This window comes from Zosterops lateralis, assembly GCF_965231275.1.
Source record: "Zosterops lateralis genome assembly, chromosome: 1".
Classification (NCBI taxonomy): domain Eukaryota; kingdom Metazoa; phylum Chordata; class Aves; order Passeriformes; family Zosteropidae; genus Zosterops; species Zosterops lateralis.
This window is the reverse complement of record NC_139762.1, coordinates 69,065,273-69,137,361: the sequence shown is the minus strand read 5'-3', so window position 1 is coordinate 69,137,361 and position 72,089 is coordinate 69,065,273. Positions and strand designations below refer to the sequence as shown.

Sequence of the window (72,089 nt, the reverse complement as noted above, 5' to 3'; positions counted from 1 at the left end):
CCCTGAGCCCAGCTCCTTTTCCCTAAGCTCCACAGTAATTAGACAAAGAAAACCTAAATTAACTGAACAGGCGTCGACAGCTTCCTCCAGATCACCACTGCTACATACATGGGAATGTGTCCGAAAATGGCTTGATTGTATCTGAGGATAAGCTAAGAAAAACACTACCAAGCCCGGCAATGTTTACGACACATTTTTAATAGAAAAAATAATCGCTCGGTCCATAGACCGTGTTTACCTTTCCTGACGCATCGATTTGAATTGTTCCCATTAAAAAAATAACATAATAATAATAATAATAATAATAAAGAAGGAAAATGTATCTGTCTGTCTGTCTTCTTGTCCTTTCCCCCCCTGTTGTTCCCTGGAAAGACAGGGAGGCCGATGTGTGATTACTGATCTCCTTGAAACCTGCTCTGCCTTTTTTTTTAATATATATATCCGTGGTTTTGTACAGAAACATCTTTCCTGGCTCTAGATCGGCGGGCGAGGGTGCTTTTTCACCTTCCTCGACGGGCTGTCTGTCTAAATGTCATCTTCGGATGACGCGTCCGAGTAATCTCCATCTCCGCGATCTTCAGAAGAGCAAAGGAATTAAAGGCAAGGGGGAGGATCGCTGCCTGTAAATCACTCTAACCTGCCCCCGATTGAGACTCTTCGTTTGATCATTACTTTTATTCGAGCGGGGAAAATCGTTTACCCCCAACACAAGGTGTCACGGTGTCCCGGGGTGTGTGTCATTGATTTTTCTCGGTGGTGCGAGGCAGGACAGGCAGGGAAGCAAAGCCGGGAGAGGCAGCCCGGGGGCAGAGCCGTGTGCTGCTTCAGTCCTGACCTGACACTGCTCTGATACGGGAACCGGGGCTGACACATCCCATCTTCTACCTGTCAGCGACGTCCTCTTCTTCGCAGCAGATTCTTGTTTGAAACACAGCATTAAAAAGTCTCCAAGACGTGATTCCGATACTTTAAAAGATGATTTAAATTGCCTCTGATAAAACAGAAGTGCATTTGCTGTTTTTGTGGAGATGTTTATTTTGGTTGGTGTATCCATTTCTGAGCTGATCCCAGTTTCGGAGCACAACTGGTTTGTTTTACCAAAGTATACGGAAATTAAACTTTTTGGCAGATTTGGTTACTCAGATGTTGTTGTATAATCATAGTTTTTATTCTAGGAAATCTCTTCATTATTGCGGTTTCAGTTTCATGTTCATAACACAGTCCCCTCTGCTTCGTGAGCTAAATGAAATAAGTTAGACTAAACCAGTTAAGAAAATGGAAGACAAATATGAAAGATAAATGTTTACGGTTATGTTGGAGTCCTTTCCCACCCCCGCCCCCTTTTTTTTGTTCTTTTTCTGTTCTTTTCCTCCTTTTTTTTTTTCTTTCTTTCTTTTTTTTTTTTCTTTTAACTGCGTGCTTCAGGCTCTTTCCTCTCCTCTGAGGTTCTGCAGATGAGAAGCGTTTTTTCAATTAAAGCCGAGACTGAAACTTAAACAAATCCCTCCAGTATTGTAAAAGTGCGTTTCCTTAAGCCCTGGAGGATTTTCCTCCAACTGTCAGTTTCAGGGTGCCTGGATTTAGATCTCGATCTGCAGCGACTGACAGAGATCCCTTTCCGCATGAGGGACATGCGGGCATTTTAACGAGCTGGAAGGAGCCTCGCGGCCGCACTGCAGCGCCCAATTCCCGGCCCCGGCGACCACCTGGAGGGTCTGGAGGGGGGCGATCCCACCGCGGCGGAGGGAGCAGAAAGGCCAGGATGGGAAGGGACTCTCAGCGGTCTTGTCCCGTCCTTTGTGCTGCTCCCGGGACCTCTTGACATCTCGGGACCTCTGGCAGTAGCCGTGCGATCCCGATGTTTGTTTAGAGAGGTTTTTCCGTTTTTGTTTTTAACGCCCCCCTTCCTTTTTTTTTTTTCCTTTGCATACGCAATGGGCAGCAGGCGTGACTCTTTGTATAGAAGTCTCTCTGAAGGCTGCTATCAGGACCCTTCTTCCCAGCTCCTGTTGAAGAGTGAGTCTCTCCCTCCTTTCCCGAAGCAAAGGAAAAGGGGAGATGGGCACGACAATCCTCGGGGTTGAGACACCTCTCACCTCAAGGGCAGACAAGGGCATTCAGCGCAAATGCACTGGCTTTTCCAGTGTGGGAAAACCCCCCCAAACACCAGTCCGATTCCAAAAGCACCTCCAGAGAAGCTTCTTGCAGAACGAGCACCTCTCGTAGCATTTTACTGTGGATCACCTGGGGTATCGCCATGTGCCTTTGGCTGCCTTTCCGTGAAGATACCTTAAGAATTTTTTCATCAGTGTATGAACGAGGGAGAAAGCTAAGCCTGGCACAGGATACCTCCAGGAATGTGGTGATCACAAAATCGCAGGGCCGCACCTTTCCCTTTCCTCCCCGCTACACAACTCTCAGGGCCGGGGCAGCTTTGTTCAGTGCCCGAGGACGGAGAAAGACCAGGCGGGAAACAAAGTTTGGGCGAGGAGCCAGCCCAAGAGCACAATCTATTTGCCTTTAGGGAAGTGGGTTCCAGGGGAAAATCGGCCTCAGCAGGTGGGAGAAGAGTCTCTAGTCCGCTCTCCCACGCTGGACACGCAGGGCCCGGGCTCCTGGGGCGTCCCGCAGGGAGCCGGGACTCCGCGGGCCTCAGGGGCCGGAGGAGCCCGCGGAGGGGAAGTGCGGGCAGTGAACACCGAGGACCAGAAATATCCGCCCCCCGCCGCCCATCCCACCCTCCCCCTCCGGACAGGTCCTGCTTTCACAGGCCTTTGGTCTCTTCAGCGGCTGGAAAAGAGCTCTCAGCGTTTAGACCTTCCAGGGGACACCTACGCCTAAGATTTTGTTGCGTTGTTAAACCCGCAGCTCTCCCCCTCCGAGACTGCCTGCATCCCCTGCATCCCCTGCATCCCCTGCATCCCACCGCAGCCTCATCCCACCCGGGGGCCGTGGCAGGCAGGCAGACATCCTGTGAGTGTGAGGTGCCCGAGCTCCGTCTGAGCTCCCTAAACCCAGGGTTCAGCCAAGTGGAATTCCGCCAAGCTGCGGGGCTGTGCCAGGGGTAACGCCGGGGCTCTGCCCGGCCCCAGCGGGCAGCCTGTCCCCACGCCCCTCTGGACTTTCTCCGCGGTCCCGGCGTGCTGGGACACTGGAGAAGGGGGGTCCCGAGATGCGGGGTAAAGAGGGGGCTCCCGCTGACGGAGGGGACCTGGCCGCCCTGAAAATAACACCGGTGTTTCAACAGGCGGCCGGAGCTGCGCGGGCACCGCGGCGAATGAACCCGCACAGATACACGCTCCGGGTGTAGTAACAGCGCTGGTTTTGTGGCAGCCCAGGAGCACTTCCACCGAGTGTTTTTGTGCGCGGACTTTGCGTTTCCTATACCAGACGACAATGTTAAAGATTTTATCCCCTCCCATCTCTGCACAGCTCCGACTGAACTTCCCGGAGCATCAAAATAAACCCCCTACAGCGGTCAGGATATAGGTCACCTCTCTAAAAGGAAACACAACCCTTCCAAAAATATAAAACATCTTTGACGTCGAAAAAAAAAAAAAAAAAAAGAAAATACTCTTTTGTCTCCGAGCATCCTCTGTCGGTGTAAATAAAACGTGACAGGCGCGGGGTAAAATAAGAAGCGGGATGTTTCGAGATCACAGGAGAGGCGAGGTCCCGGCGCGGCGCGGGCAGCAGAGCAGGCGGCTCCGGGCAGGTGGAGGGAGGCTCTCCCCCGCTCCAGGGAAGGGGCAGGCTGAGGGCTCGGGCAGACCCCGAGGGAAGGCTGAAAGAGGCACCGCTGTGGGATCCCATGCCCTCCACACCTTCACATCCTCATCGCTTCTCAGTGGTAAAGGTCACCCAAGTGCCCGCAGCGCCAGTGCAAAGACGGTCAGCGGCAGCCCTTGTAGGGACTCGTGGTATCTCTGCAAGGCTGCAGGAAAAGCCCCCCCGTCTCCTGATCCCGCTCTGCATACCCCGCTGACAGCCGCGAATAAGGGCAAACACGCTTTGGCCCGAGATCTGAACACCCGGCACCTTTTTGACTGGCTTCTCCCCCGCCCAAGTTTACATTCCGATCAAATGAGATTTCTAACTTTACACATTGTCAATAATTTTCATACGTGCGCCGACCTTAATTACTTTCCATACCATTTGCAGCAGACAAATAGTTTCAGTGGGGCGAGGGAGCCAGAGGTGCCGCCGGCCCTGGCGGTGGTTTGTGCTTTTCTCCCCGCTCCAGGAACTCCCCCCGAGCCCCGAGCCCTCCGGCCGCCGCCGCCCCCGGCGGGACGGCATCCTCTTCCCGCAGAAACCCGCGTGGAAATCTCTGCGGGACGCCAGGCAGCGGGGCTCGTCCAGCGGGCAGCGCGGGAGGAGCCCTCGGGGGCCGGCCGGGACGGCAGCACGGGAGGGAGGCTGTTTCCATTTCGGAGGATGAGATGCGCTCAGGCACCAGCGCCGGGAGACCCTGCGCGGCCCTGACCCGCCTGGCGGCGGTGCCCGCAGCCCGGCCCCGCTGCCGGGGAAGGCTCTAATCAGGAGCAGCTTTCCCCTTTCCTCCTCGCTGCCTCCCCCTCCGTACCCTCCTCTCCTTTCGTGAGAGGTTTGCATTAATTTTTAAGTAAAGCCCATAAAACATAACGACCCACTCAAAGGTAGGGCAGAGTTACTGAGTGCCGGATTATTACATGATTTACGAACATAGTTTGGAAAAAAGTAATAATCCGAGCTCGCACCTCAGGAGCGAGCCTGCCGGGCCGGGCACGGCCCCGCTGCCTCCCGCCTCGGAGACCCTCAGTAGGGCCGGCTCGAGGTGCGGGAGACGGAAACCCTAAAACAAATTTTAATTTTTAATTTTTTTTTTTTTGGGGGGAGTGGGTTTACAGCCTTCATCTCCCCGCCTCTACCCCCTCTCCATACACACCTTTTTACACCAATACCTCCAAAGACCTGTGTCTGCTACGATCCCGCAGCAGATCAAAGGGGAAGGGGGAGCGACTGCGCCTCCGGGGTCCGTGTTCCCCCGATTGCCATCACCCTTTCTCGCTTTCCCTCCTCCATCCGGGAGGCTTTTATTGATGAGCTGCCTCCGAGCCCCCGCACGAAATGTCCCTGAAGGGTTTAGACAATTCATCAGCCATCACTTTCGGTATCTGCTTCCTCCCTTTCAAATACAATCCTCGCACACCACGCCGAGAGGGAGGGAGCCGACTCGAGACCAGAACGGCTACATAATCAACGTCAAAATGATACCACTGACCTTTCGGCATCATGGAGTCCCGGCCAAAAAAACCCTCCCCATGATTTATTTTTCCTTTTTTAATTATTTTTTTCTTTAACTTTCACTGCCACACCATTTACACCATTCTTGCTCGCTTTCCCAAATTCATTAAAGCTTTGCAACTTGGCACATCCAGCTCCTCCACCGCAGGAGAGGAGCAAAAACCCCGAAAATAGAAAGTGAGGTTTTAAAACGATGTCCTTGCAAGCTGTCCTGTGTCCGGGCCGGGAGGGAGGGACCTGGGGACCCCCGGGACGCCCGATGTGCCCCGGGAGGGCCCCCGGGGCGGCGGCCCGGCCTTTCCGCTGGGTGGCGCTGGGATCCTGGGAATGGGGGCCCGGGAGTCCCTCACCTGCCGGGACAGGATCCCATGGACCCTCGGCACCCCCAGCCCACTGCTCCCAGCCTCTCCCCCGCTGGACGCCTTCCCACAGCAGCTCCTGAGCCGCCCAGTTCTAAAGATACGTCTATATCGAGCTTTTCCGCCCGCTATTCGGATGAATGATGCTACTGCGGGGAGAGGAAGAGGGGGGACCCCTCCGATTTCAAAGGCCGCCTTGTTTGGCTCTCATGTCATCCCTACCGATAACGCCAGCCATGCCTGCTTCTTGCCACGAAAATAAATTCCCAAGCTGACAGGCGGAGAGGGGCGGTCCCCAGGCGGGTCCCGGCCCTCCGAGCCGCCAGGCTGGGTTTAAACATCCCACATCACTCCAGAAGAGAAAACTCTCGCCTCGGATTTGTCCCAGGGCAGAGTAATATCCTCTGCTTATAAAGACCTGCTCTACCTTTTAAACACGAGGCTGACATCACGCACACGTTAAATGTTTGTCTTTATTAAAACTTCGAGAGAAGTTTTTATTGTTTGGACGGAAGGGAGAGGAAGGGTGAGATTTGTTGGGAAGAAATGTGCTGGTTATGTGGACCCAAATAAACCTCTTGCTCTGGGGCTGGGTTGTGAGCAGGAAGCCTGGGGGTGTCTCTGCCATTGCCAAAGGGGACCCTGGATGCCAGGAACCCTGGGCAGGGCATGGCTTGAGCACAGGCTGCTTCTCCCCCAAGGTCTCTCAAAGACAGCTTGGCATCGACTCTGGCTGGAAGGAAAAAAATGCTTATGGCTGCTTGGGTGAGAAAATCCATTTGAATGGCACCAGAGAAGAGGTAGAAAAATGTCCAAGTCGATGAAGTCATGAAGACATTTTACTATTCCTCTTCTGCAAACCCAGAGAGCCTTCAAAGCTGCATGTGACATGCAAAGCAATGGATCTCTTCCAGCACTAGATATAGTTAAATTCCCTTCTCTTCCTTGTCTTCAGTCCTCAGAAAAACAAAAAGGCAAATAAAAATAGGATAAAATGGATTTGAGGGATGAATTTTCTTTAGCCTTTCTTTATTTCCTTTCTCTTGTACTCATTCTTCTTCATGAAAAGAAAAGAAATGAAAAGAAAAGAAAATACTTTCATCTTCCCACCCTGGTTGAGGGCTGCTGATGAAGGAGCCTGCAGATGAGGAAGACAGACCTCTCCAGAAGCAAAGCAGGGTCTGCTGTGGAGTCAGACAGGGCAGCAAGGTGGGCACCCATAAGCCCAGGCTCAGTGACACAAGGAGGTGGCCAGAGGTGTGGGAAGGAGGTCTGGCCAGCAGATCTCCGGATGGAGGGATAGCTCTTGTGGTCAGAACCTGGTCCATCTCCAGCTGTCACCTCAGAAATACGGTGTCATGCATGACAGATGCTAGGAGAGCAAATCAATGCTCTGGGAGTTTGCAGCTTTCTGGATCTAGTCACAGCACTTCCCAAGCCATGTCCAAGGAAATACATTCTATACTCACTGTGTTCAGGAGTCCTCTCCTGTCTGTGTGTCCAGCCCCAGGCCAATGCACCTATGGTGTGGAGTGGGAATTGACAGTTCCTCTTGTAGCACAACAAATACAGGAAATTGGGAAATTGTGTGGAGTGTCTGATTCAGGCTGGACATGAAAACTGATCTATGTCCTGTCTCCTCTTTTGCAGAGGCTCTGCACTGGAACAACAGTGTCTGTCTTCATGGGATAGAGGCTTAGTTTCCTGCATTCTGGGAAGACATTAGATGAAGTGTCTTATGGCTAACCATGCATCTGATTATTTCAACAGATCAGACATACTGGCTTGGAGGCTCTGAAGATATCTAAGGGAGAGCCAAGAAATAAGCAAAACAAAAGCCATGAAGAGGATGAGAGGTAGAGATTTCCCCCAGGGAAAGCAGCTCTGCTGCTTCTCATGGTACAGAGGATAGAAACTCCTGTATTTATTCAAATTCAGCTATTCAAATCCTGCTTAATTTTAATTAGGATTTTTTTCCCCTCTTCTATTACTAACACTTCTACTCTTTTTGTTTTCATGAAGGAGACAAAAAGAAAAGAAAAAAAAAAAACCTCAGGGGCCTTAATAGAGCAGAAGCATATCTGTTTAACAGAAAACATCATATCTTTTGCTCTCCAAATTGAATCTTATTACAAACTCACTCCAAGAAACACCAGACCCAAGAGGAAGAGGACATGGCCTTTTCTCCCAGCTAGAAGAATGTTAGTGAAGCAACTGATTGGGAGATGAATCTGTTGCCAAAGCTGTCCTGCCAGTAACTAATTTATTCTCCAAAGCATAACTAATTCCAACTCTTGAAATCTGCAGTGTGGATCCAAGGGGAAATTGGCTCACAGGAGGTAACAGGTTCAAGTCTCTGAGCTTCACATAGAAATATGAATCTGGTGATGAGGGTGAAGGTACGTAATTTTCTTTAAAAGATTGTGCACTTGTAGCACTCTGGCACATTCATCTCGCCAGGATATCTGGGTGTAGAAATAACTGGCAATGATATTTGTGCACATCTGGATTGTTCCTCAATGGTAGTCTGTCTTTTCAAATCATCTCTAATTTTATTTTAAAGTTATTTCTTCTCAGAGACTGGACCTAACCCTGCAAAGTGGCACATTCCCAGCTGAACGTAAGGAGCAACAGGATTGTTATAAATTAGTTAGCTCCTAAATGGAAAACCATAAAATTTTTTTTATATATTGGTATAAACACACATTTGCACACACACACAACTTTTACCTTTGTATCTTTATATAGGCATACTCATAGCATGTACCTAAAGCACTTGCATAAACTCACCAGCAAGTGCAGCCCAGACAGGCTGTGTTAAAGGAACGAGTGCCATGCACAATTATCTTTCTTTCCGTTTCCCTCAGCTGTGGCTCATTCCAATTTCAACAGAACTACTGAGTAATGTCAGGGTGACCAACACTGAGGTGAAATCTAAGCCATCCCATTTTGCAAATGGTATTTATGCATGAGGTAGATCTGATATCACTGCATTTGTCTTGGCACAATGAATGCATTGGTGATCTCTGCTACAGGTGCACAAGGTGTGGCAGCATAAGTATGTGGCCCTTTACAGAGTTGGAGGGATGTGATAGAAATTTGCCTGGTTTGTGCTTTGATCATCTTCTCCATGCATGCTGTTGCCTTTTAGGTCTTGGATGTTTTGATGGCACAGAGAAATTCTCAGATCTGGAGGACTATTACCTAGACATTCATTTTCTGTTGCCATTTGAGTGCACCACTAAGTACCTTGAATTGCTGGTCAATTGTCTGCTGCCCCTGGGTAGATCTGGTGAAGAAGGAAGCCCAGCAGCAGAAGGAAGGAGGAGAGTTGAAAGACTGAGACAAGAGCGAACTTACCAAAATGGCTGTGGAGAGCAAGGAAAGGTGTAAAAGTTTATGTGACCAAAAAAGCCAGTGATAAAACTAAAGCTCAGTTCTAAAACCAGGGCAATCTTGATGGACAGGATAATAGGATTGTTTCTTATCCCATTGGCCTTGATTTTCCACACACTTCCACTGCAATAAACAAGGAGTAATTCAGATAAGTTAATGAAGCTGTGTTATTGGTAGTCTGGTATACAGAGCTTATTGGAGCCAACGGAAATTTTACTGTGAACATGAGTAAAAGCAGGGAAAAAAAAAAAAAAAAAAAAAAAAAAAAGAAGAAAAAAAAAAAAAAAAAAAAGCTTACAGCTTTCCTCCATTTTGCATGTTTTTATACAGCAGAATTAATCAGTAGTAATATCTCAGTGTGATTGGAACAATGCAGGAGCATTGAAAAAAGTGGAAGTGGTGGAGTTATTTTTGGGCTCCTGCCATTGGGTGCAGTCCATTTCTGAGGCTGTGAGCTGGTTCCCCATGAAACCACTATGAGAGGGTGTTCAATTGGCCTTGCAGTCAGGAGTGGGGTGGAGTTTGAAGTAGTTGACAAGTGCATTAGAAAAAATAAATATAACTGGAATGCTTGGGAAGTTACCTCATCCAGAGCTAGAAAATAATTTGGACTGCTGCGAGAAGAAATATTTGAAAAAACATTATTCGGTAGGAAAATGCTTGGATTGGCTATTAATCCCCTATGCTAAGCATATTTTTCTATATTTCTGTAGTTATATTATTGCCAGCTACTGTGGGACAATTGACAAATAACATCTGGTCACAAAGCCTGTCCAGGGTGACGGAAAAATCACTATAGTAGCAATTAAAATGCTTAGAGCCAAAGAATAAAACAGCATGCAACAATCAAATGAAACAGAGCATACTCCAGAGTTAACAGTTTTTCTCCCTCAGTTTTAAACACAACAGTGCCAGTCCTGCTTGTAACAGACACAGACTCATTGCCTTCTCAAGTGGTTCCTGCAGACTCTCCTGACATATTAAACTAACCAGCACTTTTGCATCAAATCCTGCTTGATCCTAGATGGGGCTTCATGCATCCACAGTTGTTCTGTTAAGAAATACATATTTCAATTAATGCTTTAATGCTTCAGTCTCTTTGATAAAATATCTTTAGATTTAGAAACCTGAAAATATGTTTGTTCATTTCTGGGTTTTGCTGTCCCTCTTTTCTTATTTGCTTCCTCTTCTTCTCCTTCTTCTTCTTTTTTTTTTTTTTTTTTTTTTTTTTTTTTTTTTTTTTTCTTAAGTGTCTGATTGGGAGTGAAAAGAGGACAGTGAAAATTGATATCAATTTGTCTTATTTCTGAACACCTTATGCATATGCTTAATTTACAAGTTAACAGATAACTTTTGCATAAAAATAAATATCTCACAGTTACCCCTGTACATATATATATAATTCTATACCTAGCACATATGAAGAAACGAGTGGATGTTTACAAGTCAAGCCATATGATTTTTTCAGTTTACAGGAACTGTTTAAAAGATCTGTTCAATAGCTGAGGTGCATACATCAGTAGAATGATTACCTTTAAACTTTTGAAACAATATTTCAGCAACAATTTCCTTGTCTACAACTTTACAAGGCTGTAAATAGCCCCTGTGTGCATAATGAATTCTGACATCATAGGCCAGGGTTCTTATACACAGCAGGTTTTCCAGAACTTTTATGAGCAAGTTACACCTTGAGGCAAAACTAAACCCCCCAACTTCTATTATAAATGTTACAATAAAATGTTCCTTTGAGTTTTCCTAGAGCTCAATGTTCCGTCTTTCTTCCCGTTCCAAGTCATTCTTTCTGTGCCCTGCACGGATTCGATACATGAAAAATGTGTTTTGCTGCAGACATATTGGATATTAGGTATGGTTACAAGGTGTTTTTTATGGCTAGGCTTGCAGGACCAATGTAACAAGGTGATAAAGAACAAAATCTCTTGCTCTTACAATACTGTACTCAAGGCTGTTGCTATTCCTACATGAACCACGTGCAGTGATTTTATTTATCCAAGTGCTGGGTGGAACAAAGCTCCAGTATGTCACAAGCAAGGACTGGGAGGAGAAATAGCCAAATTATTTTTTCAAAAGATTGAGTAGAGACAGGCTTGCAATGAAACAACTTCGTGTAGCCTGATTGTGTTTCTCTTCATCCAGTGCTGCGGTGAGCCCACCTAACAGTGCTGCTCTAGGTTCCTCCATATTCCATCACAAAGCTGACGCAGCTGTAAAGGTCTTTCTTTCTCCTCAGTTTTTCCAGTAAGCCCAGGCTTTAAAAACACAGACAAATTGAACTAGATAAAACACTGATGCATGCAATCTCCTTTTGACCACTAGAGACATTATCAGCAGCTAAAACTGGTGCTGGTTAGAGAAAATGAAGAAACATCCCTTCTGTCCTCTGCACTGTCACTGGGCAAGGCACTTCAACATGGATTTCTGAGCAGTAGACTAGCTGAAGGGTGGGGACAGTTGAAAACACTTCAAAAGATGCAAGCAAACGGCATTCCTAGGTGAAAAACACAAATGGTAGTGCATCCTCACTGTGTAACCTCCCTTCCCAGCCCTTCCTGTACAGAAAGGATTTAGTGACAGTGTGACCAACACCTGACTGGGCACAGGAAAAGGAAACTGAGGCAAGATGAACTGAAGATATTTTATACAGTCATCCGCTCACTGAATGTGCGCTGCTCTCAAATGGCCATGCAGACAACCCCCATCCCTGCTTTTGAGCCTAATTTCTCCTTCACTTTCAATTCTGTGTCTGCACTCATGTTTCAGGTATCCCCTGGTACGAATTACCAAAATCCACCAATTTTGTTCTGAGACTGTACAAAATCCACTGTACAAAATGAACTGATAGTACTGAGACTATATATCTAAGGCAGAAAAGCTTGATTTACACACTCCCTCTGTGCCTTCAGGTTGAAAAGCTGTGGACAATATGGAGCTACTTTTTCTTTGGATTCCATTTCACCTTGGTCTATGGAAAAGCAGAGTTCTCAGGTAATAGGATCAAGGCAAGTGGAGGCAGCACAATTTAGCTAGTGCTGCTAGGGCAGAAAAATTCACTGCAAATCCCTGTCAGGAAACAGTTTTTTTAGCAAGCTGATACTCTTCTCCTTTTACAGACTCATCAAACGAACATCAAAATGATGACAGAGTTTTCCTTGGCCCATTTCCTATGGCAGCAAAGCATCTTCCCAGCGTTGCCCCTCCGCCTTCCCAGCACACTGTAAGTTTCATTGTTGCTGAAGTAGGTTATCTAGAGGTCAGTAGGCTAACAGGGTGTTTGGATTTCCTAAAATTGTGCCTGTCCTTAAACGTGGCAAATGGGATTGTTTACACACCACTCTGTGAGCCTGGACCGCACACTAAAAGCTGCATACAATGCTGCTATTTCTGCTTCCCTGATCCCTACTCCCTCCCTGTAGGTATTTCAGCTTTCTGTGGGGGGGCTCATTAAGGTTCATAAAACACAGTAAAGAACCTGGCTGGAGACACTTGTAATTCTACAGGTCCACCATGTGGGATATGCAATAAAAAAAATTGCATAGCTGGAAAGAGATGTCCTCAATAAAAGGCTTAATTGAAAGCAGCCCTGATGGTCAAAGTGGTATCAAGAGGAAGGAATTACCATGACACTAAGGTTTGAATTTGTTTCCTCTGACACTGATTTCCTGTATGGCTTTGAGCAGCAGGGCACTTAATTTCTTCAGAGCTCTGTTTCCTACCCATAAAACGGGGATAAGAAGATTGCTTTTATTTTATTGCATTTTATCGTACCTATTTGGACTGTGAGTCCTTCAGCACAGAACCTATCTCTAGCGAGCTAACAGTATCCATGTGGATGGCTGTTTAAGGTGCCAGCATTACACTGTGGAAAGATAGACAATATCTCTGTTCTCTTCTGCTGTTTTGGTGTTCAAGAGGGTTTCATTATGAAGTGCAGGAGTCAATGTTGCATTCTTCTCTTCTTTCTAGACCAGTAGAAAAACACCTTTGCAAGAGCTCACTTGAATTATTGAGGGCCCTTTTGGGGGCTTCATTAAGAACTTAATTATTCCTATTTACCCAAATGTACTTGAACTGAGATAATTCCAGTGTCTTCATAGGTATTTTACCTTCTGTTTTTTCTAAATAAAAAATTTACTTGTAAAAGAGAAACCAAATTCATATTCTAAACTAGAAACTTTCCAGTAATGTCAACAGCTAGGGACTTAGTGTGAGAAACAAGGAAGAATCTCCAACAAAATTTTTTTACTTCTAAAGTAGTAATAATCATAAAAAAGTCCTGGTTCTCATTGAAGAGAGTGACAGCTCTATGGCTTTTTGCTCTTCTTAAACACAATATTCAAACTCAATCTTAACTTTGGCTGCTGTTCACTGAAAATACAGCACAGTCCAAACACTTAGTACTCCTACTACGTTTTCTTGCCCATTCGTGTCATGCAGACAATGTTAGAAATCACACATTACTTCCCTTACCAATTGACACCCAAACATTCTGTTAGACAGGTCTTAGGTGCATAGTGAAATTTTGGGCCAGAAGAGGACAGTTTTGGAGAGGCTGAAAAATCACATAGATTTTCAAAACATCCATGTCTACCTCAAGGGTGAAGAAAGTTAAGGGACTCTTACTGAAATATTAAAACACATATAATAAACTGAACTTATGAGGTTCACATCATTCTGTCTTTTTGCTATGCCTTCATATTTTCTCTCTTTCTGTGAGTGCCTGGCACCCATCCTAGAAACCGCCACTGGGGTGAGCAGCAAGTAGTGTGAGGGATCCATCTACATGCAGAAAAAGCAGGTGAAATGACAAAGTAGAAGCTGTTCCAATAACTGATGCTCATCACACCGCTTTCAATTGTGCTTGTGTCAGACAGCTGCAGGAGAAATACCATGGCACTGGGAACTACACTGGAGATGAGGGACCTAACATCCACCCCAAAACCATGTTTGTGTAAACATGAGAGACCACTTGAAGGGTGATGACCATCACCTGCCTACTGTTCTGAGGGAATGTAAGGCCAGGCTGCTCTGACCGTGCTGATTAAGGTAACCATAAAAATGAGGGTGGCCCACAGCCTGGACTAGTGGCTGTAGTTGGGTGTGTTCTGTGGTTTGTAAGCAGGGAAGTTGCTGTAACATTTGCTTTGTGGTTTTTAGAACAACTAAATATTTGATGAGTAGCTGTAGTGTGGGTTGTTCCAATCTGCTTTGGGTAACCTGGGAGAGATAGAAGGAGTTGTGTTTAGTAGAAAGTGATCCAATGTATTCTTGAATCTATTGTTGTTTGGCTTCTGTAACACATGGGTTAGTTCTTGGTATCCTTGAAGTTAAAGTTGTGTGATTCTTTATCAATATGCTGTTGATTTAGAAGTAATTGAGGCAGAGGGTTCCTCAATAGGACAATTTGTGATTTTGTATGTGAGCCCGTGAATGACTTTTTCTAGAAGAAAAGGCAGAGAAGATGCCATGAGTACACTGTCAAAAATAATGAGAGATAAGAGATCATTGGTGGTCAGAGAGGTTGTTGATGGTCAGTGGCAGGCCTCAGAAGGGCACAGAAATGGTGCTCAGATTGCTTCCCCTGTTCTGTGCAGTAGGAAGTGCTTAAGTTGGAGACATCATGGGAAGATGAATTGTGATAGTGTTTTTCTGACTGCTTTTTCTTATGTCACTGGAGAGAAACCACAGCCAGGTGTGATCCTACCCAAATGGGAAATGAGTATTGGGCTTGGGGGAGTCTCAGCTCCTATTCTTGTAAGTAGAGAATCAGGCAGGAATGGGGAGGTAAATATGTGGTTGAGCAAAGGGACCAGATGAAGTCTCTCTGTGTCTGCTGGTCACAAACTTTGTGTGTTTTGAGAAAGAATAAATAAAAGATGCTGTCCAGTTAGTTAAGCAGGGAGAAAACATTTCTTGACAGAAGACAGAACTAGCCTTGAAGAGACTTCTGGTAAGAGTCTACAGTTAAATGAGTGTCCTGACACTTTTGGGGGTAGAACTGGGAGCCTTATAAAAGCCATCACAGAAACAGAACTGAGAGTAATAGGGCAGTGAACTGAGGCTCTGGGATCCCTCTACACAAATGCTAAGGGTATAGCAAAAAAAAAAAAAAAAAAAAAAAGTATCCAAAGCCTTAGACCACAGCCAATGATAAGTTATAAGGGGCATTGTAGAAACTTGGATTCTATGGCTGCTATATCAGAATAAATTGCCATGGAAGAGAGACAGGGAAACAAAGGAGAGAGATTGCAGTACATGCCAAGAATTTTAGACTTTCACCAGAGAAGAAGAGATGAGTACCTAGCTTACTGGATGCTTCTGGGAAATAAAAGTAATGATCCATAAGCCTTCTGAGGTTACAAAACTAAATGGAGGAGTTAGAGCAGAATCTGGTTTTAAGTAACTATTAGATTTCAAAGGCAGGTCATGGAGGAGTTTTTAATAAAAAATATTACAGGACAAAGCTAATCGAAATTTTGGAGTGTGCTGAAAATATTTGGCTTAGGAATGAGGAGAAAGCAGTAAAAGAAGATGCTATTTCTGGCTCTTATTTGAAGAAGCTGACAAAGGATCTGAAGTTCACAGGTAATTTAAGTGAAGCAGATCACCTGAAATAGCTTGAAAATGGTGGTGATAAAGCACTTGAGCTCCAAGGAGACGAATATGTTAAAGCAATGGAGAGGGACAACAGACTAAAAAAGTTGTCCTCACCAGGCTGCTTAGCGGGACTTTAACGAGGTATCTGGCTACCAAATCAAAGGAGGTAATGAGTGTTAACTGATTTGGTCCCCACTTGTGTGTTCCTTGTCAGTCCCAAGTCTCTCTTTCTCTCTTATGCTCCCAGTTGTGTGTAAAAATGACATTTATTGTTCATCATCTTGAGTTTCATTTAGTGTTTCCCATATGCATAAACATCCAAGGTTAAGTAAAGAATTCTACAAATAACCTTCACAAAGCCTTTCAATTATTGAGAAGGGTGGAGGGGAGGGAAGGAAAGGTAAATCACAATTTCCTTCTAGTTATGAACAGAGCTCGAATAATTTATTTTGATCTACTTAATACATAGTCCATTAAAATGACTTCAGAAGATTCTCAAGTCTGTCTCTGCCAGTGTGCTGTCCCCTGGGAGCGGAGAACAGAGGAGTATCCAGGTGCGTCCTGGTGTTATCTTAAAAGACACCTGCAGGCTGCAGTGTTGCCTTGATTATCTGCACACCTCCACAAAGACTCCGCTTCGTTTTTGTTCTTAATGGTGTGCCAATCACCAGTTGTAGGAACTGGAGTCGAGAGAAAGCAGCAAACTGGCTCCAAACTCAGACAATACTAGTTAGACTCTTTGACTGGGGGAGAAAAATTGTGAGTGTTTGGTCAGTTCTAATAGTAATGTGTCTGTTCCTACAAAGTAGATGTAGGAGACACAAGGTTTGTAAGGGCTGTTGATGTTCCTGTTGAAAGCTAAACACATCTTGGTTTAGAAAGTTAGAAAGTGCCTTTTCCTACAAGCGTGTACAAATTCCCTCATACTAAAGGATGCTTAGCTTTGTGTCCAACAAGCAATATCCAATTCTGTCTTATCCTTTCATTTGAAAGCATATGTCTCAAGAATAGAATGAAGGCCAAATATGTTCTGTAGGAATAGTTCCTCCTTTTGTAAAGGTGGATGACAGGAAAGGGAAAGTTTTGAATCTGAGATTTTTCAGTCTGTGTGGAAAAGGGGTTAGTGTGTCCAGAGATTGCTGATGAACAACATGGAAGACTGAATATCTTGGGAAAGGTAAATTGACACAATTATCATTTGGATAAGGGGAAAAGAACTGGGGTTTGTGTGGGTGTGAAGTTTTTTGTTCTGATCCTTGATTGCAAAGTGACTTTGCCTAGTGCACAGGTGTCACACTTGCTGGATCAGATTTAGACATCACAGAAACAGAATATAGGGCACCTCCAGTGCCTCTATGGAGGTGAGCTCCTGGGCAAGTCCTTGGTAGATTCAGTCCCCAGACCTACTGCAGACATAAGTCAAGGCATGCAGACCAGCACCTCCTTGTGCCACAGGTCTCTGCTCTGCTCAGTGGGAATCAAAAGGATTTAGAAATGGAGTTTGGATGCTTTGCTGTGCCCCTTGGCCGTTCAGCACCATGAATCCTTCTATCTAGAAAGCAGTTAAGAAGAAACTGAGCCCCACTGAGAGGTGCCCACTATTGTGTTGACCTGATTAATTTACTGTACGTGGAAAGACAAAAAGTGTATGTTAAAGAAGCACTGTTAGAGAGCACTGTTAGAGAAGCACAGCTCTTGGTTGATGCCAGGCTTAGAGGTTGCAGACTACACTGAGGGAGCTGTGGGATAAAGGAGATGTTATGAATCTGGAGAGACCAAGGGTGCTCTGTCAGTCCTCAGTGGTGTTACTGTGGGCATCTGGAGATGCGGATGTTGCAAGTGAGTTAGAGGCACAAAAGTCCCAGGTTAGTCTGTCCACAGGGACTGTCCTGCCCGGTTGAAAGGAGACTTCTCTGGGAACTATTAAACATTTTCCTTTTCTTCTGTAACAAAACAAGACATCTAGATCTTGCAAGCCTCATTTAGTGGTGGTTGAGGTTTTAGGAAAATTTAGCAATTAACAACTGGTCCTTGTCCACATTTACCCCGATATTCAAGACTCTGTAGGTTTGTTTTGATTTTTCTCCCCCCACCCATTTGTTGACTCTGGGTCAATTATGTTTAACTGCTGCAGAGCAGCACTTCCACAGCGAGGTATTTTTGAACCTGATCCTATAGATTGTAACCCATAAAGTCAATTTGAAGTCTTTGTTTTGCTTCTTATGCAGGAGTCTTGGGTTTTCTAGGTCAATATATGTGATTGTATGTGAGAGAATTGCCTTTTTCTTTTTTTTTCCTCATAGCATTTCCCCATTGAGTTGTGTCCTCTCCACAGTCCTTAACCTGTTTGGAGGAAGGGAACAAGTAGCATCCTCACCTGCAGCTTTGCAGATAAATTGTCTCACTAGAGTGTCTGTTTTTATTCGAAAGGACTTCCTGATGGATGGAGCTAGACTTAGAGCTGAGGACTCCATTTCCATGCTGCAGATGTAATTTTCCTGTTATAACAGTACAGCTGGTTGTGTGTTTTGCATTTTTATTGACATAAATGTGCCTAGGAGTAGATATATCCATTTGTATCTCAAGTGCTTCAGATGCTTCCTGCAACCCTTGCTAGGGCTGTCTGCCCATAGGTCAATGTTTCCAGAAGTGAAATACCTAGAAAGCATTTAAACCTATATTTGGGAATCTGAATTGATGGCCAGCTTATTTTTTTCCTCTTTTTCTTCTTTTTCCCCTGGAAGAATGTAAAACAGATGCTACCACTGCCAAAATCAGTGCCAGCTCTTGATTTCTCAGCTCTGACAGGAACATATGTCCACTTTAATTTCCTCTACAGTTCCAGTCTTTTAGTTCCACAGAAGCAAAAAATGGAACAACATGGAAAATACTCAATGTCTGATCCAAAGCATGTTGAAATATATGCAAATCACTGTCATGGGCTTTGGATCAGGTCCTAAGTAAACTAATTCTTAGATTGTCACTTCTGGTCGTAATGACCCTTTGTTTTGCCTTTTTAATGATAAATGATTATATTATAAAAAGCCTTATGTAACTTCTGGCATGGTTAGGCATCATAAGGGAGGTGTGTAATCTTAGAAATGCTCTAGCTACTTTCTTGGGTTGTGTAACAAATAATTATGGAATCTCGCTGAGTCTTGCTTTATTATTATACAGCTCCAGGCTCTTACCCCCAGTGACTTTACATGCTTGTTAATATTTAAGCTATCTTGTAGCTTGGGTAATTTGTAATGAGTTTTCTGTTGTTGTTACTGAAGCTAGTATTAAACAAAAGTAGTTGTTGGGGGAAAGGGGGAAAGGTGTGATGGATGACTTATTCTTCTGAAAATGCTTTTCCTTGTTTTGATACCTTTTGGCTCATTCACAGACACAAATACGAAATAGAAAGCTCTTCCAAAACTTTCCTAGTGTGCTTCGGTAGCTAATCAGGAACACGCAGCACAGCTACTTCTCAGCAGATTGGATAGTGGTGGACACAAAGATTTGACAATAAGAATACTTTTGTATAAAATATAGATCATTCTTAAAGATAGTGGTTTTGCCTACTAAGACTAAAGCTCTAGATAACGACTATTAAAACAGAGGGGGTCTTCTGACTACAGAAAGTATCCAGGCTCATAGAAAGAACACAGATAATTTGAACTTTTGCTGTGAAAAGGATGGACAAGATAGCTTTGTTCCTGATGGTTTTGCCCTATCCTGCTTAACCATGAGATCTTTATTTGACAGCTCTAGTCAAACCCCAAGAACTTTCTAGTTACTTATTCAAGACATCTGTGGTCTGTCTTCAGGGTCAGAAGAACAGATCAAAACCAGGAAATTTTTGTGTAGTATTGCAGTCGGTCTTTGGCACGCCAATGCTTCTGCTTACACATGTGGTAGACAAGGCTTCAAGAATGCAATGTGCAACTATGAAAGACCCTGGAATGGATGGAATCATGGGGGATCACCTGGAGGGGTTTCAAACATGACTTTTTCTTAACCTTACTTTCCCCCACCACCTTTTGTAGTCTTCACAGGGACCTGAGGACATCATGTGCTGCATGATCTACATGCTGCTTGCTCAAAAACAAAGGGACGACACTCAACAGCCCAATACTGATGACATACATAGGTCCAATCCTCCCTACCAAAGCTGAAGTATGTCTGGCTCTTTGAAAAAGACCAATTTTAATGGTGAAGAAAAAAAAGCTTCAGGAACACTCTGAAGCAACTCCTACTACACAGGAATGCTGCTTTGATTTTCCTAATGAAAAACAAAAGTCCAAATTGAGCTGCATTCGAAGAAAACTAGCAACCAGTAAAGATATTTTGTTCATGACTACCAGTTCACTTGTGTTTGCATAATACGGGTCCTTGGTATATTCAGCTCTCAAATCCTGTCTGTGGTTCGAGGTCTCCCACCTCTGAACCTTTGTCAACCACTTCTACTTCTCAGAGCAAGGTGCAATAAAGGTAGAATAAGGTTCACATGAATGATCAGGATGAGGGATGAATTTATCAAAACTTTTTGAGGGATTTCCTGTAAGAGGATTTAATGGAGAGCTGAAGGTGAGTGAAGAGATTTGGGCAATGGTTGCAAATTTCTCTCAGATGGCAACTACAGTTGATCCTGTGGCTTGTTATCAAGAGGCACTTTCAAAATAACAAGAGGTGTTCCTTCACAAATCTGACTGTGAAACTGGACTGAAAAAATTGGATATGCTCAAAAGTGACAGGACAGATTTGCTAAAAAAAAGTTTTCCAGGGCTATTGAGTACCAAAATCCTGTTCTGATTTAGGAATATCCAAATCTTCATGTAAAATTAGGAAATACGTAGGACTATGTTTACCTGTTGTTAACCCTTCCCTAAGCTATTGAGAATAGGTGTACTGGACACAGGACCTTGGGGTAACCAAAACTTCTCTTTGATATAGGACAGGCAGATTTTTGGACCTATCTGAAGGGATTTTGGAATTATATGGCTTCCTATGAAAAGATGCATAACAATTCTCACAATCTACCTTGGTGTTCCTCATGACATTTTCCCACCAATTACAAGTTGATTGGAAAGCTCTATACAGTTTGGTTGTAAATTTAGACTTTCAGTAAGATGTATTTCAGCTGCATGGAATGTGCTGGTGTTCTCCTGGACAGAGCAGCCAAGGCAAAGGTAATTCACCTGGCAGGCCATGCTGGTGGTAGTCCAGCAAGCCTGTCTACCCTGCTTGGGTCTTTCGGCATCCCATATGGGAAGAGGCTGGGAGATGTTGCCAGAACTCACAGGTTCAAGTGAAGTATGTGAGCCTCTGGGGTGATGAACAGCATAAATCACCTGTGCCACTTGTGGTGCAAGTACATGCTACTGTCCAGAAGGAGACATTCCCTCGCTTGCCCACATCAAAAGGATGGATTACTTCTTTTCTGTAGCATGTGGGTCTCTCTCTGATTTCAGAATAAGAAACTGGCTCTGCAAGTCTTTTTTCATGCAAAACCTTTATTTTTTCATGCTCCCATTTACATCAGTGAAACTTGGAGATTTAAGACCTATTTTTTTCCTAGCTTTGAGCTCTGTGTTCATAGTGCAAATATGGCCACATTTAATCCATATTTCCACTCGGTCATATTATACAGCTTTTCACCAAGACAAACTTGTTATTTTAGTGAATGCCAATATATATTTATCTCTTCAGCCATAAAAATGTTATGTTTTTTTCTTATAGAAGTGTAAATGGTGATTTGTCAAATAATTGAGGGGTTTATTTGTAGATAATATTTTGATATATTATTCAGATTGCATATTGATGGGTCCTTTGCTATTACTTTCATTAGATGATACTTTTTAAAAAATTGTTGTTGTTGTTGTTGTTTTCTCCTTATTTTGTGTGGATTTACTAACCAAAGCAGGTACTGGAGTAAATCAAGCAAATGAAAAGTAGTGCCATGTTGGACAATGTTGATCAGCTCTCTGGAAAAGAAACCAAAGTTGAAATGTGAATAATTTCAAATAAAATTTTTGTTTTCCCTTCCTGACTGAAAATCAGACTCTGGTTTTGTTCTCACTATAACTTTATCTTAGTGGGAAAAAAAATTCTAGTTAAATATTTAGTTTCTTCCTGTATGTTCAGTCTGTAGAATTAATAGAGCAATCAGAAAGCCTTGTGCAAGCAGGGCCACCAGTCAAGCTTCTGTAGCAGTCTGTACATATAAACATCTCAGCGTTCAGGTATGTTTTCAGCCTGATATGGATGATCAACACTGCATGGTTATCACGCATCAGTGCAACTTGAACAGTAGTGGAGTTTACATGATAGAAAACAATGATAACCTATCTATGCATTGATGGGCAGAAGGGAACCCCCAGGGCTAAGAGCTGTACATGGTGATAAGAGTGTTTAGGTTGGAAGCTTATAAAGCTCTAGACTTGTGACTGATATGGTGTCAGGCAGAGCTGCAGCAAGGCCTTCAGGAGACTAAGTTGTTTCCTCCTCCTTTCCCAGGCTCCTTCCAGTTGCTGCTGTGTTTGGCAGTTGATTGTCCTGAGAGGCAGCAAGGGTTGGCAGGGCTTGGACAAAGCTTCTATCTCTGCAGACATCCTGTGGAGCAGTTTTAGTTGGAAGAACATGAACCCATGATCCTCTGAACCTCAAGATTGTCTCCAAGGTCCTAGTTCTCATAGATGTGGGAACAACTTTCCCCTACTTTGTTAAAGAATGATGTGTTCTTGTCCATGAGTATCTGACTAGCTCGAGCCTATCATGACCCTCCCTGAAGAATTAGTGTGTATTTTGAAGGCTTAAGGGGTTTTGTTCTGCCCATTAAGGGATGTGCCCTTGCAAGACCTGGTCTGTCAGACATTCCAGGTATTGCTCATGGATTTCACCTCCCACTGGAGTAAAAATACTTCTTCTATCTATGGTAAGGATGGCATTGCATGTACTTCGGGGTGGCATTGTATGAGTTGGAATTCTCTGTTGCATGCTGAGAATCTCAGAAGAGCTGGATGCAGCCTGGCCCATGATAAGCTCAGGACCCTGAAATCCCTCTAGTTCCTCCCAGCTTACCGAAGTTGTAGCCATAAGGTTTTTTGAAATAAGTTGAAGATCCAGGAAGACAGTTGCAAGTAACCAGCCTGTTCAGCATCTTAAGATCTCAAATTTGGGTCTTATAAGGCAAATTTAAAGAAAAGCAACAGAGAATTGTGAAAATATATAACAAACTATCAGATGAAAATAAGTTTTATGATTTTTTTGGCTTTATGCCAAAATAAGCCTCTTGCTCAAAACAGATTTTGATGTCAATGTTTGAGCCTTCTAATTTGAACAGCTATTTGGCCTTTTAATAATGCAGGGGACAGAAAAATACCCCTTCATGCCTCTGGTTGCTCAATTTGGCTGGGGTTTCCCATTACCTTCTTTCCCAGACTATTTATAGAACAGCAATTAAGATTAATGTATAGCTGCTTACATTTAGTTCCTGGCTCAGCTGGGTTTTGAGCCACTCCCAACAAGAGCTGAATGACTGGGACATTTAATGTCCATGAGAACTCCTTCTGAAATCCGCTGGAGCCATCTGTCATGTACGTAGATATGTACATATCTTGAAAACAAATGGACCTTTTTTATTTTTTTCACCATTGTGAAATGGAATTTTGAGGCTGAAGTCAAACAGAACATACTTTTCAGTCAATCTATGGAAATATGTTTTCAGTTTTTCTCAGTCTGTTCTTGTCATTGAATGGGAAACTTATCAAATAAATAAAGGGAGCTCATTAAGTGCATCCATTCCTACCCCAGTCCTTTTGAGGGGAAATATCCACACACTTCTAGCTGTTATGAAGTGATGAAATACAGAGATTGATTTGTGAGGTTTCCTTTATTGTCTGCAAGCTTTTGTGGCTTGTTGTACGTGAGCTTGGATGTGACTGGTATCAGTAGAAGTTGCGTAGGCACGGTCTGAGGCCTGCATGTGCCACTTGGAGGAATGTACACTAGTTATAAGTGTACAACACCAAACTTTTTTGTGATGGACATCCCTGTGATACTCCTGTGTTGCACTTTGTATAGTGATGGCTGATAGATCCAGGCTATTGGGACAATCCTTCATCACAGAATGTTACTTACTGGCCTTGTGTTAGAGGATGTGGATGGATGGTGCTTACAAAAGCAACCAACCAAAATAAATTGAACACGAGCAGTGTTCAATCCTGTTTTGCAAGCAATTAAATAAGAATGAATGTGATGATATGATTTTGTCAGACCTCATCACATCTGGGAGACCTGAAGGCACCAGCCTGTTAAGCCAGACTTCTTGTTCTGGTGAGGAAGAGCAGAACTGTGCCAAAGGGAAGGGTCCCACGGCTTAGATTATTATCTGAGTTAGAGTCAAGTCTGGGTGCATGTGACTCCTCAGAAATTGCAAAACCTCATTTCTTAAAGGATACTATGACAGGGTGTGCAAGTCCACAAGGAGCCCTGCTTTTCCATTGCAGTGTCCCCTGTATTAGAATAGATTCTGGTAAAGTAACAACTGCCTGTGTTCCTGATAAAGCTAACTACAAGAGGTACTCCAAATGTAAAAAAAAAATTATATGTCTTAGTTTACAACAGGTTTCTATATAACCTGACACCAAGCTGGCTGAAAAGAATAAAAGACTTTAGTTCTCCCATGTATGTGCACGTCTATAATACTGTGACTTAAGTATTTAAAACATTCATTCTTTTCCAGAGGTTTTTATTCTCAGTTGGAATAAAACTCCTGACTTCCACTGAGTCAGGGCCCTGAAAACAATTTTCCTTTTAATTGCACAAGACAGTTTCCTTTCCACAACAACTAGTTATATTGGATGGTGCAGCAATCCTATAGGAAGAGGAGTGTGATCCTTTAATTTAAATAGTCCACCACAATTATATGTGCACTGAATTAAAAGATGCTAAAATAATGGTGCACACCGATCCAGTATTTTAATTTATTTGCTTTAAGCTGTTTTATTGTAGGGGCTTTCTTAAATGTAATATATATATGTGAAAATAAGTACTAATTGCTGATACTACAGTGAGCTGAATAAAAAGGCTTTTATAGCATCTTAGAGTAAGACAGTAAACTACAGATTTGGCTAATTACCACAAGTACATAGCTCTAGAACTGTAATTCATGTTCTTCTCTTTTATACAGATTTACTCCTCCAAGTAACAGGCCTTTGGCATCACTGCAGTGTTCACAAACCTGTAGGTGACCTGATTGACTTCTAGCTGCTTCAGCTGTTTCCTAGTTTAAGGAGTGATCTCCACACTGTAGGAAACCCCAGCATAATTCCCCAAAGCTTGATTTAAATCAAGCTATGAAAATGTGCACCTTTCACTTCTTTTCACACAGAGGATCTCTTGGTCTTGAGATTTCAGTTGGACAAGGAACAAAAAGGTGTTTAACATAAATTTTCCTGATGCAATAATTAATTAAAGTTTGGGTAATCTTATAGTCCTTGCTTTGTTTGTTTGTAGTGTAGAGGAAGATATTATAATAGCAAGATTATAGTATATGCTGAGTGTGTCAAGTCACCTGCTTAGATTTGAACCTCTCACCTGCAGTGCTAGAAATAATAATAATGCTAATAGGAAATTCTCCCATGCAGCTACTGGTAACTGTAATGGGATGGGGGAAACATTTCCAGCAAAGAATAAAATCCATCTACTTTGTGTGAAATAAAGAAGTCCGGAGCAGTACTCAGTTCCTGTGGAACAGGAAAATTCTAACCTAAGTTCTCCTTGGGAGCTCTGACAAGTATTTGATCTTGTTAGCTGTGGAAGACCCAAAAATTTCCCAATTTCCTTGGGAAATGGCACAAGCAGTGTTATACTTTAATTTTGCTTTGGCCAAGGTTTCAGCAGTGACTTTGCTACAGGATGAGTGGACTTTAGTTTAGGAGCTCAGACCAGAAAAAAAATACAGTTTATATGCTTTATCTTCCCAGTTTAGGATCTGGAATGAGAGAGGCTGTCTGTAAGAAGAGACCTGGGGAAAAGTCCTCTTAGCAGAGGATGCTGAGGCATCAGAAAAGTCTATGGCAAGTTCTGTCTTTTTGTGCTCTGTGTTTTGTAGACTAGATTTGAGGGCAAAATTGTTTCTGTTTCCTTAAGGATAGCTTTGACTAAGGGCAAGCAAGATAAGGGAGCAGAGGGAAGTGAAAGGGAAAGGCTGTTTCTCTGATTGAACAAGGTTGTTGAAATGGTACACTGAAGGTGGTTTTTTTTTTTTTTTTTTTTTTTTTTTTTTTTTTTTTTTTTAATAGTTGTTGCTGAGAAGGTTGAGTAACTGCAGTCTGTACTCTGCTGTCACGCGTGAGCCTGGCTGCTTTGAATATAATTTATAACTTCTCTGTCCTTTGTTAACCTGCTTCTTCTGGAGCTGGGGGGCATGGGAAGAACCTGACATGACTCCAGGTATTGTGACACAGAAAGCTATGCCTTCACCATGTTCTTACGATTAGTCAGAAAGAGATGATCCAGAGAAGTTCAGAGGTACACAGAAATTACTTGGGGGCTTCCTGGACTGACTTACGAGGAAAAAATTGGGAAAGTTGCTGCTGTACATCTGTACAGTTCTGCTAAATGATTAATGGGGAATGTGATGATAACATACAACTAATTGAGGCTTGTCTATGCCAAAGCAAAGAGGGGAATTACTCTGCTGTTGTAAGAGGATGAGTACTGAGCACTTACCACTGCATTGATGATGGCTGTGTGAAGTACCCAGAGCAACAGCAGTTGCTTGATGGTAAAAGAGAATTTCATTTTTCAGTTGTTTTAGGAATAATACTAAAAATCTACTATCACCTGGTTATTCAACTTACCTTGTCTCACAAAGAAAACCATATCTTTGTAGGGTTTGTTTCCCATTGTTTAGAATGCTTTAAACATAGCTACTAAATACTGCCTTGCTTCTTGAGTTATTAAAAATAAACTGAAAGAAACTGCACTGGTGGGAAAGTAACTGGGCGATTCCAGAAAACTTTAAGGTCCACATTTTTATACATTCTTATTAGAAATCCAGGGAAGCTATCTCCGTAGTAAGATGCTGTGATTTTAAACAGTAAATGTTGTGGAAGGAACTGAAATGGGCTGTTTGGGGTCATATGTCTGGTTTGAAAGACAATAGGTGATCTCTGAGGTTTTACAGAAAATGGCCTTTTCAAAAATTCAAGTAAGATTGACAACTTCTACTTGGCCAGGAAAACAGAATCCCAGGTTTTTGCTGAAACGCTGAGATCTTTAAGGCAGGTAACTTAAATATGTACCAAATAAAAAGTGAATTTCACAGAAGTCTTGTTGAAGAGTCCTTCCAGTGAGGTGTCCTGGGATACCTCATGGACCCACATATTGCCTGTAGTGAAGCTAAATTTGGCTCAAATACATTATTCATTAACAGTATTTCTCTACAGTGGACTAAAAATACTTTAGCAATATTAAGGATAAACAAGAGGTATACTATTTATGTGAAGCATTGCTAGCTGACTGTCAGATGTTATTGGAATTATACTCCAGTACCAAATGATGACTTAAAATAACAACAGCATTTCAAACACATCTAAAATAAGCCCATTGGACCCTAAACCAGCTAAATTATACTTATTAAAACATTTATGAACACATACTGCATATAAACATGCATTCAGTTAATAGTTATGATCAGGAAGCAACTACAACAGAATTTGGAAGCCTAGGAGTCAGCTTATTTTTCTTGTTTTTTCCCTCTTACATGTTTTTCTACCTTGTGGTCCTGGATTCCACATACTCTGCTCAAGATTTTGCACTGAGGACTAGAGTTGCATTGCTCCATCTTGAATATTCTCTGCTATTAAGGAGCGGAAAGAACCCACAAAAATATTGGTTTTCCCCATAGCAGAGGAGGCTATTAGTGTGTCATGCTGCTTGAAAGAGCTCTGACATTTTGAAACAGGTCATAACAAAGAAAACAATAGCAATGGTGCAAGAGTACAAATGTGTAATGACTGTGTTCTCTCAATCCTTCCTCATACTCTCCCCCTCTGGCCCTGAAAAAGAGGACAAAGGCCTAGTGCATCCAGATGTATGGAGGTATAACTTTTGAAGGCAACAGCAATGTTTAGCTCCTATGCAAGGTTGGAGACTATGTGAATTAGTAGCTTTCTAACGTTGTCAATAGATAACCTGCAAAATGATGCATTAATATGTTCAGATGTTTAGAAAGGACTAGGTGTTCCTGTAGCCATTTGTCTGATTTTATGATAGGGTATTTGTACTCTGTAGAGGTCTTCTCTGAAGCTGGCTTTGAGACTTCTGAGAGTCAATGAAGACAGGAGAATTTAGTCAAGAGGAAAATGTTTCCTCTTCAGGATGTAAACAGAAGGTGGAACTATATTCACCCCATCATTAAAGAGCTACTGTAGTGCTCAGCAAAGTTGCGACAAGCACTCTTGCCAAAATCACAACTTAGTGCCTTGAATTTGGCTGGAGGTGGATTTCAACTTTGTTTTTGTCTACTTCAGACTTAAAAGGCACTGGCATAACAAAAGGACTGACTCTCTTGTCTGTTATTAAATGAAACACCTCCCCCAGCCCAGTGAAGGGTTGTGCAAAATGTGGACTTTGGTTGGAAGCACTGCCCTTCTATCTAGGGCTGTGGTTGTTCTCCTTGCTGTGGTGTAGGAAGTTTCACCTTGGGCTCCTTAAGGCATGGTGTGAAAAATGAAGGGCTTATGAATATGACTCCTTTGTATGTGTCTTTTCTGGGGTAGAATTTCTTTTCTTTCTGTTCCTGAAACATCCAGCCCTTAAGACTGCAAATTCCCATGACAAAATTCCATCCAACTTTTTTCAGTCTTCTCAGCATCTAGTGTGATATAAAGGACCACAGTTTTTTGCTTAGAAGCTTTCACTAAAGATCTGTGTTGAAGTGAGTTTTGTAGCTAGCACTGCTGTGCTGAGATGGCTGTTGAATAAAAAGACTGATTTCAGTGGATTCCTTCCTGAGTAGTGTTGTGGATACTGATGGGACATTTATCCCATCATATGTGTGATTTGGAAGGTAAGCTGAAAGCAAATTTCAGGCTTCATCAGATCTGCTTGGTGAAAATTTGGGTTAATAAGTCTGACGGAAAAATAACAATCAAAATGCTGTCCTGCTGGCATGCCTCCACTGAAATATAAGAGTTAAACACTTTGCCTCCACTAGAAAGGCGAATAGGCATGGTATTGTGTTATCCTGCTGCATGGACTCTATGTAATATATGCAAGCTGTTATTATCTACAGATCACTTTTGCAAGCTTATTTCTTCTGTGAGTTCATGTTTGCAGCCATTAATCCCTCAAGTGCACAGAATTCTGCTTAAATATCTCCTTTGCACTAATTTGGTTTTATTCCATTAAGGAGAAATCTATGTAGTTCTGATGCTCAGCAGGTTAAAATTTGAAGAGATTTAGGAAAGTGGCAAGGACTAACATTATTGAGGTAACCATTTAAATCACTATCTGCCATAGAGGGGCAGGATATGGAGAAGCTGCCCAAAATATTTGATGAAAATATTTTTGATTGTCAGGCATGATTATTTTTGTTTTCATTTTAAAGCAAGTTAAAACATTTAAAGCCTGAAAGAGATGAATCAGTTATAGGCGGGAAAAGTCTCAGGAACAAAACATATTTATTTGGAAAGCTAAATCTCTCCTCAAAAAAGCTTAAAACTAGAGCCCAGTCTGAATCTGAGTTCACATGCAATTCTGCTTAGGCTGGTGTTTCCACCAGGCATATGAAGAAACTGCAGTGGGGTTGGAGCAGCCAGCAGGTTAAAATTTGAAGAGATTTAGAAAAGTGGCATGGGATGTTTCCAGGTCCTATCACACACTGATAGAGACTTGTTTTGCTCCCTGTTCCTGTCAGGCTTTCTGTGCTGATTCTGTGCTTTCTGTTCTAATTTTTGCCTGTGCAGTGTGTAAAAATCCCTCAAGTATCATCCCAAACTGCACCCATCCAACAAACGTGCTGTGGGTGATGCAGACACTGGTAGGGCTAAAAGGCCATGGCGCCGAAGTGTTGGCTTGCTGCTGATGTGTCAAATATCATGAGTCAAAAGGCTTTGTCTCTCTTCTGTCATCCTGATTTATTAGACGTTAAAAAAGACAAAGTACCCAGACACACAAACATCGCTGTTCTGGGAAGGTCCGTGAAACGGTTAATGCGCTTGTTCCACACAAAAATGTAAAGTGTCGGTTCTCTGATTACCTGCTGCTGGAAAGTGTTTGGACAGGTGCTGTATTTCACCAGCCGTCTGTCACAGCTGACAGCTCGGATTTATGGCTGTGTCCCCGCTGGCCGGGTCCCTCCCGCCGCGGTGCCTGTGCCGTGTGCGGGGGGCGATGCGACAGCACCGCCACTGCGGCTTCTTCCTTCCCAGGCTTTGCCCCAAAGCAAAGGAGCCGGCGTGCTCTGAGAAGCAGCGCGAATGGGACGTTTCCACCCAAAGGCCAACAGGGGCAAATTCGTCTCTTGCCTCCTCTTAGGAGGATGATGCCCAAGCAGGAGGAGGCGGAGAAGACCCTCCCTACCTTTCAGCCTCGCTGCCGAGCGGGCTCCGGACAGCAGGAGACACCTGTCCCCTGCTCCGGGGACTGCTTTAAACCTTCAGCTCGACCCCCTGAGGAAATCCAGACAAGGGCTAAGAAAGGACGTGAGGACACAGATATCCCTGTTACTGTACTGCTGGCATGCGTTTCTCGACATATCAAAAAATGGAGTTTCATAGAAGATAAATACAGAATAGAATACTTATTAACGAGGGATATATCGAACTCTGCAGGCTTGATTTTTTTTCTTTTCTTTTCTTTTTTTTTTTTCTTTTTTAGTGTACTCATTTTCTAAAAGTAAAAATCTCAATGTCATCCTGTTAAGCATACGTTTACAAGCCATTCGTCCCTATTCACACTTAAATACAGCCGACTAGAATTCACACTTGTGGCTATAATAACAAATTCCACTTTCCATCAAGAAACTTTTAACATATTCTGAAATATGATCTTTACAGATGGACAAAAGCAAAAGATACCAGGAGTTGCATGCTGACAGCTCATGTGCACTCCTGTAAAAAAGAGATGTTAAAATACAAGCCAGAGGAAAGAGCAGATTATGGAAGGGTAGATTAATATTTGCACAGAGCCTTGAAGGCAGAATTATGTCGAAATAGCGTGTGTATGTGTACATAAAAACCAATTCCTTCAAGGGTTGGATTACTTCATACATTAGTCACTAATCTCTGACAGTGTTCTGATGGATGTTATGGTCTGAGCTAAACACACCGTGAAATCTGTTTGAGCTGCATTGAAACAAGTCGGTGTTTTCGGCCGCAGATGGTTCTGTTTGAAGCTTTCCTTTCACAACACACCTTTGCTATTCGGAATAATTTTTGCGAGCAGGGTCGGAGCCAGTCAGTCAGCGGCTGAATCTCGGCGCTGAGGAAAAAAAAAGAGGTCGGAGAGAAACTCCAAGGTTGGAAATACATGTAATTAGAGAGAAGACCACCTAGCGCCCAAAATTCTCCTTGTCATCGTTTTTCTAGGTAACCTGTGCTTACAGAGGACTTGAAGGGGAAAAAAAGCCCGCCGGTTTCCATGCTTTTTAAAGTGTTAATTAAAACAAACAACCCAACAAACGAACCCCGAATGATCATTTCAGCATTTGTATGAACTCTTCGAGTTCGGGTGGACACTGACTTGTAATTCAGCAGCACAGGCAGTTAGCCTCCCAAACTTTCCTTTTTCCCACTTAGCCCTTCTGAGACTTTGCTCATCACTTCTGACAATACAAATCAGCCTTAACAAACGCCCCTCGGGAGAAGGCAACGAGTGCAAATATTTTTTTATTACCAGCAGGTATTCCCCAGCCCTCACCCCACTGAGGATTCCCCGCTGAGGGTGCCCGGGGGGATGTCTGCACCAGAAACAGTGCCAAAGACCTTCTTCAAGCGAGTTTTCCTTGGATGGATGGATGACAACAGGATTACATGCCGCCTGCTGTCCTTCGTGTGCAAAAAAAAAAAAATAAAAAAAAAAAAAAAGGCAGATTTGGCAGATTTACAGGATTTTCACAGGCTGCCCGTGCCTCTACGTCAGCCAGTTCGCCTGCAAATATCTCCGCCTGCAAATCGCCCCGCCTGCAAATCGCCAGCATTTCTGCAGGGCTGAGCCCCGGCGGGAAATTCTGATTTGACTCGAGGAATTGCAGAGGACTTTCATACCTGGCGGCAGCCCAAGAGGAGAACTTCTCATCTCCCGTGACTAAAATAAGGCGGGTCCATAGTGGCACCTCTGCCCGCCGGCAGGGATGGGGATAAAGGGGCGGGCAGCCCTGCTGCCCCAGCCAAGCTCCTCCGCCAAGGTTGTCCCACGACAGGCTTCCCTCCCTCTTGCCAGCACAGACATCACTCCTTATTCTCCTTATTACCGCCTTTATTTAGGGGGCAGCTTTTATTCAGGGGAAAGGAGAAAAGAAAAAAACAAACCAGAAAAAACATGGTGGCCGAGCGTCAATAAAATGCACACGCACATATATTACATACAAACACAAAAATAAAATACGAAAAAAAATTATTCTTCTCTTTCCAGTAGCAATGGTCTTGGCCATAAATGTAGAACGCCAGCCAGTACAGGAGACAACGCCCGACATTTCCTTGAGCCCTTTCCCCTCTCCCACCCCCTCCAATAATTAATTTAAAAAGCTGCACTCTCTTTGTGTTAAAAACACTACTTTTATAAATAATTTAATATCCTCCCTTCCCACGAAATGCTAGTTGCCGGACAGGAGAAAAGGTTTCTTTTGGCACAGTGATGCATTGCTTTGCAGACCCCGGCCCCCAGCCCTGCTCTCTCTCCCTGCCGATCCCAGCCCCTCCCTCCTCCCGCTCTCCCAAGCGCACAGCGCATCCCCCGCGGCCGCCACCGCGCCCCTCCGCGGGCACCCCCGCCCTGCCGCCCCAGCCTTCGGTAGCAGGAGATGTGGGGACAAGAGAGGGGCATAGAAAGGAGGTGGCGAGGGAGGGACTGGCTTAAGTCAAGTAGTCTCAAAGAACAGTAAGAAGCACTTGAGGCTCATGGCTATGTCCAAACCGACAGTTGTTTTTTTCCTTCCCCCCTCCCCCCCCCCCCTTTTTTTTTTTTTTTCCTTTTATCCTTTTTTTCCTTTTTTTTTTTTCTTTTTTTTTTTTCTTTTTTTTTTTTTTTTCTCTTTTGGCTTAAGTTAAACCCACTGTCATTTCACTAAGGCACAGTCACCGAGGCTTTTGCTTGGAGGCTGCGGTCGCCTCTGGAGTTAAAGTGCGGGATCCAGAGCCTCCTCCTTTCCCCCTCCACGCCTCCGCGGGCAGGTCCCTCGCAGGGAAGGAGGGGGGCTCCATTAAGCCAGGGGGGTCTCCACGGCGTAGGGCTGGAAGGAGGCCGAGCCCCCCGCGGGCGGCGGCAGCGGCCCGGCCAGCCGGAGGGGCCCGTAGAGCGGGGAGCCCGGCGGCGGCCCCCGCCCGCCCTTGGGGAGCCCGGCGTGGAACAGCGGCGCCCGCGGCCGCTCCGCCAGCGGCGCCGCCTCCCCCGGGGCCAGCGCGGGCCGCCCGCCCCCCAGCACCAGCGGGGACGGCTCTCCCAGCCCGTAGGCGCAGAGCTGCAGGAGGCCCCCGCCGTAGAGGGCGGCGGGCGGGGGCTGCGCGGCAGGTGGGTACGGGAGCAGCGGGAAGGGGCCGGGCAGCAGGTGCGGGGGCGCGGGCGGCGCCGGCCACAGGAGGCGGGCGTGCGGTGCCGGTGCCGGTGCGGGCGGCGGCTGCGGGGCGGCGGAGCGGGGTCCCGCCGGCCGCTGCAGGAGGCTCTCGATGGCGAAGGAGCTGGAGAACTTGGCGGCGCCCCCGCCGCCCGCCGGCCTCGCCCCGCCGCCCCCCGCCGCTGCCTCCTTGGCGCCCGGCGCGCAGGCACAGGGCGAGGAGGCGCAGCAGCAGCGCGGGGAAGCGCCGGGGGACGCTCCGGCCGCCTCCTGCGGCACTGGCGGCGGGGCGCCGGCGGCGGGGCGGGCGGGCTGCGGCGGCGGGGCGGCGCGGCTGAGGCGCTTGCGGCGGCGGCGGAAGACGCCGTCGGCGAAGGTGTACTCGCTGCTGGGGTTCAGCATCCAGTAGTTGTCCTTGCCCCAGGGCCGCGCCGGGTCGCGCAGCACCTTGACGAAGCAGTCGTTGAGGGAGAGGTTGTGGCGCACCGAGTTGCGCCAGCCGGTGTAGGCGCCGCGGAAGAAGGGGAAGCGGCTCATCAGGTAGTCGTTGATCTCGGCCAGGGTCAGGCGGCCGCCCGCCGAGTCGCGGATGGCCATAGCGATCAGCGCGATGTAGGAGTAGGGCGGCTTCGGCCGCCGCGTGTAGGGCTTCCCCTTGGCGCTCTCGGCCGGCGGCGGCGGCGGCGGCGGGGGCTGCGGCGTGGGGGGCGGCGGCGGGGGATGCCCGGGCCGCCCGGCCCCGCCGCCCGGGCTGTTGGCCGCGCAGTCACCGTCCGAGCCCAGCTCGCTCTCCGCCGGCGCCGGGGACAGCGAGCCGCTGCCTTCCTGGTCGCTGCCGGCGCTCAGCTTGTCCTCGTAGTGCTGCGAGAACACCTCCAGCTTCATGGCGATGGCGCCGCCGGCCCCCCCGCACCCCGCGGCTCCGCTGGGCGGGCGGGCGCGACCCCCGCCCCTCGGCTCGGCCTCAGGGGAGGCGGGAGGCAGCGGGGCGGCCCAGGGGCTTTCTGTCTCCTGGCCGGCTTGGACAGCTCCTCGGCGGCGGGCGAGACCGGCAGGGCAGGGCAGCGGGACTCGGCGCCCGCCTCAGCCCGCCGGCCCGGGGTCGCTGGCGGGGTCCGGCCCCTTCCCGGCCGGGGGCACCGTGCCCTGCCGCCCTCGGCACCGGGCGATTCCTCCGGCCTTCCACCTCCTTCTCCCCCACTGGGGTGCTCGCTCTCCTTTCGCCCCCCCCTTTTCGTCCTGGCCGCTCTTCACTCTCGCTGCTCCATGGGGCCGAAGGCGAGAGGGGCGAGGCGGCCTGGTGGAGCCGGTGCGAGCGGAGCCGGCCCCTCTCCGTGTCCGCCCGGGCTCGCTGCTCCTCGGGGCGCTGCCGCTGGTGCCGCTCGGCGCTCCCCGGGCGCGGGAGAAGCTCTCGGGGGCCGTCGGGGTTACTCCGCTCTCTCCGGCTCCGAGCCCTGTCAGTGCCGGGACGCCGGGCTGGCTCCTCACTGCGAGGCGGGCGGCGGACGGGTTATTGGGGTTATTAGTGTTATTGTCATTATCTCTCCCTTCCCCTGTGGTTGTGTGTCTCTCCACCACTTTCAGACCAGCCCATTATAACGCCGGCGAGAGGCGGAGCCAGGACAAAGATCTTAAAGGGTGGTGGGTGGAGAAGCAAGGTAGCAAAGGTGGGTATGCCCTAATAAGCCGTATTAGAGCCGTGATTAGCCAAGATGACAGCGAGGTCTTGCTGGAAAGTTATTTTACGAAACTTGTTTGTATTTTCTCCTGCCAGGTCCCTCCCCTTGCCGGGTATTTCGAACGAAGCCGCAGTTCGGCGCGACTCAGCAGAGCCGGCCCGCCTCCCAGGTGTAAAATGCACAATGACTTATAGGTGGCAGAGCTGAACCTGTTACGTGCAGTGATTTATTTTAATAGCGCCGTGTAAAGCAACAAGTTGTAATATGACAGCTCAACAACCTGTTGGAAAATAATACATGACTTTGCAGTTGTGAATTCCTAATGATTTATGTAGCCTAACAAAATAGTTTCAGTCCTGGTGTCTCTTTCCTTCTGTCATAAGCACACCTGGTGCAGAGGTAGAATGGGAACAGGTAGGCTTTGGAGTTTTGCTATGAGAGAGTTAGTCAAAGCCTTAACCTTAGTTTTACGTGTGCTGCTGCTTCTGTAGAAGCGTTGTTGAGCTCTTCTGGATGGTGTGTTTGTAACCTCTCTCTTACAACTGCCTCTCCCTAGTAAAATGCTTTATTGTGTAGGTTTTGTTTTGTTTTTTTTTTTTTTTTTTTTGAATGGTAACTTTAACATTTTTAAAATCACAGCGAACCTGTAAATTTCCCAGAAAACTTGGGACAACATATTCTGTAATTTCACCTAGACACTTTTCTTTCTAAAAAAAATAATCATCCTTTTTGGATTTGTTTTAGGTTTAAGTTGTCAGAGCCTTGCCCTCCTTCAGAGTTTGGGGTTTTTTTTTTTCCTCCTTCAAAATTGTGCTAGATAGAACAACTCTATGAAGAGAGCTAGCTGGTAGCTTCTGTCAAAACTCCCTGTTCTGCTCACTGTTCAGAGTCCATTGCAAAATGCCATTTCACTTCATATGGCAGTAGCGCTGGTGTCTGCAAAACAATAACAAAAACATCAGCAGAAATCCAGTGTGGTGCTTATGTTTTATTTCTCATATATATGCTTTGAATTTTGTGTCCTGGAGTAAGAGTTGGATTGCTCCATATTTCCCAAGATCAGTCTTTCCAAATCAGACCTTATTTTAGAATAAATACATAATGCAGAGTCACTCTGGTTAGGACTATTCTGCTGTGGTCTGGCTCTCAAGGAGTACTGGAGAGGAAGATGAAAAAGACAAGTTTAAAAGACTAAGAGGAGAAACAAACAGCACTACTTTCTATCTTGATCTCTCTTGAATAGAATATATGTTCCCCCACACACAGCTGCATTTTGTTTCAAAGCTTTGCCATTTCTTCAGTCTACATGAGTTTACATGGTAAATATGGAAGAGTGAGAGGTTCTTCTGTCCCTCTCATTGCATTCTTGACAACTTTAATAGAAATAATAATACACTGGATGTCTTGCTGTTCTCACAAAAGCTTTACCATTTGAGAAAAGCAGGCAATTCAGAAAGACAAAAATAAGAGGAGGGAGACCTCTCTTGGTTCCTTGTTGTTGTTGTCTCCATGTAATGTAAACTGAAATCCTTCAGTAAAGTATTGTCTTAGCTGTAGGTGCCAATGTTTGTGTTTAAGGGTATGGGAAAAACGTATCATTCCTTCCAAAACTCATATTTTCTACAATGATGCCAATGGCAAGGGTAGGTTTTTTCCTCTTCCTGCTTTTGTTGTAAATAGCAGTGAAGTAGCGATGATTTGCTAGCTTGCCTTTGATGTTTATTTTATTACCGTTCCACTATTTGTGTGGAAAATGTACACATTGTCTCTTATCTTTATTCAAAGAACTTAAAAAGTCATTCAAATGCTGTAGGTAAACACGTCAGACATAACAGAAGCTTTTTCACAACCATACTTCAAGACTAGGAGTGGATGGCAAAGCTGGTTTTGCAAGATTTAAGAGGGGACAGAAGCTTGTACTCAAAATAATACAAAGATAGCTATTAATGGGTGGGAGCAGGGAATCTTTCTAAGATGAGCATTGATTCTTGTTGTGGCTCAAAGCCCATTTGCTATCTTTGAGCCAGTGCCTGTTGTAAACTGTCCCTTGAAATCTCTGCTGTCTCTGACCTGAGAAAATATATGAAGATGTTTATGAAAGGACCGTGCAGGGTTTGAATAGAGTCTTCCTGGCCTGAGTGAGAGCAGTATCAAGCCCATTGCTAACGCTGCCCATGAAACACAAGCAAAGTTGTAAGCAGTGGTGAAATAATTCAACTACTCCCATCTCTCACCACTGAGAGTATATGTAACCTCAAGTCTTTTCCTGCTATAGTTTTTTAAAAGGCACAGTATCGCCTTCAGGTTTATAAAGATTAACACAATCATCGGAAAAACTGATTCTGTTAAGTAAACTTCACATCAAAAGCACTTTGATGTGCTGTATTATAGCAAAGCCAAACACCCCACCCCCCTCACCCCAAGAAAACCTCCAAAAACCTCCAGTGAAGCAATGTAAAAAAAAATCTAATTCTTTGTTCTAAAATGAAATGTCTCTTCCTCTTTAGATCAGCAGAGCAGGACTTTTTTTGATGTATGATCCCCTCTTTTCCTACCCAAAACAGTATCCAGTCAAAGACAAATGGAGAAATGTGAATGGTTGCTTGAAAATCACGCAATCAGCTTTGCTTCCCATTTTTTTGTAGTATTTCACTCATTTAATTCAGAAATAGTCTGCCAATGGGTATTTGGAGATAAGGTTGTATAGTCCTTTGCAGTTTGCTCAAGCTACCAATTACAAAAATATTCCTTACTAAATGTAGAAAAATGCTACACTGTCTGGTGGTTGTGAGTGTATTTTTGGTTGATCCAGTTATGTTGTCTCCATGGTATTTTAAACCGTGGAGACATGGGGTTTTTAGTTCAGCAAACGTTGTGCAAAGGTGTGTCACGATATGTTCTTGGTTTAAATTTTAAAAAAATCATTTCTTCTAGTTATTTTTTCTTCACCCAGTTCTTTCTTACTTTTCTTTTCTGCCTTCTGTCTCTCCAGATCACTAACTATAGATTAGAGAGGGTTTCCAGATAAAGTCATACAAGAACAAATGGTCAATAAAGGTCTCTGTCGTGACTGGGAAAGTCCTATAGTTAGTGGTAGGCAAGCTTATTTGTGCACCTGAGATGTCCAGCACACCAGCTGGACAAAGTGCTCCATCATCTCTTCTCCTGTGGCAAGCTGCAGGAGTGCACTGCCTTGCCAGGAATGATCAAACTGGACAATGCAATACACTACGTGAAAAACAATAGAGCAGTTCAAAGAGTTTGCTCTGGATGGGCTGCTCGCAGCAGGAGATGTGCCTAGCATGCATAAATGAACTACAGTCTGTGAAGGCTGGCTAATTACACTATGTATATTTTTGTAGTTGAGAGAAATCCAGCCAGAGACCAAGCTGTAAGAAAGGAGGTTAGTGGAAATTCCTTTAGACCTTGAGAGGAAGAGTTTGATCACTGAGGCAGAATGCATATCTGCGTAAATTCCCTCATTGGGAAAGACTGGCACTTTTTCACAAGGACAGATATTCCCTGTGGGTAGAAATTTTCTTGTGTCTTTGGCAGGTACTAAGAGCTGAATTTACAATGGGGAGTTCCATTTCAACTTTGTTTCATGCAGTCTTTATTTTCTTGGGAGATGTTACTCACAATGAAATTTTCCCATGCTGAGAGATCAGTATCACTTCCTCCCTGTACCCACTTCATGTTCCATAAAAAATGTCTGCATATAAGCAAATGTTTTTTCTCCAGAGCCCTGGATTGTGACAGAATGGGCAGGCACAGATTTTCTCTTGTGAAGGAAGTGACATTATTGCTGTTGTTATTAATGCTTACACCATCTTTTCACCAACAAATCTCAGAGCTCTCCCATTTTACTGCCAACAAGGAGTGAAGATGAGTCCTGCTGAAAATAATTTGGTAAGTGAGTTGCATCCCTGTGTGTAGAACTGAGCTCTCTGGAGCCCTTGTCCTGCACTGTGTCCACTACCTCTATCCACCACACAGCTTCACTGGAAAGTGCTGTACCATTTAGCAAGGAGCTGTCAATATGGAGATTGCTCTGTCTCGAGACTCAGATAATTTATAGCTAATTCTCTCTTTTTACTAGTGCTGTGTTAAGCCTCCAGGGCTTGAATGAGGTTCCACACTGCCATAAGGTGAACCTCTCTGGAATATATTGCAGGTTTGCAGTCTGAGAAATACGTGACATAAAAGAGTGCAGGGTGAGGTTAAATCAACACAGTATTTACAACATATTTTGTGATGGCTTAATTCAGTAACTGTCCCCATAGGCTTTTCTCATGGCTGATTACCAGGTTTCATGTAACTGCACCATGAGAGACAAAATCCAAATGGTGATGGACTTAGGGGCTTGTGGATCTCTTCAAGGAAATTTTTCTTACAGTGAGGAAGAAACTTGTATTGGAAAGCAGCACATGTATTGATAATCCTGGATGTAATTGTCAGGAGAGAATTGCTTGCTAAGGGGCAGGCTCCACCACAATTAGAAGTTACGCTGTGTTATGCTTGTTATGCAGTTATGATGCAGAAGCCATTTGGTGAAATTCTATGGCTCTGTGCCAAGCATAGTGAATAGGTTTTGCTACTGGTGCCAAGCAAACTTAAAAAGAAACCATCATAGCTTGTTTTTGCTGGTGCCAGACCAAATATCTGTTGGCATCAAACTTGGTATTGATGCCAGAGGCTTGCTGTCACTGGCCTGTAATATGAGGAAGCACCAACTGAGCTTTTACAATAGTCTCTCACTGCCTGCAAGTCCATGCATTGATGGAGAAAAGTGAACAACTTTGAAAGGGAATTACAGCAAAATTAACTGAGGAATGAAGGACTTTGAATATGTGATGGAGAGTCTGAACTTTGCTAGCCCTTGCTTGAGTACACCTAAGCCAAGTCAAACCCACATATATTTTACATGGGTAAACAGTGACTAGAGATATGAAGGATATGTTTCAATTCAACGAAGGTAAAGTACTATTTATAGCACTGTGGATCAACAAATTAATCACCTTGCCAATAATATTCCAGTTGAACAGCAATAAGTATTTAACTTTCTTACTTCTGGGTTGGATTTCTTTTGTTTTTTCTTTGTTTTCAAAAAGCTATTTCTGTGTGGAATCCCATGATTTATATAAGCATTAGCCAAATCTATAAATAAATAATGGTGTGGAAACCTCCTTGATTTTTATTTTTTTCCAAAACCAAGTAAAATGCACTATAATGGAGCTATTCGGGAGCAGGCTGCTGACAGTCAGACTTTCTTGTGGTAGGCAGGTTTTGGCAGTACTACCCCTAAATTGTAACTCTCTTGTGCATTTTCTGACTTCCATTTGCTGTGTTCTGTTCTCCCTATCTGCAACCCCCTGGACAGCTCCAGAACCATTGGTATCTTTGAAAATCTGGTCCATGCTGCTGCTGGCTTACTCCTGGAACAGAAAGCAGAGTTACATTGAGGGTACATCCACTGCAGAACCTCAGATGGTGGGAGATGGGGATTTATGTCCTGCAGACTGGTTCCAGAAATTGAGCATGTTTTCACCACCTTTCAGATGGCAGAGAAATGCAGTAAAAGCCTGGGGAGCCGGTACTTCTGTTGCTGCAGATGTAATAAAATCATTACTTCGTTGAGTTGCATGCACTGTGTATTTGATTTCCAGTTCCTAGGTGAGTTCTTAAGGGATTAGCTGAGTTTCAGTCTCTTTAAGGTGTGAATAAACATCCTGTTGCCTCACACCCATGAAATTTCTTCCCTACAGATGTCAAAGTGCTTTGTGCAGAGTGTTGCTATTTTGGTTCTCTAAGTAAAGGTTCACAGGTTTTGAATGTCTTGGCCAAACTTACATGATCTAAGATGGGAATAGAACATGGGTTTCCTAATTCCTCCACTACTGCTCTACCTACTAACCCTGTTGTTTCCCTGAACCTTTACATATACTTTAGTAGATTAATAATTAACCTCCAAGTGGGGCACTTTGAAGCAAATGTAAAATGAAACCAAACACTTGTCATGGTTTTTAGTCATACTAGATTTGCAAGTAGGGTGTGTTTAAATGATGCAAGTAGATAAAGTCTTGTTAATTTAGATTAGAGTAAAAGTCAGTGCCTTATCAAAGCAAGTGACTAATTAGGAAAACTATTACCTTTTAGAAAAGAAACAGTTGAACTATCACTCAAAATTATTTTAACTAATTGAACTGTAGTGATATTTAGAGTAAAGGCTCGTGTAGCTGCTGGAAAATGAGAAAGAGCTTTTCCCAGGAATTGCCAGTGTTCTGGGGGTTTTTTGTTAATTTTGCTTTTAGAAAGTTAACAGTACTTGTCGTCACTGTGTAAACATGGGGAAGGGAGGAGAGTCCCGTGAGTCATCAGGGAGCCAAACATACAGAATTTAAGTGAAGAACTGAAGCATTTGTATTAAATATACTGCTTTCATTCTCTTCACCTTACCAAGCCAACAGGACAGCAAAGTGCTCATGAATGGTTTAAAATGATGAAGTAAATCTCAGGTCTGTAATAACAGACATTGGGCATTTGGGAACCTGCAAGGGTGGAAACACTAGGGCAAATTCATGGTGTGAAAAGAAAGATTACAATCAGACTGTATTTATGTTCAGACAGATACATGCAGTTGTGAAGAATCATTAAATAACTGTTAACCACACCTGCACAGAGCCTCTGGCAATGCTGGCTTATACAGAATCTCAAGAACTGCCATGTGCCTGACATCATACCTTTGCAAGGAGAGAAAAGTCCTGGGTGTTAGCCCAAGACTGGTAAGTAAAACATAGTCCACAGGCTTGTGCCAGTTTAGTGTCTGCAAGTGATTTTCTGGTGTGTCACACCCAGTATCTTCTGCTCTGTAAACCTGTCACTAGTCCTGATTTGTTTGCTTACGACCAGGTCTTACTAAACATCTCCAAATCTGCTTTAATGCAGTGGCTCCTTCCCTCTAAGGCAGTCAGGACCATAAGGAGCGAGTGAGTATGTGTGCAGAGAGGGAGTCTAGCACAAACAGGATCTTAACTTCTCCAGGATTGTAATTGCTACCATGGCACACAGCCGCTTCTTTGGGTTTCTTTTTGCATGGGTGATTTTCCCTTTTAAAAATATTGGGAGGTTTTGACATGATGGAAATGACATTTCAGAACCTTTTTTATTTTTGCTGTAAAAATAAATAAATGGAAATGTATGGGGGAGGGAATCAGGCAGGTTAAATCTAGCAGAGGGAAAAGAAAATGGAGCAAAGCTGAGATGAAGAGGTGAAGATGGGGAGAAAGTTGGAGTAGAGAGCTCCAACTGAGAACACATTGCAGAGTAGTTCCACTTAGACTGTAGAAAATTTTCAGGATGCCCAGCAATCTCCAATTTGACTGCTTCTGCTGGTATAATTTTTTGGACTGCTCACCTCTACAGCTTTCCTCAGGCTAGGGAGTTCTCTGGCTTTTTGTTTCCCATGGTGCTTTTGGAAGTGATTGTCTTTCATCTACATTTTCTCTCTCGGAGGATACTTTTCCAGTCTTTCATTGCTATGGCTAGGGGTGGTTGAGAGGAGTGGAGGGCTTTTTTTTTTTTTTTTTTTTTTTTTTTTTTTTTTTTTTTTTTTTTTTTTTGGGGGGTTGATTTTGGTTTGGTTTGTTTTGCACTGAATAAAAAAAGAAAAAGAAAAAGGCAAGCAAAAGTGTAAGTTGAACATCAGTGTGTAATTCCTAAAGGGGCTGGGGGTGCATCAGTTGGAAAGTTCTTTCTACTTTCAATTTCTGTACAAAATATTTCCTCCTTTTATTTTTTTCCTAGTGAAAATCTCTAGCAACTCTGAAGAATAGAAGATTATGAAAGAAAAATAGAGCGAAAGTGATGCATAAAGGGATTCAAAGATTTGCAGCCTTCAGTATTCATATCTGAGAAGTGTAAGCTCTGGCACCCAACATTGATGGATCAGGGAATGGAGATATTTACTCATCACTTAGGAGAGTTCTTATTCATAGCTTGATTTGTTTATGCCATAAGGGTTTGGAAGACAGTCCATTTTTACGTTCTCTGTCTGATACATGGTCAGTGCCAAGAAACTCAACAAGGCCCAACACAGATTAAAGATTTTTAAAAGAGTTATCAAAGTGTTGTGAGAAAAATGCCCTCCTCTAGTGCTACTTTAAAAAATAGTTATCTCTGTGAGTAAATCTTAGTGACTTGGATAGTTTATTTTGAAGACAGGATGTAACAAGCACCCAGTACCCTCTTACCCCTACTTTGACCTTTAAATCTACTATCATTGAAGTTTGGCCCCTTGAGGAAAATAGGTGTAGTCAGGTGCAGAGGAAAACTGAATAGGTGGGACTTTCACTCCAGTGGGCCTGCATTCAAACCTTCAAAACTTTGGCCAGACTCATGACTGTTCCCAGCTGAGACTTTAATTAAATGGTGTTTGATATGAAAGTATTCTATTATGCTGGCTTGTGCTGCTGAAAGAAATAGAGCCATGCTTCTTGATTGAAGAGACAGAGTCAAGTGAATAATTCGCAACAAATAATTAGTCTAAATGTTTCTAAGTGATTCTTACAGAACCTGAGTCTGGTTGAGAAAGATCTCTATTTATTAATGCCATAGGACTCCCTTTCACAAGGGGAAAGTTTATTTATATAAGATGAATGAGTTAAAGTAAAGACTTGCAAGTTCTTCCTGAGTCATCAGACCCAGAAAACATGTATTTTATATTAAGGTTAGTGCAATCTTTCAAACAAAAACATTTATGAGTGTGCTTTAACTGATGGGTATATGATGACTGACATTCCAGAACCTCTTCTGCGCACACCTACGCTGGCATACTTTTATACATAGGAGTAATCCTAATTAATTTAGGAAAATTACTCTTGTGCATGAATGTATTCATTAGTATTTGAAACACCATGGTATGGCGAGTCTTCTAGATACAATCTTGATCTTACACTTAAAGGTGCCCACAACGTCCCATCCGGTCTTTAGGGCTACCTTAGCTCTAGTAAAAACAGGTCAGCACCCAGTCCTTCCCCTGAGGGCTTTAGCATGGCTAAATTCTCTTCCTTACAAAGAAGTGGCCTCATCTGTGCTGTCTAGAGGGAACTGTCCTTTGTGTTATCTCCTGAATAGAGGCCTCTGTGCGGCATGAGAAAGTACTGGGTTAGAGGGACAGCCCGTATCAGGAAGCTCGTTGCTAGTTAAATAGTGTGGACAGTCACACGCCAGCTTCTTCAGGGCATGTTCTGGCTCTTGTTAGTTGGAAAGTGCAAAATGTAACTTAAATGAATATTTGTGTTCATTTTACACCTTGAACCTTTGATAAGGTATTATTTCACCCATCTGCTGTTGACAGGAAAGAGCAGTGCTGCTGTTCCTTTCAGCAGTGTATTTTTGGGGATGTATTGGCTGGGTTTCTGTCCCAGTGATGCTGAAGAGTTTTCCCCAAGAACATTGCAGGGAAACAGTCTTTTTCTGTGTGTTGTGAATCTTCCTTTTCAGAGGTTAGATTTGATGCAGCCTAGATAATTTTATTTATAAACACCATTTCAGCTTGTTACAAGGAGACTTGGCTAAGGTATTAAAGTGTTCAAAAGTTATAGCACTAGGAAGAGTGGTTTTATTTTAAACAGTGGAGAACACTGATAATTTCACAGACAACAAGAAAATAAAGCCAAAGAACCAAAGAAATAATAGTCTTTTTGAAACTGAAAATTTGTACCTTTAAAGATTTCTAAATATGCAGATTGTGCTTTGCAGATCGCGCTTCTCAGTGCTGCTGCCTGAAATTTTAAATGCTTGCACATGTTATCACACCTGGGAATTGTTATAATCTCATTGCAAAACAGTTGACTGTAGTACATGAAGTGATTTTCACCCTGTAGAACCTATTTCTGTTAGCTGAAAGGAAGCCTAAGCCTTCCCCTACCTGGGACGTATTACAGAGCTCTGAAAAGTATTTAAGGTGAATTCCAGTCTGCCTGTCTTTTCTAAGGAAGCACCTAAAATGGAGGTTCTCCAGTTTTTAATGCTTGAGATACTCTGCTCATTTATTGAGATTATTTATGTAAGGTAATTGATTGTGACAAGAAAAGCTACTTTCATCATTAAATCAAACTTCATCCTGATGTTAAGATAGGATTTAACTTATTGAGCTAGACAAAAACATTCTGTAAGGTGAGAAGGATTACCCCTCAAAATTTATTTGCTGCTTAAAAGCTGCACACTGTGTTCTACCTCAAGCATTGCAGGTATTTTTTTCCTTTACCTGGCTGCCACTCACTTGTAGTCCTTTCTGATACGATTTGTGCGGAAGAATGTTTCCCATTAGGCTATTTTGTAACATCTTTCTGTGAAGTGCTTGAACATGAGCGCTTGCTCCAGGAAAAGGTGAGTTAAGACGTGTTTTTATGTGTCCTGGTAGCTGCCTTGCTTCATCAATACTAAAAAGGATGTCTTTATTGACTCTGAGAGCTTTCCAAAAGTGTTCTTTCCACCATTACTGATGTGTTGCTTAACAGAGCCAGCTTAAGCTTGCCGCACTGAGTTTTGTGTTGTTTGTGTTGCATTGGTTGGTTACCTCTTTCTGCTAACTTTCCATGCACAATTTAATTAAGCTGTGAATAATGGGATGTGTTATCAGATGGTACAGCATTATTAACTTCAGCGAAGTGTTGTGTGATGAACCAGCTAAAGATCTGGACAATCATTTATACATTCTTCACATTTAACTGTTAGTGCATTTTGGATGAAGATAGCTACCAGCGTGTGTGTGATTGCAGCCCTGCTGCTGAAAGAGGTGTGTCTGTTTATGCCAGTGAAGTGCTTGACTGTTGGTATAAATATAATGGCATGGTAATTACTGGTTATAGATACAATGAAGATCAAACTTTTTTTTTCCCCAATCCAGAATGCTTTCATTATCCTGGAAGCATTCTTCTTAATCTTTTCATATAAATAGAGTGCGACATTTCAGGGTTAGAAAAGTGAGTGAAACAAACCATAATGATTAATTTCTGCAAATATTTTTCTGTATATTAATTGCCCGTGTGCTGTGAACAGTATTCTCAGGTGCCCTTCTATACAAATTATTCATTACTTATTTTACCTAAAAATCAACCACCAAAGAACCCCTTTATAATGTCTGTAATGCATATTTGCTATTTGTATAAGCAAAATGTTGTGGTTTCTTCCCTCTGATTAGGTAACTTGTGGACCAAAATAATCTGATGCATGTGTGAATAATAGAGAAATTTAGAAATATGCCAACAATATCTACTTTTAAAGTTGTTTTTCTTATGTATCTGAAAATTTAAATAAGTCTAGCCTGATTTCTTGGTAAAGCAAATAAAATATACATTTCAACATAAATCAAACTGCTTACAAATGTTTTCAGATGGAAGTTGGCTTTCAACAGCAAATAGCAATGCAAAGTTTTCCTGCTCTTTTCAGTTCATACTTCTGGCTGAAAGGTGTATTCAGTGTGACACAACATGTTGTGACTCCTCAGCAAAATGTTGCAATTCATATTGGTCAAAGTATGTATTTCAGAACAGTGCATAATTTGTGATTGCAACAATCTCAAATAGAGTACAAGCAATGGGACTACATAAAATGTGTTCAGTGTTTCCGTCTCATTCTTAATTTTGACTCAGCAGTTCCAGCTGATTATTAGTAGTTTCTCCAACCAGCCTGGATTGGCTAAGGGAATTCACTTTAACATACTGAAGTGTTTTCATTAAACTTGGCCTATGTAAAAGTGGCTTCCTAAATTGGATTCACTGAACTAATCTTGGTGCCTTTGCTATTGTGTATTGCATCAAGCAACAAAATAAGCAAGAAACAAAGTGGTAAAAAATATTATTTAAACTGGAACTGAGGCAGAATTCATTAGAAGGAGAATATGGAGCATGCTCATTATAGGATTTGTTAATGTTCATAAGTTCTTCCAACTAAATTTAATGTATGCAAATCATTATTTATGAGCAGTTATTATCAACAATACTAATAACTTCAGCAGTACTAATAATAGCTATCTGGGCTAATTAACTGTTTTAAATTGAATTTTGTAATATTTGAAAGTTTTCCGACTTTTATGGGAACTAAATAAAATCAGCCCCATTGCTTAACATAGAACTCCATTTCATACAGGACAATTCTGGTTTTGGAGACACGATTTGGAACAGAATAAAGTGGTGGTTAAGAAAGTTCCTGCTTCTGGCAATCTAATAGATAGCAAAATAAATTCAACATAAATTCATTGAGCATGTTTTCTCTGTTAGTATGAAACCAGTTCATTCTGGTGAAGTGCAGAAGGCTCACTTGAGAGTTTTGTACTGGAAACACTGTGTTTAGATGGTTCCAAATGGTGGTGGGGGGGAGGAATGATCTTCTTGTGTTGGTTCTTTACTGTTTTTTAGGTTAGAAATAAAATTATTTTATACTCTCTAGGCAGTTGGTTGTTTGGGGTTTTTTTTAATTATTCTTTCCTGTTTGTGAGGGGGGGTGGGGAAGAGAAGAAAAATCTTGACCTAGCTATAAACAGAAAGTAGAAGGCAAGTTGGTGGGAGCACAGAAAAGGGGATCTCCTAGCTTTTGCAATGACCTTTTCAAAATGGTTTAAGGACTATTGGTGTGCCTTAGTCTGCAGATTCCATGGAACCTTGTTCTATTTGAGCACTGTGGTACCATGTATATGAACCCGATGTAAGGCATAAAAATAAGTATGAATGATAGCAGTGCAGATAATATTGCTTCTTATAAATAATAATTAATGCTAATTAATGTTGACTCTGTATATTGTGGCTTGGATGAAACTCTGGCAGGAATTGGCAGACATGCTGATATGAAATCTCCACCCACAAAGATCTGCTGAAAGAGCAGTATCTGCTGTAAGGGGACCTGCCCTTTAAAGTGCAAAGAATACAAAGGTTTTCTAATTGTTTTTCCCTTTTGCAGGGAAAACAAGCTTGTAGTTTTAGAGTTGGTCTGCATACATGTCTCCAGGAGTTACAGACGTGGATCATGTCTGCAAGATCAGATCATGTTCCTTATGTAAGCTTATAAGCAGTGTTGCATGTTCCCTGGAAATAGCACATGTAATGCAATGTTCTCCAACAGTGCTGGCCCCTTCCCATGCTAAGATGTACATGCCCATGCATTTCTTGAGGACAGGCAATGTCCTTTCCCAAATTGGGTGGGAGGCTGCTGAGCCATGCTGCTGTGTGGCTGTTCCACAAGATGCAGAAAGGCAGGCTACACAAACTGGTGCCAGCAGCGAGGCTGACGCCTCCTCACTAGGCTTTGGTAAATCAGTATCTGCGTGTGTGCCCGCACATATGCATACTATTTTCCCTCTGCCACTTCCCTCCCACTCTGAGCTGCCTTCCTCCCCACACTGCCCTTGAGTCAAGAGGTCAGTGCTACCACTTCTTTTTTCACCACTCACACTTTTCCTTCTGTATTTTGTCCTCTGGTTGTTACTTTCCTTCCTTCCAGTGGAAGGGCAGCAAGAGCCATTTGGCTGATTAAATGTTTTTCTGGGAAGGAAAGGATAAGACTAAAAAAACCAGGATGCCTTCAGGCAAAATGTGATTTTCAATCCAAATTCTTTTTCTTAAGGGAGGGGATTTTTCTTGCAAGGGGAAGAATTTGCCCCAGCAGAGCAGTTTTACCCACATTCCTCTGAGACACAGGAGTCTGTGTGCTGTTGATGTCAGGGAGGATCAGGGATGGAATGACCAGTTGCCATCATAAAATAATCCAGCTTCCCAGGGGGAGAGGAGGAGAAAAAGGAGTTGTGTGTGGCCTTGAAAACAAGAAGGAAAAGGAGAGGAGGAAGTGCCTGGTTGTTCCTGTCTTGGTGGGGAGCGTTGCAGGGTCTCTGGTGACTGTGTGACCAGCAAACAGCTTTGCTAAGAACTGTAGACCAGGCCATTTGCACAAGCAGCTCTGTGCCTGCAGCAGCTGCCTCTTGGGTTGAAATGCTAGGGAAGAACTGGGCCTGTGTTAACTGTGGAGCCTGTGGAGCTGTGTTAACTGGCATTTCAAAGGTGAGATGTTCTGTTTTATTGTTTGTTTATTTGCTTCCCACTGGGGGATCAGTTATATGTTGAGATGGCTTGACTTGATACACACCTCCTTAGCAAATACGTTGATTCAACATTTAGAGGATCATGTTTCTTTGTGGTGCAGAGTTATTTAGTACAATATTTGTGGTAGGCTGATGACACTTGTGATGATCAAAAAGAATAAGTTGCGTATTTTTTTAAGAATGTGTTAAACCAGTTCTGTCAAAATAGAGATAATAAATACCAGTAATTGTTTAGTCAGTTGAAAAGGAATAATTCTCCACATTTTTTTAAACAGAGTAGGTAATGTTTTGGTTGAATGTTCCTGAAGAACCTATACTTACCTCTACATTTCTGAAGCTGGGCATAGAATATTATACTTGTTTTGTATAATTCTGGAGTCTGAAAAACTGGACTCTTTCCCTGATCATGACAAGGAATATCTGCATAGAGTAGACTAAATTTAAAAGTTCAGATTTCATCTGCTAAACTGCTCTGGCAGGAGTGAAATGCTAGGATAGCAGAGGTAGACTACACCTTCCTTCTCAAGCTGAGGAAGCTGGTAGGAAGGTGGGCAGGGACCAGGGAGATGGCACAGGTTCTGCCAGTTTGGTGGAAGCTCGTTGGTGGAAATCCTAACAGACCAGCTTGGGGCTGATCTTTCTTAACGTTTTCCTCTATGCCTTGGGTGTAGAAGCTTGGAGCTGGCTTGTGAAATTCTCTCCTGACACAAGACATTATCTCTACTGTCAAGGTAGAGATAATGTCCTGTTCTTCCCATACAGGGAGTGTCAAGGCAAGAACAATAAAAAACAGAATAAATGTTTAATAGCTGAAGGCTTCTGCCTTTAGTGGAAATGGTTGTTCCCTAGAAGAAAATGAAGCACAAGGTGGGAAAGAAAGATTTGCATATACTAATTGACTGCAGAATAACTGTGAGCTTCTGGTGCAATCTGGGAGGAGTCAAATGGTCATTAATGGATTAGGTTTGCGATTAGGAGGTGACTAAAAGTGAGATTCTGTTATAATCTTACAGCTGGAGTAGGAAGAGCAGCAAACCTAACTGGACTTTCATGAACTGATGAACAGAGCTCTTGATTCAGAAATTAACAGTATCAATGTTAGTATAATGGCACAAGGCTAACACAGGCCTTATTTTCAATCAGAAAGGCATGTGTACTTTATTTAGCTGTATAATGCTTATAGAACGGGAAATTAGTGTAGACATTGCTGATTAAAAGTCTGAAATCCAATAAATTTTAATATTGAATGATGAGGATGTACCATTTTATTCATCTCAATTTTCATTAATTTCTCCATGTATGACATATTTTAGACTTTATGGAACTCATTATTTATAATTGGTCTTGTGTCAACAAGCAGCAAAGATCAGGCTGTCTGCCTTTACTGACAGTTGGCTTAATTTAGTAGTAGTACTTAGCAGTTATGTAGTGCTTTAAAATTTCAAATATTAGCTAATTAGTCATCACACCAATTGCTTTAAATACTATCAGCCTTCTATAAAGATGAGTAAATAGCTGTTGTTACCTATATTTCTGAGATGAGGAAATTTAGACACAGATGGGCTGGTTATGTCCCTCTGCCTATTTATATATAGGTATTTCAAAGGCACATATCATTTCAAGGTCCAACAAGTCTATCCAGTAGTTAGACCTGGTTTGGTGTCCACTGGAGCCAATAGAAATCATTCTATCAGCTTCAAAGGGTTCCCTTGCTGCCTAATTGAATTACCCTGCAGAAGCCAGCTTCCAAATATTACCCAGCTATTATGGTATACTTTGAGATGGGTTGTGATGAAAAGCACATCTGCTCTGGCAGTCAGAACCCTTACTGTGGTTGTAGGGGACAAAAAAGCACCAAAAATGATGAGGTTTGCTCAGTGAGTCCTAGAGGTGAGACTCCATGAGGGCTCTGTTTTCTAAGAAAGAAATTTAAGAGCTTGAAAATAGTGATTATAAAATGATGAGATTTTTCATGTGTTCCTAAACAAGTATCACCCATTGATTTTTGAAATAAGTAGCCAGATATTTTGACAGTCCCAACATATATTTCTCAGTCTATTCAGACATCCTGATGACTTTAAGAACCTATCCCTACATTTTAGTGCTATGTGGGAGTTAAAACTTAGAGAGATATGTCTGTTGACCTTTTGCTGAAAACTCTGAAACTCAGCAATGGCTTTTTTATGTTTCTTTTCAAAACCTGACATTCTATGAAGAAAAATGGGAAAGGAAGGGAAAAAATCTTAACCTCAAGCTGTAAAGCTTGTAAATATCATAGAAACCCTTCATGATGTGGCAGCAACTCTGTAATGTCACCTACATTTGACATACCTAGTCAAAGTTTGATCAGTTAAATGCAGTCTTATGGTTTAGTTGTGTTCCTTGAAAGATGGAAATAACTCTTCATGAATTCAGGATTTTATTGTCGCATATATTAATTCAGAGTTCTCATTCCTTGAGCATTTATGATGCTTTACATAAGAATTACTTGATTCTGCAAATGTTCCTGTCCTTAAACTTACTAGGATTTGTGACAGCATAAAATGAGTAAAACCATATGGAAAATGTGCTTTTATCAAAATGTATTATTGAATTCCTTTTGATGTTAACATTTACTTGATCCTAGTAGTCAATAGTATAGCATAGCCCAAGCTTTGAAAGATGAGCTTAGAGTGGGAAAGCAGCACAGACAGCATTTTATTCACTGTCCTGCCACATGCTGCTAAATATATGCCTCTTTTGCCTGCCTTCCCAGCCAGGAATGTCTCAGTATATGGGAAATATCACAGTAACAAGAACATACAGAACAATCCTCTCTCTGGGTGCAAGCCCTTTGTTCCCAAAGAAGGATTTTCATGTTGGTTAACTTGCTACTCAGCAGCAATTGGGAGATGACAGATGCTGTAAGGGAGACCCCTCCTTAGGCTTATTTCTGTAAAGATTAAATGATGAGAAGAGAGTTGCGTTCCTCCATGTGCCTCAAAGTGTCAGATATTATTGGGGCATTGCAGTCAAACCAGTGTGTTTACAGCAGATCAAAGAGGTGAGATGAGCCAGAGATGAAGGCTGCTGAACCAAGCCCCCACCTGCTGCTGCCGTGTTGGCTGCACGTGTTGTCAGATTTTACACTCAGCAGTGTAGGATAGATACTAATGCAGTAACATGGTGGCTGTTGTGCTCTGATTCTCTTTTCAGGTAACCTTCAGCACGTGAGGGGTTGTTTCTTTCTGACCTTGTGAGTCTTAGAATAGAGTAATAGAATATAATAGAATCACAGAATGGCTCAGGTTGGAAGGGATCTTAAAGATCATTTAGTTTCAACCCCACTGCCATAGGCAAGGTCACTTTCCACTAAACCAGGTAGCTCAAAACTCCATCCAACCTGGCCTTGAACAGTTCCAGGGATGAGACATCCACAACTTCTCTGGTCCATCTGTTGCTGTGCTTTGCCACTCTCTCAGTAAAGAGCTTTCCCCTAGCGTCTAATTGTTTAAATCTGCTCTCTTTCAGTTTGAGGTCGTTCCCTCTTGTCCTGTCACTATGTGCTCTTGTAAGAAGTCCCTCCCATCTGTCTTGTAGCTCCCTTCAGGTACCAAATCTAAGCTGAAAAATCCCCATTTTCTTAGTCTTTACTCATAGCAGAGGTGCTCCATCCCTGTGGTCATCTTTGTGGTTCTCCTTTGGATCTCTCCAACAGTTTCGTGTCCTTCCTGTGCTGGGATGCCAGAGCTGGATGCAGTGTTCCAGGTGGAGTCTCACCAGAACAGAGCAGAGGGGCAGAATCCCCTCCCTCCCCTGCTGCCCCACAGTGCTTTGGATGCAGCCCAGGACATGTTTGGCTCTCTGGGCTGGGTCATGTCCAGCCTCTCACCCACCATCACCCCCAAGCCCTTTTCATCAGGGCTGCTCTGATCTGTTCATCCCCCAGCCTGTGTCACTACTAGGGTTGCCCTGACCCAGGTGTAGCACCTGGCACCTGGTCTTGTTAAACCACGAGGTTCCTATGGGGTCTCTTCTTGAGCTTGTCCAAGTCCCTCTGGGTTGGCATTCCATCCTTCAGGTGTGTCAGTTGCACCACCAAGCTGTGTGCCATCTGCAAACTCTGGATGCCCTTTGTCCCACTGACGATGTCATCAGTGAAGTTATTAAAGAGTTGTGGTCCCAATACAGACCCCTAAGGGACACCACTTGCTGCTGATGTCCCTTGGGACTCTGGGCCATTGACCACAACCCTCTGGATGTGACTGGGCAACCAATTCCTTGTCCACCTAACAATCCACCCGTTGAATCCATCTCTCCAATTCAGAGATGAATTCTGGTTAGCTACACCTACCAAAAAAGAAATTTGAATTGAACCCAGAATCTATATGGCCACTGGCACCAGCCTCCAGCATGGGAGCAGAGGAGGGCCTGGATCTCCTCACCAGGATGGCTGCTTGCTCTCCAGAGCAGCTGCTTTCCCTGTTTCCTTTTACTTCTGGCTATGATGTTCCTGGTTTGGGTTGGTGTTCCAGAGGAGACTATGCAGTGGAAATTCAAGATGGAAGATGGTTTACTTTGTGTTTGATAGAAAAGTGGCAGCTATGGTCTGCCACTATGCTGGCAGTTTTATTGACTATATTGCCACTTCTATCCCTGTTCTCCTTGTTCTCAGCCCTGGAGCAGAGATACCCCTTAATCCTTTTGGGTCTGCTTGATTCCCAAATTTCTCCAGATATCTTTATATTCTTTCCTTGTAGCATATATCTGTGTAAGTATTTTTGTCTGGTTAGCTTGGGAATAAATTAAATCAAGGTTTCATTTCCTCATCCTCCATGCTGCCTTTTTTTAAGCTGTGAGGGATCCGTTCCTCCTCCTTATGTGTTTTCTCCTTTTGCAATGTTGTTGCTTTTTGCTTAAAGGGTATTTAGAAGGACTGTCTCACTGGTGTCACCCAGATAAAATGTGTGTTTCAAACACCAGAACCTTTTTTCCACAGTTCCCCTCTCCTCTTGTGTTCCTGCCCCTGTGGTAAAAAGTTTTGTTCAGACAGAGGGTCAGAATTGTAGTGGTGAGACAATTTTTATTTTTGCAGTGTGATGGTGTATGGATGATCCAAGGGAAAAGCATGGCTTTGGAACATGGCTAAGGTGCAAGAATCTGTTTCTTAAACCTGACTTCTTGTTCTCCCTCTCTGTGAGCTGAGCACGTAGCTGGACTCTGTGCTCCACTTCTCCAACATGCAACCTGAGCGTAGGTAAGGATTCACATGCTTCACAAGGCTTAGAATGAAAGGGCAATATAAATGTCTCCCTTTCCAAATAAGAAGGAGGTCCCAATCATCTGATCCTTCTGTGGCCAATTTTAGATCCTACTATGGCCAATTTTGTGACATTAAAAAAAAAAATTTGAAATTAGAGGGTTTTTTTTACTATGAGATCAAAGTTGCATCATGAATTGTTGGGAGATGCATGAAAAGTCAGGTGCAGTTCTTGACCTGGAATACTGTGAAGTTAACAATATTAGTTTTTTGAAAAATTGGCTATTATTCCAAGTTGTGCAAAAACTGTTAATGGATAATTTCTAGGTTTCTTTGGAATGAAGTGTGCTAAGGGCAGTCTCAGGCTGTCTTCTGTAGTCAAGCAAATTTCTTATTAAGAAAATGAATAGGAGTTGATTGAAATTATTATATTGGAGTCATCAGGTCTTTTCTGGTAGTCCTTCAATTCCTCTCCCCACAGAGCCTGAAGCCATACTTAAGTTTCATGAATCTACATATGCAGAGAGAGAAATGAGATTATTGTGCTAAAGATCACTGTCTCCATAGAACACAAAGAAATCTTACACACATACAGATACTCTGAGATGAATATGCATAAAGAAAGAAGAGATGATGGCTTTCTGTAAATTAGTGTAGCTTAATTGAAGTCAATCAAACTGCTAATTTGATTTAGTCAAACAGTACTAATTTACACCAGCAGCTGAGATTTTGGCCCTTACTGGTTTAATTTCATACTAATCTGTTTATAGCTTTCAAATATATGGAGCCAGTTGATTGCTAAACTGTTTATTGGGTGTGGTTCCAGGATTACAACAGTAATTATTTTACTGAAGCCCTTTATTTTCAAAAATGCATGTTTCAGATTTACATAATAGGACTAGACAATGACTAAGGGGCAAATTATACAAAGATTATTGCATGCACTTACGCATGTGTTATGTTTTTATAACTCAGAATGGAGCTTGTTTGTGTTCCACCTTTGGACAGAGGTCTCTTTGTGGTGGGGGGGAACAATGTTGTGGAGTACAGAATTACAAAAGAGTCTCAGCCTGTGGAATTCTGTGCCAAGACACGATGCTAGACGATAAAATATTACTTAAGTGTGAAGGTGGGGGCTTGGTTATGAAATGCCAAATGGTTTTCCATGGCTCTGCTCCCTCCATGTGGTGTTTATTGCATCCTTGGAGCTGAGGACTTCAGTGCTAATCATCACTGCAAAACACTTCTCTTTGCTACCTGATATCAAGTGCTGGCACAGGGGAATTCAAAGTGGTATTTTGGGTGGTGTTTGACTGGAATTACCCACTCTGAGTGCCTTTCCCCATGGATGGTGTTGATAAGGACAGTGGCATGGTGCTTTGAACAAGCTTTGAAATGTTGTTTTTCCTCACCTTCCTTTGGTGTGCTCCAGAGAACAGTTTGCATCCATTTGATCCTCAGGAAAGCTGCCAGCAGTCTTGTCTGAAGAACCATCGCAGCAGGAAGAGTTTCAGTCCAGCTCAGTTCCCAGTGGCTGGGTTGGCACTGATGGATCCCGGAGCTCCGCCCTGTGTGGTCCTGCCTTCCCCTGTTAGTCCGTGAGCCAGCGAGTCCCTGCTGGGTTTGGTGGGTGCTGGGGGTGGGAGGACACTTCAGTGTAGGTTTGATACTTGAATGAACCTGTTCAGCCTGGTTCTTGGTAGCATCTGCAGTCTGAAAGTGAAAGGCTTTAGGCTCTTATCTTTTGAGCTGTGCAGCTTCTCTCCTGGCTTCTTGGTGTTTACAATAATTACCTTAATGAAACAGACCATCATGTCTGTGCTGTCATCAAGTGCACAAAATGTTTGTTGGAGAGTTCAGGACTGCAAGATTTGCTTTCTTGCAGCCAGAAAAGAAATTAATGAAAACATCACTCTAATAACCCCATCCCTGACCTCTTTAATGCATCCTCAAAACTAAATGCATATAAATAGTTACCTGAGTTTTGTAAACAGAGCTAAGTAGAAAGATACAACCCACTTTGGGTTCACCAGCTCTGACAGCACTTCTTAAAGAAAGAAGTGTCTGTGAAACAACTTACTGTAACTCTTACAAGTTTGCAAAATGACCTCAATCTTCACAAATGCTTGTTAAAGGATTTTCTAAAAAGAGCAGCAACACCTGGAGACTCATTTATCACTGTCTCTGCCTACTGGCGATCCCACCTACACACTGAAGAATGACTGCTAACATAATATTTATGCAATAAACCAGCTGAAATGTGTAAAAAGAAAAGTCTTCTGTAGGGATGGCAGAGATTAAAGAAGTTTTTGAAGTCATTGGTTATTTTTTGCTGCTTGATAAACAGGGAGGATTCTTTTGGTTTCATGGCACAGTTCTCTTAAAAAGAGAAAACTTCTTGGTATTCATTCTGACACAGGAAGGGCACCTAAGACCAAGAAGATTTTCCTGTTAGGAAAAATGTTCTCTTTTCCCCTCATTTTCATGATTATAAACCATGGTTTCATCTTCTGTAACTCAATGATGGAGCAAGGCCACTGCAAATTTCTTGAAACCATTTTGTTGCCTCTCAAACCTCTTCAATAATATCCAAAGGTATCCACCATGCAAATACCATCCTCATAAATCCTAGAGACCTTAAACTTCTCTGACTGAAAAATGGTGTGAAAACTCCACCTAAGTCCCAGGTGTTTAAAGTGTCCAGTAACAGAGGTGCAAGACTTATAGAAGAATCAAAGCCATGGGAAGAACTGAAGCCCTGGAGATGCATTTAGTAAGCACAAGCTCAGCCTGAAACATACAGAACTGATTGAAATGATCTTGTGGTAACTTCAGTCAATCCAGTAGCTTTGATTACAAGTGACAATTAGCTTTGTAGAATGCTCCTTTCTGCTTCTATCTCTCCTGTTCAGTGGGCCTTTGCATTGAAATTCAAGAATGTTCATGGAACCCAAATTTTATGTTAAATTTCTGGGTCATCAACCCTGAGTGGAGTTCTTAAACTAGAGGGGAAAAAAAGAACTTTCTCTTCAGATCTAGGAAGCTGGTCACCACAGGACTATCACTTTAAATCGTGTGTGATAACTCTGTTCAGTCATATGATCATGCCCAGTGCAGGTACATGGATTGTACAAAGGAGGAGCAATTTGTATGCAAATGGTCAGCAAAAAATGGCTTTGCTAGTGCAGAGGGAACAGCCACCTAAGATGAGCTGAGGGACAGAGTCCTCATGGCCACATGAAAGAGTTTGTGACTCAGCACATAGCAACTATGCAAATATGTTGTAGTCAGCAAGAGCACTTACTGATGGCATGTTCCTTCTTCTGTGTGTATCATCTCCCTACCCACCAGCTTTGTTCAAAATTAATAAAAAGACCCAAATAAACCTAAAACAAAGCACAATAACAAAAACAAACAATGAAACCTCCCAGGGCACACAGAAGTAATATGTTAGATCTCTGCATCAAGGTTTTGACCAGAGGTAATTTGCCCTTTAGTTGTGTCACTTTTGCACTGTTTGTTAGTGAAGAACGCCACCAAGTCATCAGCTGATGTCTGAGAAATGCATCTTCAGAATAAAACCTTGCTGCTTGTAGTGGATAACATGTGCAAACATGAGTTGGGGATGTTGTTTAAAAAGGAAAAATAAAAATAATTGCCAACATGGGACATACAAACAGGAGTACAGCTGACAAGACACATGAAGTAATCCTGCTTCACTCAATGCTGATAAGGCATCAGCTGGAGCACTGGAACTGATTTTGGGCTGTGCCTTCCTAATAGGGTGTAAGCTCATTGGAGAGAATCCAAAGTGAACAAGGGGATAATCAAAAATCTGCAAAACCTAGTGACAAGAAGAGATTGAATGAATTGGAGGTTTTGGCCCACAGAATGGAAGATTTCAAAGGGAGAAAGAGTTTAATAAGGGTCCTCAAATGTATAAAAAGCTCTGGCAAAGTCAGGACTAATTGGAATATAATTTTATCTAGTATAATCCTACGCTGTTATTGTTCATATTGGGCTCTAATTGCGTTTTGTTAAATAGTAGAGTAGATATTTAGGAATAATTTGTAGCAATAAGGATAGTGATTGCCTGGAGTAGTAGCAGAATTTCTGTAAGTGGAAGGAAATAGTTTAGAAAAGGTGAGTAAAATATCTTTGAAGAAGGATGTAAGAACAGATGCTTTTGCCTTGGATAACCAAAATGAAGTTTATTAGATTGGTTTTAGTGCTGCTTTTGCTATTATTTTATAGGAAAGTGAAACAACAGAGAAGATAACAAGACTGCTAAAGACTTATGATGATTTGGGCAAAATTTAAGATGCATTTCTGACACAGTGACCTGTTTATAGACAGCATCATCATCATGTTACAGGATGGCAATGCACACAGACCTCTCTCTGATACACCCAGCTATCTGTAGGGGCTGGTAAAGGAGGAGTATCACAGGGTGGTGCCTGGCACAGCAGAGAAAATGTGGTTTGAGTTAGTCTCAGTATGTTGTAGCTCAGCCAGTTTTGTCTAGATCATCTCCATGTGGTGTAATTTAAGGGATTTTCTTTTTCCTTGTAAGAAAATAGATAAGGATTTGATTGAAACTGGTGGAGAAGAGATTGACTAGATACTGGCCATATGTTCTGCATAAAATGCTACTTGCAAGTGCTACTAGGAACTTGTGTGAAATGCATAGAACCATCAAATTAATGCTTAGTGTCAGCAAATAAAGGAAACACAGAACCTGAAACTCAGCAGCCTTAGAAACTCACTTTTACTCTTTTTTTTATTGTGATATTAGGGGTAAGGAGAGGAAGAAAAATGTGATAAAAGTTAGGTTTTGATTGAAAGAGAAAAAATTAAAAAATTACTGTACAAAAGGTTTTATAGAAATCTATTAGAGTTTTCATTTTCAGATAACATCAGCAAATCAACTGAACATGAAAAATGTTATGTCATAGTCCTCAGGAACTGCAAGGGCAGGTACTTCAGTGTACTCTATTATACACTGGAGTTCAAGGTTTTGGACAAATATTTCTGCCCTATGATTAACTACTATGTGCCCACAGAAAGTGAGACCATCAGGTGATACCAGAGAGGGAGCCTGGCCAGCCAGTCTCATTGATACAGGAGAATGCATACAGGTACCAGAAAGTTTAACCATAAAGCTCTAAGTCAATAAGTCAAAATCTGTAGTATTTGTACATAAGTTGGGAGTTTTTTGAAAGATGTTATTTCCTGTAAGGAAAAAAATGCTCTGGTCAGCTCTAATGCATAAGAAAAAGAGAAGGTGATGTGACTGGTTTGTAGGGAAAAAAGGCATCCCCTGAATATCTGACCAACTTCCACTGTTTTTCTTTGGGAGACAGTAAGATGGGCACAGTGCTGTGCAGCAGTTGTCAACTGTTCTGTTTATCTTGAAAAACATACAGGGGTTAGAGTGAGCTGTGAATCTTTTCAAATTTCTAAATCATTCCATCTCATATGCTACTAATAGTGGAAATAACTACATATCACCTTTAGGTCTCTACTTGGCTGTGCTGAAGAGATGCCTTTGCCTGGTCTAGCAGAAAATGCCAGATGGGTCACACCCTTTACGTGGGAGCCTGTGGAGGGTTAACTCTGGCCAGCAGCCCAACACTCACCCTGTCACTTGCTCGTTCCTCTCTTCTCTATGATAGGAAGAAAAAAGAAAGAAGGTGAAGAGACTTGTAGATTGAGATGGTAGGTTAATATGGAAAGCAAAAGCTGAGTGTGCAGTTAAAGGAGACAGAGGAATTAATTAATTCCCATCCACTTTCTTCCTGGGAAGCAGGGTCTCAGCACAAGAGTTGCTTGATAAGGTAAATGCTATGATTTAGCCAAAGACCCCCTTCCTCCCCATTTTCCCTGAACTTGTACATGCTGACCACAGTGATAGATGTAGGGAATATCCTTTTGTTCATTTGGTGTCTTGTCTACATCCCCTCCCAACTTTCTGCCCACTCTCAGCCCACTTGCCTTGTGGGGAAGAGAGAAAGCTTTGATGCTGTAAGCACAGCTGACACTGGTGTAGGTGCAAGAGCATGGCACTACAGGAGTATCTGTGAAGGAAGTTAACTCCATCCCAGCCAGAACCAATACTAAGAATGTTGGTCCTGTGGTCCAATTCTTGCAGTGTTTGCATCAATGTTTCAGTTGTTTGGTATCATACTACAACTTTTAATTTTTTTTTCTCTTTATTTTGATGAGGTGTGGGTAGAGAGGCCTTGAATGTGTGCTAAAGAGCTATTCACTAAGAGCTGTGTATACAAAATGCATTTGCAGGAAGCTCCAAATGTGATGAAATGACAGAGACAAAAGAAAACTTGCTGCAAAACTTGTCTTTTAAATAAACAGTTGGGAAATGCCAGATATTGAAACACTCTTGGTTTCTCCAGAGATTAGAATAACTTTTTAAATTTAAGACATTTATTTATTTATTTATTTATTAATAATGAAACAGTTTGTCTTGCAATTCTCTGTATGCAGAAGAAGGAAGCTTTGTTTTAACCTCAGTTTCTGTAGCAACACTGCTGGCTTTTCAAATTGCTTGAGCTCTGAACGTGATGAAATACAATTATCCAAAGGGAAGCAAAAGCATTCCAGGAAAGGCAATGTGTGTATGTTTCCACTCCTATGGCAGAATGGAGTTGAACTCAGCATTAAACACCAGCAATGTCATAATGTTATCCTCTATAATTAAGTGTTTATGGTGCTAAATGTAAGGCTTTACTGTTTTGTTACTGTTTTAGCCTCTCTAAAACAACTTCACTATGGGGCTGAGATGAACCATTTTATAATATTTTGCCAAAAATCAGCAGAAACAGCCATATTTTCCCCAAAAGACAGGTTTTGGTTAAACATTAGAGCATTTCAAATGTAGTTTCTGCTCTTTTTTCTCCCTAACCTTTCTGTGAAGGTAAAGCAGATATTTTAGCTTTTGTCTAGAATTTTTGAAAATCAATTACAAAATAAGTAATTTTCAAATAAAATATGAGACCTACACATAGACGGGGGGAAGAAAATAAGGCAGTGACTACTTAAGGAGCTAACGTAGGACTTTAGAATTTCTGCTCGGCCACAGGCTTCACCTGTGAGCTTTGTCAGGGAATTCAATTTTCCTGTGCCTCTGTGCTCAATCTGTAGAGGGGATAAGAGCTTTGTTTCCTCACAATTGTCATTACCTGAGTGTTGCATGGGGCGATGACTAGAAATTCTCACTTGTCCTGCTGAAACTGCTACATTGCACATAGATACATAAACAGTGGAAATATTTGAAGACTATACTCACCTATGTGACAAAATGGGATCCTTCTTTTAGAGTAATTTCAGTTTGATAATTGGTCTGGGTTTGTTGTTTTTTTGGTTGATGGTTTGTTTTTTTTTTTTTTTTTTGTGCATGATTTACAATTTGCAGCAACAACAATGGGTGTTCTCAGGCCATTATTTCTGATGGAAGTATAAATGGGGATATAATTTTAATCTCATGAGGAAATGATGACAGATAGACATAAACATATAGTAACACATTAAAAATTCCCACAGAATTTTAAGTCAGGTGTCATCTAGAAGAGGCTAGGAGACTGAGATACCATGTTATTGCAGGCAGACCTGGTAATGACACAGATAATTAAGACTGACTAACTTTATTCATTATATGAATTTTGTTGCAATTGCTGATAAGACTGCCAAATTTTAAACCACTGGGACTCAGATTTTCTGTGCTAGCTCTTTGGCTAAGATAGATTTTTGTTGTAATTTTTGTAACATTTAGTAAAAAAATGATTCAGCCATTTCTGAGAATGAGGTAAGGAGGAAAAATTCACTGCTTTTGGGCAAAGACTTGAATCTTAAGTTGGAAAGCTGGCCTCGTCTGTGACATATGTGTTCAATTGACCTTGTAAAAATACCAGATAGAAGAATATGGATGAAGACAGCCTGCAGCTGGACATGAAGGTTAGAGAGCCTTGAGACAAAAAATTGTGAAGAAAAGTTCTTAAAAATTTGACTGAGCCAAACTTGTCATAGTCCTCTGTTATCCCTCAGTAGCTGTATAACGTGCCTGCAGAGATGCCTTGATCAGCTCATACCCAAGACAGCAACCAGTTATCCATAACTCCCTGCTAAAATTGTAAATTGTTTCTATAGCTGTAGGCTATAGAAACAGAACAGATCTGTGGGGTAAAAGTGTTGAAGTTCATACTATGTCTCCAGAAGCACAGCCTGTACAAAGAGAGTAAGGCGCCAAAAAAATAAAGGTTGTATTGAAAGGATGGAGGGTTGCAAAGTTAAGAGTTGAGGAGTTAGGGCATGTTTGAGTGAGGGTTGTCAGTGCAGTGCTACAGCAGTACCATGACATACGTGTGTCCTGAAGTAATTTCTAATCACATGACTGCATGCTGCTTTCTTCTAGTGAGTGTCCATCACATGAGACAAGGTGTGTAGAGGTCCATGGAATTGAATGCTGCCCTAGAGTAGTCCATAAGTCAGCAGCAGATAAGCTTTAAACATAAGAAACCTTGCAAAAACATGGGAAAAATTGTTTATGAGCAGGGAATGCAACATTAGGTGGCAATTTTCAGATGCACAAGTATTTCAGTTCTGATCTATATGATGGATATAGGACAGCTCTTCCTTTCTCAAAGGAAAGGTGTTCTGTGACTATAAATCCATCAACATTTGATTGCTGCTTTTTTTTCTTTTCCCCTCTTCAGTGGTCTGACAAATACTACAAGGAAGCCTGTGAAACCATTCATGAATGCTGGCTTAGTGTTCTAGGAGGTTGTGCTGGCAATTCTGGATGCTGGATGAGGCAGAGATCCTTGGGAAAATCAGCTATCATGTCACTGCAGAATGCAGACATGCTAGGAAGTCTGACATAAATTTGCACGAGGAACCATTAAGCCAGATGCTCTCAATCCTATTCATTTTTGCACCTTCATCTTTTCTTTAATACATTTTATTGTTCATGGTATGTTATGAGAAGTTTTCAACATGATGCTGTACAATTGAATAAAACACAAGAAGTTCTCTTCATAGTAAGGATTAATAAAATAATATTAATATAGCCTCGAGAGTGATTTTTTAGCCTTCAAGGGATCCAGCTCTGGCTAAACTCCAGTTTCAATTGCATGTGATGGGGAAGTAGGGAGTGGACTTTCAGAGTGCTTCCACTGATCCCACCTGTTTCATGCAGTGGTTTTGTGTTACATTATGCTGTGTATTAGATGCCTGTTTGGTTGTAATGCACCCACTGGTGGATTACCATCTGTGTATGTGAGATCAGAATAAAGCCTCACAGAAAGCTTAGGAAAGCCACTCAAAGGGTGTCTCTTTACTCCTTGCCTTTATTCCTGCAGTTTGCTCTGATGGCTTGTGCTACACACAGTAGGAAAACAGTGCAAACCAGTCCTTCTCTCAAAGAATTTACAATAGAAACAAAAGGACAACAAGTGGACACAGATGAGCAAGTGAAGAGCAGAGGACAGCTGTGGAGAAAGACAATGAGGTAGCCATTGCAAATGTAAGAGATCCTCTTAGAAAAATGCAGCAATGTGAGAAAGCCCTAAATTACTGGTTTTAAAACTTACTGAGTACAATGACGGACTCTGGTCTCCTGGGCTAATGGCAGCAGAGTCATTCTGCATGAGGGCGATGAGAAATCTCTGGTGAAGATTTCACAGTCTACTCCTAGCTTGCACCATGAAATAGCTAAGGTCTCTGAGAGAAATATCTTCTTTTCCTTTTCATTTTGGAATGATTTGATTTTGTTGCAGCAGGCTAAATCCTTCTGCTGATATGAAACATGTAATAGTGGCACTCTTTTTCAAGAGCAATGATATGACAGACATTGAACACTGCTGGTTTTGAGGCAGTGCACCACTGATCTGTGTTCCAAGAGGAATGAAGAAGTATTCACAAAAAGGTGGAAAGCAAGGAAAATTAAAAAAAAAAAAAATCCACAAAGAAAATACATGAAAAAGCAACAAGCAGAGATAATGGGGAAGGCGGTGTGAGAAAAAGGAGTGTGTCAGATCTTCAAAGAGTACCATGTTTTGTCAAAGATTAGCTTCTGGAGGTAACAGAGGTAGAACATTTCATTTTATTTACTTTGATGTCTTTCATTCATGTAGAAAAATGTTGAGTCTTCCCCCTTTAATTGAACCATCTTTGCAAAAAATACAGGATTAAGTTACAAAAATAAGGTCTATTGTAGTCAAACAAGTTTTGCAGACACAAACATTACTCAGAAGCTTGCAAAACCTGGAACTGTGAACGATTCATATGTTCTAAGTGAATACCTTTGCAGTATCTCTTTTGCTTTCTCAGTACAGTTTCAACTCCTGTGAGTGGTTTTAATGTGATTATCCTGCAGACAGAAATGCTCTTCCTCTACTGTTCCTCTGTTTTGAATACCCTGAGTGAATAAGGCCCATGTTTTAGGAACTCAGCATTTATCAATGTCAAGGTGATTTAGTTTCCCATATACTTCTGAGAATGGCATCTTTTTCTGCACCAGGGAGGACTGGCAGGTATTTGTAAATATAATAAATTGTGTTGGCCCTGCTTCTGTTCCACAGAAATCAGTGGTCAATCTCGTGACTTCCACACACTCAGGTACTCCTATGGAAAAGCTTGTGTTTTATTTACTTCTGTGTCCCCATACACTGTCTTGAGCAAAGAAAACATTAGAGCTGCTGCAAGTGGCTTGTACCACCCATCTGCCTGTGGTGTTATCAGAACTACCAGAGCTGCCTAAAGTCAAGTCTCAATTGTGTGTGGACTTGGGGGCTCAAAGAGTGAAACTGAGCACATGGATTAATTGTTTCATAAGCAGTCTCAAAAATTTTATTTAGGAGATGGCCAGACTTCCCTTCCTCTTTCCTCAGTGTTTGCTATCACTGACCTGGAGTCTATTGTACAAGTATTTATTTGTTCCTTTAGCACATTCTTGCATCAACTTGACATACACCTTAATTTCTGGAGCACTGCAGAAATTACCTGTTAAAGTGGCTGTAGGAGGAGAGCTGAAGAAAATAGGTTTGTGTTCCTGTTTGAGGCTTTAATAGAAAAAGGTAAAGGAGGGAAAAAGGTTTAATCAAAATTAGGCCTGATTTTTATAAAATTTTTAAATGTAATTTAATTAATTGTAATGTGAGAGAAAGGGAAGTGAGAAAGCATAATTTCTTTGTTAAACTTCTTGTGCTTTTAAATTGGTACACTGAATTCCATATGTACAATCTTTAGTATCAGTTTTAAAAAATGTATCAAACTGGACAAATCTGTCACATTTCCACGATAGGTATAACCAAGATATTATTTTGAATTAGAATCAACTGGAGTAGTCATAGTTGAGAAGAAAGTTCAAGAGCTGGGAACAAAGCTAAACAGAAGGATGGAAGGAGGCACTTCACATCAAGATGCAAGAGAGAAGAGGCAGGAGAATTATGAATTTGTCTATCCACAGCATGATCTCATGCTTTGCCTAATAATACATGTAATGTGTCTTTATTTTTCTCTTCAAATATGTCATTGCTAACAAAAGGATGAATGAGGTATCAGTCAGCAGGGTTGGAAGGGGCTTTTTTCCTCGCCATACTTTCCGCCAACGCGTCTTTGCATATGGCTTGTTTTGTTGGAACATGGGGAATGAAACATTCTGGATCCGATTCACCCCAACTATAAATCTGGATGACATTAAGTGATTTACAGCATGGGTGTTCTTGATTCAGTATAGCTACTGGAAGGAAATTATTTGTTTATTTTAGGCTTATTTTTCTAAAAAATACAACAACCTGATCCTAACAGGGGGAGGGAAAGCACGATTCTCTACCCACATAAGTCAAATGCCTGGTTTGGTTTTAGTGGGCACTAACTTGGATTTAATTTCTTAGAGGAAGAAATTCCTTGGTAACCTAAGTTTCTTCATTGGTTTGTTCAGAGGAGAGTTTTTTTTTCAAAAAGAAATGCTGTCTGCTTTCCTTCTCTAATGTGCTCTGCTACATTTCTAAGCAGCTCTTTAATTTCAACCATCTGTTCTTATGCCGCTACATCAACAGGCAAGGGGAGGAAATGACTTCAGATTTTCAGCTATATGTATTTTTTGATTAGTATGTCTGTGTAAGCAGCTATTAAAAGCAAGAAAGAACATAGAAATGTAGCAAGATATTAATACAATTTAACTAGGTCATCAAGAGATGAGTTTTCCCTTAGCCACAAAACCACCTAGAAGTACTATTTAATTTCAGAAGGAAAGAAAAAAAGTACAAGTTGCTGCATGAGACATTAATAGCTCATATATGAAGAATGGGTCTAAAGATATTTATTTATACCTAGTAAGGTGGTAGGTACTTGCACAAGAGAAACTTCAACAGGTGGTAGAACATTTCATACATGATTCTTAGCTTCTGAGAGATTGATTAACATTAGCACATCAGATAGTCTCTTTTTATTATTTCTATGTACAAATAAAGTATGTGTGTAGAATCTCATGCTGCCCAGAAGGGGACAATAATTGGAATCAAGTGAGTGTGTGAGCTCTATGAACTGTTGGGATGTGCAGAGATGCCTGTTGCTTCCTTGGGTAGTCAGCTCTGCTAGCACTTGCTCAGTGCATAGGTCAAGCAATCAAAACTTTTGTTGCATGCCTTGAATCTCTTCTGAAGTCACTAGCTTATGACTTGTACCTACATTTTGAGAATTAGTTAATTCATCTAGTTAGCTCACAGGAGTAATACATTCAGTGGCTATTCTCCTTTATGTACAGGAGGGATGAGTGTTTGCAAAATCAGTGTTAGGCAGGCTGAGACCTCTTTATCTCAGCCACATTTCTACCTGGAAATGCAGCAACCTTTCCTGCTGCTGCATGCCGACTCTCCATGTTGACTCTAATGGAGGTTACATGTGGGTGGTTTGGGGGACTACATTAGGAAGCAAATTTAGGGATTTGAATTGTTTTGTAAAAACTAAATTTTATTTGGGTTTATTTGAGAAGGTCAAGGGGCTTTCCTACCTGGCCCATAGGCCAGTCTACTGTTTGTCATCTATTTCCCCTGAGAAAAATGCAATTTAAAAACTTTAGCGGTGATTATTGTTAGTGGTCCCTATTAGTCTTGTGAATTCACTGGTTTTGCTCATAAATCTGTGAGATCTACAAGAAACAAGAAGGTAGAACACTGTACTATTTCTCAGTACCTTACAAAAATCTTTGCAGTTCACTGTGTAGTATTACCTCACTAAGCCTTTGAAGGTGAAGTAAGGTGAACCTCACAGACCAATGAATTGCATACACAATTAAGGTAAAGTGTCTGCAGCCAAAAATAAAGGGTGTCATCTGTGGTGACTAGCACAATATACCAATATACATGCAGAGTCAGTTTTGGAGGTGAGCAACCAGAACAGTTGCTGAAGGCCCTGAAACCTGAGGACATCCCTTCAGGTTGAGTTAAGAAATTATAAGTCATCTAATGTGGGAATGAAAAGAAGGGTAGCCTAGCCTCTGCCTAGAGCCCTGACAGGTAAATGGCTCTGCATAAATGTCTGGATCAATTAAATTGCTTAACAATAACTATTGTGGCATTGCTGCTTTTGTTAGGCTAGAGTCAGTTGTTACAGTAATGAGCATCACATATGGTTTTAAATCCTGACATTATAAATTACCTCTGGTAGCAGCCTCAGGCTCAATCCAAAGTGGGACTTTGATGCTGCAACTCTGAGTGTTATATTGCTGAGCTTTTATGTGGCTGGCCCAAGGTAAGCAGACACCTCTCTTAAGTGCCTTGGCCCCATACAGGCATGTGGGAAGAGCGAGGTGCACCAGGATCAAGTGCTCAGCTTTCTATTAGGAAATGCTGAGGATACTGTGGGATCTTCTCCAGCACGTAGCTACCTGTTGCACCCTTTATTCCAAAAACAGAGCTTGTCTTTCTCTTCTTCTAAAACATGGCAGAAGAGTAGGTGGAGGTGGCCTTTTGAACAGGAGCCTGGTGATTAAAGCACTCCCCCAGGTTGTGGGAAATCTCTCTCAGTTATTGCCTTTGCCTGAGGGAACTCAAACTCACCTCCCAGAGAGTTTCCTAAATAGTGTGTCTATCTGCTTTCTGCAGTGCAGATACTGACCCTGCTGTGGGATGAAAGATAACTGAAAGTGAACTAGGCTAGAAACCAAAAATAAGACAGTGCTTCCAAGAAGCACAGTGACTTCTCTCTCCAAGGGACATTTCAATCAAAACGCCTTTGCTGTGCATAAAGTAGGAACTCGAGTTCAAAATTTTCTTCTCCTTGTTAAGAGAAAATCAAAGACTTTCCCTTCCAAGTGAAACAACTCCAGCAAGAAAAAAAGGAAAATAGCATATACTTCAGGGGCTGGGGTCTTTCAAAGCAGATGCTTAAGGTACATTTGAGCTCTCCAGCGCATGGTGGAGAGAAATTTTCTTCCATGCTAGCAGAGTGATCTGACAATTGAACTAAGAATGATATAGTGGCTGTATCCAGAGAGAAAACAGTAGCTGCTGCTGTGTGTTATGTTGTGCCTGGTTTGTAGGGGTGCCCTGCAGACTCTTGATGGATCAAAGCAGTGAGGAACAAGGAACAGAAGAATGACCAATTTTTGGATTTTGCTTGGGCAGATGGGAGATACTCAGTGCTGTTGAGGCTGGAGTGCTTTGTGGCATGTGGAAAAGCAGAGCTTTAGATATCCTGAAAACTGAAAGTTCCTATATGGAGGTACCTGTACAATATAGATAGCAGCTGAATTGGGGGTTATGGATCCACTTGAATGTGGGTGAAATGTAATAATTTTGGCCCTTTTTTGGATCTATATTCTTGTCCTGTATCTGGCAGTTTTAGTTACCTTCACTGCTGTGTAAACAAAACCATTATGTCATGAGTGAATTTGTAATATTTGGAGCATATAAAGCAGTGTAAGCTAACATTTGCTCATGATGCATTTCTACATGCAGTCTGGAGTCCTCAGAGCAGCCAGTGTTGACAGTAGTAAATGTGAACACCAGTGTTCCTAGGTTGACACGTCTTTGGGCAGTCTTAGCAGGACGATTCTGCTTGTCTGAAATTCAGTCAGTTCAGTAGCTTTCAGCTCAAAGTCCACTGAAAGTTGTACCGAGCTGATGCTATGAATTTAGCATTCTGTCCTCATCACCTGGCTATGTTAGGGCATTGCCCACTTCTTTCAATCCAGTATTTGAATGCAACGTGGGTGAAGGCAATGACATCTCTGAAGAGAATGGGCTGGGCACTCTATTTAATATTGAATAGTGTTATACATAGAACCAAGTAGCTAAATCCACACCTTTGTCCCTGTATCTACGTCATTATGTGATAACCTGTCATCAGATATTTTATTTCCTAGTCCCAGTGGGATTTTGGGAAGTGGAGAAATTTAGATCGTGTTCCTATTATCAGTGCTACCTGGAAGAAATAGTTCTTCATTTGCAGCAACTAGAAATTTGTATAGATTTAATAAGATGAAGCCCTTAAATAGCCTTTAAAGCATAGTTGGGCTAACAATCCTTTACAAGTAGGGCTAAGCAAAAAATAAGAATGGTTTCTCCTTACGAAAATTTACATTAAGTCTGAGCTGGGCAAAATAAGAAGTATTCAGTCCTCAAGGAACAAAAAAAAAAATCAGGAAATGACAGTTCAAAATGTTATGTTTCTGGTAAGGAGATTACAATTTCTCAGGTTCTGAATTGACACAATGAACTTGTAGCACATTCATCTGTGTGGAATTCAGCTGACTAAATTTCTGATCTTCTGATGTAGACAATCTTACCTGTATATGTGTCCTAGTTCTGGCCAGGACAGTGTTAATTTTTTAGTAGCCAGGAGGGACATGGCTGGGACCCAAAGGTTATTCTGTGCCACCTCACATCATCTTCCAGGGAAAGGGGAAGGTGTCCTTTCTGAGTTGGCATAGTTGTGGTGGAGAAAGCGGTTGTGTATTGTCTAATTTTTGGGGAGTTTCTGTGTGAATTTTTCATTTCTTGTACCTTCTGTCATTAATATTGTTGCTGTTACTGTTAATTTGCCAATGTCACTGCTGTCTCCAGTGAATTGTTCTTGTCTTAATCCATGACCTTTTCCTTTTGTGCCTCCAGTTCTCTTCTCCATCCCACCCTAGCAGCAGGCAGAGGGGAAAAGGGGATCATGTAAGTGACACTTGGTATGGAGAGTCTCAGTGAGAGCACTAAATTGGGGAGTTTCATTCCTAAACCACAACAGTGTGTCACTCTGGCATCCCTTATAGTCACTGTGCAGAAAGACTCATTTCTACAATGACATTCATTTCATGTTCAGCAACCTTTTAAATAGGTCAGATGAAGTGTAGCTGTGCAAAGTGATCTGAGATGGATCCTACCCCATAAATATTCTCTGTTATCCCATAGCCAAGGAGAAGTGCTGTAGGTGCTGTTATGGCTCCAATAGCTCAGTCAGAGGGAGGGACTATGTTTCCTAGCTGGAAGTGTTTGCTGACCAAAATTACAGATAAATTTAGTTACAGATGAGATGGTAACTACAAAGTCTTTTCTTTTAGCAAAGCACTCCTAAAACCACCACAATCCTGCTCACCTCATCAACTTACCATACCAATTGTCAGACTACACGCCACTAATGAAGATTCTGCCTAAACTGTTGCTCTTTGCATTCCCTGCTGGGAACACCACTTTTCCCCTCCTTTCTTTTTAAAAATAACAGCAAATTGCAAATGAAGCTGTTCTGGTGGAAATTTTCTGAGAAACTGTCATTCATGCTAAAATTCATGAAATCTTTTAAAAAATACTTGGCAGTGGTCCACATAATCTTAGGAAGAAAAGAAAAAAATGCATAATGTCATATCACAAATCATTGTTCAGCTGAAGTTCATTCTGGACTTGATTTGAAATCTTTTATTTCCCACCAAAATTATTAGACATACACTGCCTTGCATCCTCTTGTGATAAGGGCTCAAACTCACCTCTTTATAATGATTCTTATATTTATGAGTTGGTGAACTGCTTTCAGGCATGTGCTTGTATTTGCATGAGTCTTTGATAACTATAATTAACAAACATGTTTGAAATTTAGGATAACTTCATCAAAAATATCCTACTAGTTCTCTTAGCTCCTTTTTGCCCAAGATTTCAATGGTTGGATCTTCTTTAATGCAATTTTGTTTGTGAGCTTGTAGGTAGTTAAGCATGAATGCATGTTGAGCAGTAACAAGTTTGATTATGCCTCACATCTTTGGAATGGTAGCTTTATGTTCACTTGAATTAAGATATTGGAATAGAATTAAGTATTATGATTATCTCTACACTGATAATATACAGACAATTACAGTGATGCTTATTGTCCATACAATATAGTCAGGAGTATTCAGATACAAATTTAGCGGTGGAATGACTACCACCTCCTGACATCATAAAAAAAACAGGCAAAAACTGTCCAAATTGGGTAGTTCAAGTTCGCCAAGGACATATGTAGACTACTCTTGATCAAGTACATCATTATTAAAAATAATAAAACACAAATGCATTTTTATAGGATTCTTGTGTGGGAAAGCCTTTGGGCATTTCACAAAATACAACCAAAACCAAGAATTTTGTTTTCCATTAGAAACTGCAGAATATCCTATTGAAATTGGAAA

At 42.4% G+C, this 72,089-nt stretch overlaps 1 protein-coding gene and 2 long non-coding RNA genes across 3 annotated transcripts; 2 read left to right on the top strand and 1 right to left on the bottom strand.

Moving 5' to 3' along the window:
• Positions 1–31,563: 31,563 nt before the first annotated feature.
• On the bottom strand, positions 31,564–34,305 carry FOXQ1 (forkhead box Q1; the record flags this gene model as incomplete). The annotated part of the gene is made up of 1 exon (XM_083875522.1): positions 31,564–34,305. One exon carries the CDS (start codon positions 34,303–34,305, stop codon positions 33,070–33,072), a length of 1,236 nt encoding a protein of 411 aa, XP_083731648.1. The 3' UTR covers positions 31,564–33,069.
• Positions 34,306–34,878: 573 nt separating this feature from the next.
• Positions 34,879–35,819, top strand: LOC310917377. Its single transcript, XR_014591435.1, has 2 exons — positions 34,879–35,087; positions 35,195–35,819. It is a non-coding gene; the product is annotated as an uncharacterized lncRNA (long non-coding RNA).
• Positions 35,820–37,883: 2,064 nt separating this feature from the next.
• LOC310917374 lies at positions 37,884–41,860 on the top strand. The gene is made up of 3 exons (XR_014591434.1): positions 37,884–39,008; positions 40,480–40,772; positions 41,723–41,860. It is a non-coding gene; the product is annotated as an uncharacterized lncRNA (long non-coding RNA).
• Positions 41,861–72,089: the final 30,229 nt, after the last annotated feature.